The sequence below is a fragment of the Cherax quadricarinatus genome, chromosome 75 (assembly GCF_038502225.1).
Source record: "Cherax quadricarinatus isolate ZL_2023a chromosome 75, ASM3850222v1, whole genome shotgun sequence".
In the NCBI taxonomy this organism is placed as follows: domain Eukaryota; kingdom Metazoa; phylum Arthropoda; class Malacostraca; order Decapoda; family Parastacidae; genus Cherax; species Cherax quadricarinatus.
In genome coordinates, this window is record NC_091366.1 from 1039984 (window position 1) to 1112072 (window position 72089).

Consider the following 72089-nt stretch of genomic DNA (forward strand, 5'->3'; position numbering starts at 1 on the left):
AGGAGGCAGCTCTGATGAAAACTCACACTCACACGAGCTTTTAAATCTCTGCACAAAATTCAATTTAAACCAGCAAATAATAGAGCCTACTAGACTGGAGAATACACTAGACCTCATCTTCACTAACAATGATGATCTGATAAGAAATGTCACCATATCAAAAACAATATACTCAGATCACAACATAATTGAGGTTCAGACATGTATGCGTGGAGCCTCAGACCGACAAAATGAGACTAGTCACGAGGGAGCATTCACCAAATTCAACTTCAATAACAAAAACATAAAGTGGGACCAAGTAAACCAAGTCCTAACCGATATATCGCTGTATAGTCCTTGTGGCTTAGCGCTTCTTTTTGATTATAATAATAATAACCTAACCGATATAAGCTGGGAAGATATACTAAGCAACACAGACCCAAACTTATGCCTAGAACAGATTAACTCGGTGGCACTCGATGTATGCACAAGGCTTATTCCTCTAAGAAAAAGGAGGAGTAGATGTAAAATAGAAAGAGACAGGCGCTCCCTTTACAGGCGACGGAAAAGAATAACAGAGCGGCTAAAAGAGGTCAATATATCAGAAATGCGCAGGGAGACACTGGTCAGAGAAATAGCAAGCATCGAACTTAAGCTAAAAGAATCCTTTAGGAGTCAGGAATCGCGGGAAGAACTAAAAGCCATAAATGAAATCGAAAGAAACCCAAAGTATTTCTTCTCCTATGCCAAATCAAAATCGAGAACAACGTCCAGTATTGGGCCCCTACTTAAACAAGATGGGTCCTACACAGATGACAGCAAGGAAATGAGTGAGCTACTCAAGTCCCAATATGACTCAGTTTTTAGCAAGCCGCTAACCAGACTGAGAGTCGAAGATCAAAATGAATTTTTTATGAGAGAGCCACAAAATTTGATTAACACAAGCCTATCCGATGTTATCCTGACGCCAAATGACTTCGAACAGGCGATAAATGACATGCCCATGCACTCTGCCCCAGGGCCAGACTCATGGAACTCTGTGTTCATCAAGAACTGCAAGAAGCCCCTATCACGAGCCTTTTCCATCCTATGGAGAGGGAGCATGGACACGGGGGTCGTCCCTCAGTTACTAAAAACAACAGACATAGCCCCACTCCACAAAGGGGGCAGTAAAGCAACAGCAAAGAACTACAGACCAATAGCACTAACATCCCATATCATAAAAATCTTTGAAAGGGTCCTAAGAAGCAAGATCACCACCCATCTAGAAACCCATCAGTTACACAACCCAGGGCAACATGGGTTTAGAACAGGTCGCTCCTGTCTGTCTCAACTACTGGATCACTACGACAAGGTCCTAAATGCACTAGAAGACAAAAAGAATGCAGATGTAATATATACAGACTTTGCAAAAGCCTTCGACAAGTGTGACCATGGCGTAATAGCGCACAAAATGCGCGCTAAAGGAATAACAGGAAAAGTTGGTCGATGGATCTATAATTTCCTCACTAACAGAACACAGAGAGTAGTCGTCAACAGAGTAAAGTCCGAGGCAGCTACGGTGAAAAGCTCTGTTCCACAAGGCACAGTACTAGCTCCCATCTTGTTCCTCATCCTCATATCCGACATAGACAAGGATGTCAGCCACAGCACCGTGTCTTCCTTTGCAGATGACACCCGAATCTGCATGACAGTGTCTTCCATTGCAGACACTGCAAGGCTCCAGGCGGACATCAACCAAATCTTTCAGTGGGCTGCAGAAAACAATATGAAGTTCAACGATGAGAAATTTCAATTACTCAGATATGGTAAACATGAGGAAATTAAATCTTCATCAGAGTACAAAACAAATTCTGGCCACAAAATAGAGCGAAACACCAACGTCAAAGACCTGGGAGTGATTATGTCGGAGGATCTCACCTTCAAGGACCATAACATTGTATCAATCGCATCTGCTAGAAAAATGACAGGATGGATAATGAGAACCTTCAAAACTAGGGAGGCCAAGCCCATGATGACACTCTTCAGGTCACTTGTTCTATCTAGGCTGGAATATTGCTGCACTCTAACAGCACCTTTCAAGGCAGGTGAAATTGCCGACCTAGAAAATGTACAGAGAACTTTCACGGCGCGCATAACGGAGATAAAACACCTCAATTACTGGGAGCGCTTGAGGTTTCTAAACCTGTATTCCCTGGAACGCAGGAGGGAGAGATACATGATTATATACACCTGGAAAATCCTAGAGGGACTAGTACCGAACTTGCACACGAAAATCACTCACTACGAAAGCAAAAGACTTGGCAGACGATGCACCATCCCCCCAATGAAAAGCAGGGGTGTCACTAGCACGTTAAGAGACCATACAATAAGTGTCAGGGGACCGAGACTGTTCAACTGCCTCCCAGCACACATAAGGGGGATTACCAACAGACCCCTGGCAGTCTTCAAGCTGGCACTGGACAAGCACCTAAAGGCAGTTCCTGATCAGCCGGGCTGTGGCTCGTACGTTGGTTTGCGTGCAGCCAGCAGCAACAGCCTGGTTGATCAGGCGCTGATCCACCAGGAGGCCTGGTCACAGACCGGGCCGCGGGGGCGTTGACCCCCGAAACTCTCTCCAGGTAAACTCCAGGTAATCATATAGAATAGTGTAGCAACACTGCTGGTGTTCCCACAATGTAACTATCATATAGAATAGTGTAGCAACACTGCTGGTGTTCCCACAATGTAACTATCATATAGAATAGTGTAGCAACACTGCCTTGGGGATTAGTGTGGACGGTTACAAAGCATGGCTTGCTTCTGCAGTGTTTTAAAAATTGAGGTTGGAGAGTTGAAGGAGGAGGTCTTGCTTCTCCAGGAGGAGATTAGGAGGCTGAAGGTCCACCTCAATGGGTCTGGGAGAGAGTGTGAGGTGGCTGGAGTTGTGGGGAATGAGGCTTCTAGCAGCGAGGTGCAGTCTGTCTCTCGCTGTGAGGAGGCTGTAGTTGGGGAGGCAGCAACGGCTACCAGCAGTGAGGTGCAGCCCAGCACCTGCTACAAGTGGCGAGTAGTTCACAGTAATGGAAGGCGCATCAGAGTAAGGAAAGTTAAGAGTGAAGATCTGAAGGTAGGAAATCGCTTCTCTGTCCTTCAGGATGAATGTACTTCAGTGGCCAGTGAAGGTAAGGGTACTACTGCCCCTGCTAATGGAGGTAAGCGCATTCTTGTGGTTGGTGACTCTCAGGTAAGATACATTGACCGTGCTTTTTGTAATAGGAATAAGAAGATGAGAGATAGAGTGTGCTTCCCTGGAGCTGGTGTTGGGGACATTGTCAACAGGCTGGATAATATCATGTCAGGTAATGGGAGCAAGCCCATTATCTGTCTCAGTGCTGGTGGAAATGATATTGGGAAGGGTAGGAGAGAAGAGCTGCTAGATAAGTACAGGTCAGCTATAGATTTCATTAAGTCTAAGGGAGGGATCCCAATCATATGTAGCATCTTGCCTAGAAGGGGAGTAGGAAATGAATGGTTGTCTAGGGCAATTGGTGTAAATGCTGGCTAGACAGATACTGCAAGGAACTTGCAATCCCATTCATTGACAACTGGAACAACTTTTATGGCAAACATGATATGTATGCAAGGGATGGGGTACATCTCTCTGGGGCTGGGGTGGTAGCACTTGCAGACTCGATTGAGAAGGCCATTGGTGAAATGCCTATGATTTTAAACTGATGGAAGATAGAGGTATGGGTGTGTGTGGGAAACAAGCAGGTTGCAACACTTGGGTTGGAAACAGTAAATGTATAAAAGGCATTCAGCATGAAGTTATAAATAAAGACAATAGATCAGGTCAGCAAACAAAGGGGGACAGCAGAGGGCAGCAAGGGACTAGCTCCCTTAAGGTTTACTATACTAATAGCAGGAGTGTAAGAAATAAGATAGATGAGCTAAGATTAATTGCAAGTGCAGGAGACATAGATATTATTGCTATAACAGAGACCTGGCTCAATCTGAAAGATAGAGAGATGCCCTCTGAATGTCACATACAAGGCTATAAATTATTCCACACTGACAGGGTCAACAGGAAAGGTGGTGGAGTAGCGATGTATGTCAGAGACAATTTAAATTGTTGTGTTAGACAAGATATTAAATTAGAAGCGTCAGCCACTGAATCTGTTTGGTTACAGCTTCTCGAGGGCCGAGAAAAACTAATTTTGGGTGTGATTTACAGGGCCCCAAATCTTGATAGGGAGTGCAGTAAACTTCTATGGGACGAAATTCGTAAGGCATCTACATACGAAAATGTTGTGCTAATGGGAGATTTCAACTATAGACAGATTGACTGGAGCAATTTGACAGGAAATTTAGAGTCAGGTGACTTTCTTGATACGATCCAGGATTGTTTTTTAAAACAGTTTGTGACAGAGCCAACTAGGGGAAATAACCTCCTTGACTTGGTTCTTGCCAGTAGGGAAACACTAATTAATAATCTTGAGGTTAACGATGAGCTTGGGGAAAGTGATCACAAATCACTCAGTTTTAATATATCATGGAATTCCCCTAATAATGGCAATCAAGTCTCCGTCCCTGACTTTCGCTTGGCTGATTTCATAGGACTGAAAAATTACTTAGGTGGGCTGAACTGGAATGACCTGACTAAGGGTCAGGTAGGTGGTGATGGTTGCCGATATGATGCTTTCCAGGGCATAGTTCTAGCTGCTCAGTCAAATTATGTTCCAAATAGGGAAATCAGATCAAACAAAAATGATCCTAAATGGATGAACAATAGATTAAAATATCTGATTGGTCAAAAGAGAGGCATATATAGGCAAATCAAAAGAGGAGAGGGGCAATTGAGAAATCGATATATTCAGTTAAAGAGAGAAATAAAAAAGGGAATTAGAAAAGCAAAAAGAGATTATGAGGTTAAAGTTGCAAGAGAATCGAAGACTAACCCAAAAGGATTCTTTCAGGTATACAGAAGTAAGATCAGGGACAAGATAGGCCCACTCAAAAGTTCCTCGGGTCAGCTCACTGACAGTGATAAGGAAATATGTAGAATTTTTAACACATACTTCCTCTCAGTTTTTACACAGGAGGATACCAGCGATATTCCAGTAATGATAAATTATGTAGAACAGGACGATAATAAACTGTGTACTATTAGGGTCACAAGTGACATGGTCCTTAGGCAAATAGATAAATTAAAACCTAACAAATCCCCAGGCCCTGATGAACTGTATGCAAGGGTTCTAAAGGAATGTAAAGAGGAGCTTAGCACACCTTTGGCTAATCTTTTCAACATATCACTACAAACTGGCATGGTGCCAGATAAGTGGAAAATGGCAAATGTGATACCTATTTTCAAAACAGGTGACAGGTCCTTAGCTTCGAACTATAGACCAATAAGCCTAACCTCCATAGTGGGAAAATTTATGGAATCAATAATTGCCGAGGCAGTTCGTAGCCACCTTGAAAAGCATAAATTAATCAACGAATCTCAGCATGGTTTTACAAAGGGGCGTTCCTGCCTTACGAATCTATTAACTTTTTTCACTAAGGTATTTGAGGAGGTAGATCATGGTAATGAATATGATATTGTGTATATGGACTTCAGTAAGGCTTTTGACAGGGTCCCACATCAGAGACTATTGAGGAAAATTAAAGCACATGGAATAGGAGGAGAAATTTTTTCCTGGATAGAGGCATGGTTGACAAATAGGCAGCAGAGAGTTTGCATAAATGGGGAGAAATCAGAGTGGGGAAGTGTCACGAGCGGTGTTCCACAGGGGTCAGTGTTGGGCCCCCTGCTGTTCACAATCTACATAAACGACATAGATGAGGGCATAAAGAGCGACATCGGCAAGTTTGCCGATGACACCAAAATAGGCCGTCGAATTCATTCTGACGAGGACATTCGAGCACTCCAGGAAGATTTGAATAGACTGATGCAGTGGTCGGAGAAGTGGCAGATGCAGTTTAATATAGACAAATGCAAAGTTCTAAATGTTGGACAGGACAATAACCATGCCACATATAAACTAAATAATGTAGATCTTAATATTACGGATTGCGAAAAAGATTTAGGAGTTCTGGTTAGCAGTAATCTGAAACCAAGACAACAGTGCATAAGTGTTCGCAATAAAGCTAATAGAATCCTTGGCTTCATATCAAGAAGCATAAATAATAGGAGTCCTCAGGTTGTTCTTCAACTCTATACATCCTTGGTTAGGCCTCATTTAGATTATGCTGCACAGTTTTGGTCACCTTATTACAGAATGGATATAAATTCTCTGGAAAATGTACAAAGGAGGATGACAAAGTTGATCCCATGTATCAGAAACCTTCTCTATGAGGATAGACTAAGGGCCCTGAATCTGCACTCTCTAGAAAGACGTAGAATTAGGGGGGATATGATTGAGGTGTATAAATGGAAGACAGGAATAAATAAAGGGGATGTAAATAGTGTGCTGAAAATATCTAACCTAGACAGGACTCGCAGCAATGGTTTTAAGTTGGAAAAATTCAGATTCAGGAAGGATATAGGAAAGTACTGGTTTGGTAATAGAGTTGTGGATGAGTGGAACAAACTCCCAAGTACCGTTATAGAGGCCAGAACGTTGTGTAGCTTTAAAAATAGGTTGGATAAATACATGACTGGATGTGGGTGGGTGTGAGTTAGACCTGATAGCTTGTGCTACCAGGTCGGTTGCCGTGTTCCTCCCTTAAGTCAATGTGACCTGACCTGACTAGGTTGGGTGCATTGGCTTGGGCCGGTAGGAGACTTGGACCTGCCTCGCATGGGCCAGTAGGCCTTCTGCAGTGTTCCTTCGTTCTTATGTTCTTATGTTCATATAGAATAGTGTAGCAACACTGCTGGTGTTCCCACAATGTAACTATCATATAGAATAGTGTAGCAACACTGCTGGTGTACCCACAATGTAACAATCACACAGTGTAGCAGCACACTGCGGAACTAGCCACCGCTAATCACCAACGGGCGACAACGGCAAACAACAGGTGTGGACAACGGCAATTAGACAGGGAGGAGTGTGTGTGTTGTGCTGTGAGAGCAACATGACTGGCTACTTGTACAACCTGTTACCTGCCAGTCACTCTCTTAACTGTTTAAGTGTAGTGTTTGACCAAGTGGATGACTGCACTCAACCTGCCTTCACTCTGCCTGCCTTCCTTCACTCTACCTCATACTGCACTCTACCTTCCTTCACTGTTTCCTTTCATGGTGCGGTGATGATTTGGATCGAACCCATTGGAGCTCCCTTTCCTTGGATTAAATATGATAGTTACATTGTGGGAACACCAGCAGTGTTGCTACACTATTCTATATGATAGTTACATTGTGGGAACACCAGCCGTGTTGCTACACTATTCTGTATGATAGTTACATTGTGGGAACACCAGCAGTGTTGCTACACTATTCTATATGATAGTTACATTGTGGGAACACCAGCAGTGTGTTGCTACACTATTCTATATGATAGTTACATTGTGGGAACACCAGCAGTGTTGCTACACTATTCTCTATGATAGTTACTTTGTGGGAACACCAGCAGTGTGTTGCTACACTATTCTATATGATAGTTACATTGTGGGAACACCAGCAGTGTGTTGCTACACTATTCTATATGATAGTTACATTGTGGGAACACCAGCAGTGTTGCTACACTATTCTCTATGATAGTTACTTTGTGGGAACACCAGCAGTGTTGCTACACTATTCTATATAATAGTTACATTGTGGGAACACCAGCAGTGTTGCTACACTATTCTATATGATAGTTACATTGTGGGAACACCAGCAGTGTTGCTACACTATTCTATATGATAGTTACATTGTGGGAACACCAGCAGTGTTGCTACACTATTCTATATGATAGTTACATTGTGGGAACACCAGCAGTGTTGCTACACTATTCTCTATGATAGTTACTTTGTGGGAACACCAGCAGTGTTGCTACACTATTCTATATAATAGTTACATTGTGGGAACACCAGCAGTGTTGCTACACTATTCTATATAATAGTTACATTGTGGGAACACCAGCAGTGTTGCTACACTATTCTCTATGATAGTTACATTGTGGGAACACCAGCAGTGTTGCTACACTATTCTATATGATAGATTGCGGGAACTAAAGCTCACACGAGTATATATGTACTACTCGCCTATATGTGGTTGCAGGGGTCGATTCACAGCTCCTGGCCCCGTGTGTGTGACGAATCTGGTTATGTATACAAGTTCTTATGTGTGCCAAGCAGTGAGTCACCCCCATCAACCCTGACCTTCAATTTGACGAGGATGAGGGAAGTAATCTGGGGGGGGGGGAGAGTTGCATGATCAACCAGTGGATGGTACCCGCAGTGGTGGAAGGTTGAGGTAGTGGATGACGCTGGTGTGGGTTAGTAAGTACGTTTTTTGTGGTACGTGAATCGCATCCCAACGGTCCGGCCCCAGAGCAGAGAGTACTTCAACTGAGGCCCATAGAGACCTCTCCAGGACCGGTTGTTTGTAGTGTTTAGCCTGGAAACCTAGCCTGATGGGAGGTTTGGGGTTGCTAATGGTGATTGGAAGCCTAGACTGATGTGAGGTTTACTGAGGTTAGTAATGGTGATTGGAAGCTTAGACTGATGTGAGGTTTACTGAGGTTAGTAATGGTGATTGGAAGCCTAGACTGATGTGAGGCTTACTCAGGTTAATAATAATGATTGGAAGCCAAGCCTATTGCTAGTTTTTTTTTTTCTGTTGACATTGGTGTTCACCTATTTGTGGTTGCATGAATCGATTCACAGCTCCTGGCCCCGCTTCTTCGCTGGTCGTTACTAGGCCCACTCTCTCCCTGCTCCCAGAGCTTTATCATACCTCTTAAGTGTGTAGTCGTACCTCGGCCAGTGGAATAATCTTCAATTTCTGTATTACTGGAGGTGGTTGCAGGTGGGCAGGGGTGGGTGCAGGTGGGTTAGGGTGGGTGCAGGTGGGTAAGGGTGGGTGCAGGTGGGTTAGGGTGTGTGCAGGTGGGTAAGGGTGGGTGCAGGTGGATATAGCCTACAGGGACTCTGTGATAACGGTTCTTACGTTGCACAGATAGCCTTTCCTGTGGTGGTAATAGTGGTGGTCGTGGTGATAGTGGTAGTCGTGGTGATAGTGGTAGTCGTGGTGATAGTGGTAGTCGTGGTGGTCGTGGTGATAGTGGTAGTCAATAACGCCAACATCCACCATCTGCTCACTGGAGTATTTCCTATATCGTGGTCATATCTCACCCCAGCTTCCTGCTAGGCCGGTCAAGTTCACCTCCCTGACCTCTACCATCAGTTGTCGTTGAACACTGACAAGTGACCAAGTAGAGGGCTCCACACTGGCGCTGCAGACTCCAAAGACCCCTTGTTAAGGTCCCACTTAAGGCTTGTATATGACTCAGAAACCCGACAAGTTGAAGAATGAGACTCTGGTGTAACATTTCGGAATCTTTATTGAGGGAACGTTTCTCCAGTCAGTAGCTTCTTCACTCCAATACTGAGAAGAATGGTGGTAGATGAGGAGTTGGGGTTATCAGTCCCTCAGCCTGGAGTAGATGTGTTCAGTCGGTCAGTCTTGATTGGTGGAAATGCTGGTTGATTACACGAATGGTAGTTGAAGGAAATGCTGGTTGATTACACGAATGGTAGTTGAAGGAAATGCTGGTTGATTACACGAATGGTAGTTGAAGGAAATGCTGGTTGATTACACGAATGGTAGTTGAAGGAAATGCTGGTTGATTACACGAATGGTAGTTGAAGGAAATGCTGGTTGATTACACGAATGGTAGTTGAAGGAAATGCTGGTTGATTACACGAATGGTAGTTGAAGGAAATGCTGGTTGATTACACGAATGGTAGTTGAAGGAAATGCTGGTTGATTACACGAATGGTAGTTGAAGGAAATGCTGGTTGATTGAAGGGAATGGTAGTTGAAGGAAATGCTGGTTGATTACACGAATGGTAGTTGAAGGAAATGCTGGTTGATTACACGAATGGTAGTTGAAGGAAATGCTGGTTGATTACACGAATGGTAGTTGAAGGAAATGCTGGTTGATTACACGAATGGTAGCTGAAGGAAATGCTGGTTGATTACACGAATGGTAGTTGAAGGAAATGCTGGTTGATTACACGAATGGTAGTTGAAGGAAATGCTGGTTGATTACACGAATGGTAGTTGAAGGAAATGCTGGTTGATTACACGAATGGTAGTTGAAGGAAATGCTGGTTGATTACACGAATGGTAGTTGAAGGAAATGCTGGTTGATTACACGAATGGTAGTTGAAGGAAATGCTGGTTGATTACACGAATGGTAGTTGAAGGAAATGCTGGTTGATTACACGAATGGTAGTTGAAGGAAATGCTGGTTGATTACACGAATGGTAGTTGAAGGAAATGCTGGTTGATTACACGAATGGTAGTTGAAGGAAATGCTGGTTGATTACACGAATGGTAGTTGAAGGAAATGCTGGTTGATTACACGAATGGTAGTTGAAGGAAATGCTGGTTGATTACACGAATGGTAGTTGAAGGAAATGCTGGTTGATTACACGAATGGTAGTTGAAGGAAATGCTGGTTGATTACACGAATGGTAGTTGAAGGAAATGCTGGTTGATTACACGAATGGTAGTTGAAGGAAATGCTGGTTGATTACACGAATGGTAGTTGAAGGAAATGCTGGTTGATTACACGAATGGTAGTTGAAGGAAATGCTGGTTGATTACACGAATGGTAGTTGAAGGAAATGCTGGTTGATTACACGAATGGTAGTTGAAGGAAATGCTGGTTGATTACACGAATGGTAGTTGAAGGAAATGCTGGTTGATTACACGAATGGTAGTTGAAGGAAATGCTGGTTGATTACACGAATGGTAGTTGAAGGAAATGCTGGTTGATTACACGAATGGTAGTTGAAGGAAATGCTGGTTGATTACACGAATGGTAGTTGAAGGAAATGCTGGTTGATTACACGAATGGTAGTTGAAGGAAATGCTGGTTGATTGAAGGAAATGCAAGTTGATTTCCTTTCATTTCTCTCTCCTTGTCAATCATTCTACGTCTGTCTCTCCCATCCCCTCTTCTCTCAGTTGTGTAGGGAGGGCTGGGGTGGTTGGATAGTAGTTGCTAGGGATGTTATGTGTTGGAAATAGTTCTTAATTACTGGGATCGATATTTGGTCCCGGACCAGCTGGTCAGACTTGCTTCCACACCCTTCGCTCAGGCAACAAACCCGGGATTTTTCGCTTGTGGACTTAAGACCTGGACTAGGAGTGGTCTGGGGCCGGATTGGTCTGCCTGATAGCTCACTTAAGTCACTGCTAAATACGGACACTGCTAACCAGCACACTCACGACCAGAAATAGATTTTGAAGAGTTGGGAATATTACGTTCTGGGAGCCTAGAGCTGTGAGAAGCTAGGATCCTCCCAGAGCTTTGAGAAGCTAGGATCCTCCCAGAGCTTTGAGAAGCTAGGATCCTCCCAGAGCTTTGAGAAGCTAGGATCCTCCCAGAGCTTTGAGAAGCTAGGATCCTCCCAGAGCTTTGAGAAGCTAGGATCCTCCCAGAGCTTTGAGAAGCTAGGATCCTCCCAGAGCTTTGAGAAGCTAGGATCCTCCCAGAGCTTTGAGAAGCTAGGATCCTCCCAGAGCTTTGAGAAGCTAGGATCCTCCCAGAGCTTTGAGAAGCTAGGATCCTCCCAGAGCTTTGAGAAGCTAGGATCCTCCCAGAGCTTTGAGAAGCTAGGATCCTCCCAGAGCTTTGAGAAGCTAGGATCCTCCCAGAGCTTTGAGAAGCTAGGATCCTCCCAGAGCTTTGAGAAGCTAGGATCCTCCCAGAGCTTTGAGAAGCTAGGATCCTCCCAGAGCTTTGAGAAGCTAGGATCCTCCCAGAGCTTTGAGAAGCTAGGATCCTCCCAGAGCTTTGAGAAGCTAGGATCCTCCCAGAGCTTTGAGAAGCTAGGATCCTCCCAGAGCTTTGAGAAGCTAGGATCCTCCCAGAGCTTTGAGAAGCTAGGATCCTCCCAGAGCTTTGAGAAGCTAGGATCCTCCCAGAGGTGTGAGAAGCTAGGATCCTCCCAGAGGTGTGAGAAGCTAGGATCCTCCCAGAGGTGTGAGAAGCTAGGATCCTCCCAGAGGTGTGAGAAGCTAGGATCCTCCCAGAGGTGTGAGAAGCTAGGATCCTCCCAGAGGTGTGAGAAGCTAGGAGCCCATAGGTGTGAGAAGCTAGGAGCCCAGAGGTGTGAGAAACTAGGAGCCCAGAGCTGTGAGAAGCTAGGAGCCTAGAGCTGTGAGAGGCTAGGAGCCCAGAGCTTTGAGAAGCTAGGATCCTCCCAGATCTATGAGAAGCTAGGAGCCAAGAGTTATGAGAAGCTAGGAGCCTAGAGCTGTGAAAGGCTAGGAGCCTAGAGCTGTGACAAGCTAGGAGCCTCCTAGCTGTGATTGGCAGACTCTATACACAACTTTAACAATAGGTATGACATGGCTGGGAATAGACTATGCCTACTAAGAGGCCTAGCCAGGAGCTGATAACAGAGTTGCACCTTACACAGTGTTCCTAGGATTGTGGAACCGTTGGTGACTCCTAGGAGAAGACTGGGGGGTGGAGGTGGTGGTTCCTGGGCTGCACCTCTCCTAGGAGGTGTACTAGGAGCTAGGAGGGAGGAGCTAGGACCGTTGATGACCTTCATGATTGGATGTGAATTGTAATCATTGCGTGTTTACCTGGAGAAGGTCTCGGGGGTCAACGCCCCCGCGGCTCGGTCTGAGACCAGGCCTCATGGTGGATCAGGGTCTGATCAACCAGGCTGTTATTGCTGCTGCTGTGTGTGTGTGTCCAACAATCCACTACACTCCAGTAACTACAACAGCTGAGGGACTGACCACCTTGTATTTCCCACTACACTTACTGCCTCCGTATTTGACTGAAGAAGTCTGCCGTGTAGGCGAAGTGTTTCGTGTAAACCTGTCCGTATTTTATACCATTTACAACAGTACTGTTGCAGTTACTGTTTTTTATACCATTTCCAACAGTACTGTTGCAGTTACTGTTTTTTATACTATTTCCAACAGTACTGTTGCAGTTACTGTTACTTAACAGCTCACTCATCGTGAGATGGTCTGTACGTTTACTGGTCTGTACGTTTACTGGTCTGTACGTTTACTGGTCTGTACGTTCACTGGTCTGTACGATCACTGGTCTGTACGATCACTGGTGTGTACGTTTACTGGTGTGTACGTTCACTGGTCTGTACGTTTACTGGTCTGTACGTTTACTGGTGTGTACGTTTACTGGTGTGTACGTTTACTGGTGTGTACGTTTACTGGTGTGTACGTTTACTGGTGTGTACGTTCACTGGTCTGTACGTTTACTGGTCTGTACGTTTACTGGTCTGTACGTTTACTGGTCTGTACGTTTACTGGTCTGTACGTTTACTGGTGTGTACGTTCACTGGTGTGTACGTTTACTGGTGTGTACGTTTACTGGTGTGTACGTTTACTGGTGTGTACGTTTACTGGTGTGTACGTTTACTGGTGTGTACGTTTACTGGTGTGTACGTTTACTGGTGTGTACGTTTACTGGTGTGTACGTTCACTGGTCTGTACGTTTACTGGTCTGTACGTTTACTGGTCTGTACGTTTACTGGTCTGTACGTTTACTGGTCTGTACGTTTACTGGTGTGTACGTTCACTGGTGTGTACGTTTACTGGTGTGTACGTTTACTGGTGTGTACGTTTACTGGTGTGTACGTTTACTGGTCTGTACGTTCACTGGTCTGTACGATCACTGGTCTGTACGATCACTGGTCTGTACGATCACTGGTCTGTACGTTCACTGATCTGTACGTTCACTGATCTGTACGTTCACTGGTCTGTACGTTCACTGGTCTGTACGTTCACTGGTCTGTACGTTTACTGGTCTGTGCGTTTATTGGTCTGTACGTTTATTGATCTGTACGTTCACTGGTCTGTACGTTTACTGGTCTGTACGTTCACTGGTCTGTACGTTTACTGGTCTGTACGTTTACTGGTCTGTACGTTTACTGGTCTGTACGTTTACTGGTCTGTACGTTTACTGGTCTGTACGTTTACTGGTCTGTACATTTACTGGTCTGTACGTTTACTGGTCTGTACGTTCACTGGTCTGTACGTTTACTGGTCTGTACGTTTACTGGTCTGTACGTTCACTGGTCTGTACGTTCACTGGTCTGTACGATCACTGGTATGTACGTTCACTGGTCTGTACGTTCACTGGTCTGCACGATCACTGGTCTGTACGTTCACTGGTCTGTACGTTCACTGGTCTGTACGATCACTGGTCTGTACGATCACTGGTCTGCACGATCACTGGTCTGCACGATCACTGGTCTGCACGATCACTGATCTGCACGATCACTGGTCTGTACGTTCACTGATCTGTACGTTCACTGGTCTGTACGTTTATTGGTCTGTACGTTTACTGGTCTGTACGTTTACTGGTCTGTACATTTACTGGTCTGTACGTTTACTGGTCTGTACGTTCACTGGTCTGTACGTTTACTGGTCTGTACGTTTACTGGTCTGTACGATCACTGGTCTGTACGTTCACTGGTCTGTACAATCACTGGTCTGTACGTTCACTGGTCTGTACGATCACTGGTCTGTACGATCACTGGTCTGCACGATCACTGGTCTGCACGATCACTGGTCTGCACGTTCACTGTTCTGCACGTTCACTGGTCTGTACGTTCACTGGTCTGCACGTTCACTGGTCTGCACGTTCACTGGTCTGTACGTTCACTGGCCTGTACGTTCACTGGCCTGTACGTTCACTGGTCTGCACGTTCACTGGCCTGTACGTTCACTGGTCTGCACGTTCACTGGTCTGCACGTTCACTGGTCTGTACGACCACTGGCCTGTACGTTCACTGGTCTGCACGATCACTGGTCTGCACGATCACTGGCCTGTACGTTCACTGGCCTGTACGTTCACTGGTCTGCACGATCACTGGTCTGCACGTTCACTGGTCTGCACGTTCACTGGTCTGCACGTTCACTGGTCTGTACGTTCACTGGTCTGTACGTTCACTGGTCTGTACGTTCACTGGTCTGTACGTTCACTGGTCTGCACGTTCATTGGTCTGTACGTTCACTGGTCTGTACGTTCACTGGTCTGCACGATCACTGGTCTGTACGTTCACTGGTCTGTACGTTCACTGGTCTGCACGTTCACTGGTCTGTACGTTCACTGGTCTGCACGTTCACTGGTCTGTACGTTCACTGGTCTGTACGTTCACTGGTCTGTACGTTCACTGGTCTGTACGTTCACTGGTCAGCACGTTCACTGGTCTGTACGTTCACTGGTCAGCACGTTCACTGGTCTGTACGTTCACTGGTCTGTACGTTCACTGGTCTGTACGTTCACTGGTCAGCACGTTCACTGGTCTGTACGTTCACTGGTCTGTACGTTTACTGGTCTGTACGTTTACTGGTCTGCACGATCACTGGTCTGTACGTTCACTGGTCTGTACATTCACTGGTCTGCACGTTCACTGGTCTGCACGTTCACTGGTCTGTACGTTCACTGGTCTGTACGTTCACTGGTCTGCACGTTCACTGGTCTGTACGTTCACTGGTCTGTACGTTCACTGGTCTGTACGTTCACTGGTCAGCACGTTCACTGGTCAGCACGTTCACTGGTCTGTACGTTCACTGGTCTGTACGTTCACTGGTCTGTACGTTCACTGGTCTGTACGTTCACTGGCCTGTACGATCACTGGTCTGTACGTTCACTGGTCTGTACGTTCACTGGTCAGCACGTTCACTGGTCTGTACGTTCACTGGTCTGTACGTTCACTGGTCTGTACGTTCACTGGTCAGCACGTTCACTGGTCAGCACGTTCACTGGTCTGTACGTTCACTGGTCAGCACGTTCACTGGTCTGTACGTTCACTGGTCAGCACGTTCACTGGTCAGCACGTTCACTGGTCAGCACGATCACTGGTCAGCACGTTCACTGGTCTGTACGTTCACTGGTCAGGACGTTCACTGGTCAGCACGTTCACTGGTCTGTACGTTCACTGGTCAGCACGTTCACTGGTCTGTACGTTCACTGGTCAGCACGTTCACTGGTCTGTACGTTCACTGGTCAGCACGTTCACTGGTCAGCACGTTCACTGGTCAGCACGATCACTGGTCAGCACGTTCACTGGTCTGTACGTTCACTGGTCAGCACGTTCACTGGTCAGCACGTTCACTGGTCAGCACGTTCACTGGTCAGCACGATCACTGGTCAGCACGTTCACTGGTCTGTTCGTTCACTGGTCAGCACGTTCACTGGTCAGCACGTTCACTGGTCAGCACGATCACTGGTCAGCACGTTCACTGGTCTGTACGTTCACTGGTCAGCACGTTCACTGGTCAGCACGTTCACTGGTCAGCACGTTCACTGGTCTGTACGTTCACTGGTCTGTACGTTCACTGGTCAGCACGTTCACTGGTCTGCACGTTCACTGGTCAGCACGTTCACTGGTCTGCACGTTCACTGGTCAGCACGTTCACTGGTCAGCACGTTCACTGGTCAGCACGTTCACTGGTCAGCACGTTCACTGGTCTGTACGTTCACTGGTCAGCACGTTCACTGGTCAGCACGTTCACTGGTCTGTACGTTCACTGGTCAGCACGTTCACTGGTCAGCACGTTCACTGGTCAGCACGTTCACTGGTCAGCACGTTCACTGGTCAGCACGTTCACTGGTCTGTACATTCACTGGTCAGCACGTTCACTGGTCAGCACGTTCACTGGTCAGCACGTTCACTGGTCAGCACGTTCACTGGTCTGTACGTTCACTGGTCAGCACGTTCACTGATCAGCACGTTCACTGGTCAGCACGTTCACTGGTCAGCACGTTCACTGGTCAGCACGTTCACTGGTCAGCACGTTCACTGGTCTGCACGTTCACTGGTCAGCACGTTCACTGGTCAGCACGTTCACTGGTCTGCACGTTCACTGGTCAGCACGTTCACTGGTCTGCACGTTCACTGGTCAGCACGTTCACTGGTCAGCACGTTCACTGGTCTGCACGATCACTGGTCAGCACGTTCACTGGTCAGCACGATCACTGGTCAGCACGTTCACTGGTCTGTACGTTCACTGGTCAGCACGTTCACTGGTCAGCACGTTCACTGGTCAGCACGTTCACTGGTCTGCACGATCACTGGTCAGCACGTTCACTGGTCAGCACGTTCACTGGTCAGCACGATCACTGGTCAGCACGTTCACTGGTCTGTACGTTCACTGGTCAGCACGTTCACTGGTCAGCACGTTCACTGGTCAGCACGTTCACTGGTCTGTACGTTCACTGGTCAGCACGTTCACTGGTCAGCACTTTCACTGGTCAGCACGTTCACTGGTCTGCACGATCACTGGTCAGCACGTTCACTGGTCAGCACGTTCACTGGTCAGCACGATCACTGGTCAGCACGTTCACTGGTCTGTACGTTCACTGGTCAGCACGTTCACTGGTCAGCACGTTCACTGGTCTGTACGTTCACTGGTCAGCACGTTCACTGGTCTGCGCGTTCACTGGTCAGCACGTTCACTGGTCAGCACGTTCACTGGTCAGCACGTTCACTGGTCAGCACGTTCACTGGTCTGTACGTTCACTGGTCAGCACGTTCACTGGTCAGCACGTTCACTGGTCAGCACGTTCACTGGTCTGTACGTTCACTGGTCAGCACGTTCACTGGTCAGCACGTTCACTGGTCAGCACGTTCACTGGTCAGCACGTTCACTGGTCTGCACGTTCACTGGTCAGCACGTTCACTGGTCTGCACGTTCACTGGTCAGCACGTTCACTGGTCAGCACGTTCACTGGTCAGCACGTTCACTGGTCAGCACGTTCACTGGTCAGCACGATCACTGGTCAGCACGATCTCTGGTCAGCACGTTCACTGGTCAGCACGTTCACTGGTCAGCACGATCACTGGTCAGCACGTTCACTGGTCTGTACGTTCACTGGTCAGCACGTTCACTGGTCTGCACGATCACTGGTCAGCACGTTCACTGGTCTGCACGTTCACTGGTCTGCACGTTCACTGGTCAGCACGTTCACTGGTCAGCACGTTCACTGGTCAGCACGTTCACTGGTCTGCACGTTCACTGGTCTGTACGTTCACTGGTCTGTACGTTCACTGGTCAGCACGTTCACTGGTCTGCACGATCACTGGTCAGCACGTTCACTGGTCTGCACGTTCACTGGTCTGCACGTTCACTGGTCAGCACGTTCACTGGTCAGCACGTTCACTGGTCTGCACGTTCACTGGTCTGTACGTTCACTGGTCTGTACGTTCACTGGTCAGCACGTTCACTGGTCTGCACGATCACTGGTCAGCACGTTCACTGGTCTGCACGTTCACTGGTCTGCACGTTCACTGGTCAGCACGTTCACTGGTCAGCACGTTCACTGGTCTGCACGTTCACTGGTCTGCACGTTCACTGGTCAGCACGTTCACTGGTCAGCACGTTCACTGGTCAGCACGTTCACTGGTCAGCACGTTCACTGGTCTGCACGTTCACTGGTGGTAGAGAAGGATATCGTCCTCACACAGAGAGTTCACTGTACATCTATAAAGTTGCCGTTAGCTTAAAATAGCTTTGAAGGAATGTAAATCCAGCTAGAAGCATGTAAAACACACACACACACACACACACACACACACACACACACACACACACACACACACACACACACACACACACAAAGGGATGTTAGGAAGTATTTCTTCAGCCACAGAGTAGTCAGTAAGTGGAATAGTTTGGGAAGCGATGTAGTGGAGTCAGGATCCATACATAGCTTTAAGCAGAGGTACGATAAAGCTCATGGTTCAGGGAGAGTGACCTAGTAGCGACCAGTGAAGAGGCGGGGCCAGGAGCTTGGACTCGACCCCTGCAACCTCAACTAGGTGAGTACACAGTTTGGCAGTGGAATACTCTGGCAAGTGGTGTAGTGGAGGCAGGAACCATACATAGTTTTAAGACGAGGTATGATAAAGCTCATGGATCAGGGAGTGGGAGAACCCAGTAGCAGTCAGTGAAGAGGCTGGGCCAGGAGCTGTGAATCGACCCCTGCAACCACAACTAGGTGAGTACACACACACAGTAGGGAAGGGCAGTGAACTATGTTACGTTAAAATCTGCACGCTTTTCACTGGTTCAGTGAGAGGTTGTGAGGGCAGTAGAGGAAGTTAAATGTAACCCTGAGATGCTAATATTAACCCTGAGATGTTAGCGTTAACCCTGAGATGTTAGCGTTAACCCTGAGATGCTAATATTAACCCTGAGATGTTAGCGTTAACACTGAGATGCTAATATTAACCCTGAGATGTTAGCGTTAACCCTGAGATGCTAATATTAACCCTGAGATGTTAGCGTTAACCCTGAGATGCTAATATTTACCTTGAGATGTTAGCATTAACCCTGATATGCTAATATTAACCCTGAGATGTTAGCGTTAACCCTGAGATGCTAATATTAACCCTGAGATGTTAGCGTTAGCCCTGAGATGCTAATATTAACCCTGAGATGCTAATATTAACCCTGAGATGCTAATATTAACCCTGAGATGTTAGCGTTAACCCTGAGATGCTAATATTAACCCTGAGATGCTAATATTAACCCTGAGATGTTAGCGTTAACCCTGAGATGCTAATATTAACCATGAGATGTTAGCGTTAACCCTGAGATGCTAATATTAACCCTGAGATGTTAGCATTAACCCTGAGATGCTAATATTAACCCTGAGATGTTAGCGTTAACCCTGAGATGTTAGCGTTAACCCTGAGATGCTAATATTAACCCTGAGATGTTAGCGTTAACACTGAGATGCTAATATTAACCCTGAGATGTTAGCGTTAACCCTGAGATGCTAATATTAACCCTGAGATGTTAGCGTTAACCCTGAGATGCTAATATTTACCTTGAGATGTTAGCATTAACCCTGATATGCTAATATTAACCCTGAGATGTTAGCGTTAACCCTGAGATGCTAATATTAACCCTGAGATGTTAGCGTTAACAGTGAGATGCTAATATTAACCCTGAGATGCTAATATTAACCCTGAGATGCTAATATTAACCCTGAGATGTTAGCGTTAACCCTGAGATGCTAATATTAACCCTGAGATGCTAATATTAACCCTGAGATGTTAGCGTTAACCCTGAGATGCTAATATTAACCATGAGATGTTAGCGTTAACCCTGAGATGCTAATATTAACCCTGAGATGTTAGCATTAACCCTGAGATGCTAATATTAACCCTGAGATGTTAGCGTTAACCCTGAGATGCTAATATTAACCCTGAGATGCTAGCGTTAACCCTGAGATGCTAATATTAACCCTGAGATGCTAGCGTTAACCCTGAGATGCTAATATTAACCCTGAGATGCTAATATTAACCCTGAGATGTTAGCGTTAACACTGAGATGCTAATATTAACCCTGAGATGCTAGCGTTAACCCTGAGATGCTAATATTAACCCTGAGATGCTAATATTAGCCCTGAGATGCTAATATTAACCCTGAGATGCTAATATTAACCCTGAGATGCTAATATTAACCCTGAGATGCTAATATTAACCCTGAGATGTTAGCGTTAACCCTGAGATGCTAATATTAACCCTGAGATGCTAATATTAACCCTGAGATGCTAATATTAACCCTGAGATGTTAGCGTTAACCCTGAGATGCTAATATTAACCCTGAGATGTTAGCGTTAACCCTGAGATGCTAATATTAACCCTGAGATGCTAATGTTAACCCTCAGATGCTAATATTAACCCTGAGATGTTAGCGTTAACCCTGAGATGCTAATATTAACCCTGAGATGCTAATATTAACCCTGAGATGCTAATATTACCCCTGAGATGCTAATATTACCCCTGAGATGCTAATATTACCCCTGAGATGCTAATATTACCCCTGAGATGCTAATATTAACCCTGAGATGCTAATATTAACCCTGAGATGCTAATATTAACCCTGAGATGCTAATATTAACCCTGAGATGCTAATATTAACCCTGAGATGCTAATATTACCCCTGAGATGCTAATATTAACCCTGAGATGCTAATATTAACCCTGACATGCTAATATTAACACTGAGATGCTAATATTAACCCTGAGATGCTAATATTAATCCTGAGATGCTAATATTAACCCTGAGATGCTAATATTAACCCTGAGATGCTAATATTAACCCTGAGATGCTAATATTAACACTGAGATGCTAATATTAACCCTGAGATGCTAATATTAACCCTGAGATGCTAATATTAACCCTGAGATGCTAATATTAACCCTGAGATGCTAATATTAACCCTGAGATGCTAATATTAACCCTGAGATGCTAATATTAACACTGAGATGCTAATATTAACACTGAGATGCTAATATTATCACTGAGATGCTAATATTATCACTGAGATGCTAATATTAACCCTGAGATGCTAATATTAACCCTGAGATGCTTATATTAACCCTGAGATGCTAATATTAACCCTGAGATGCTAATATTAACCCTGAGATGCTAATATTAACCCTGAGATGTTAGCGTTAACAGTGAGATGCTAATATTAACCCTGAGATGCTAATATTAACCCTGAGATGCTAATATTAACCCTGAGATGTTAGCGTTAACAGTGAGATGCTAATATTAACCCTGAGATGCTAATATTAACCCTGAGATGTTAGCGTTAACCCTGAGATGCTAATATTAACCCTGAGATGCTAATATTAACCCTGAGATGCTAATATTAACCCTGAGATGCTAATATTAACCCTGAGATGCTAATATTAACCCTGAGATGCTAATATTAACACTGAGATGCTAATATTATCACTGAGATGCTAATATTAACCCTGAGATGCTAATATTAACCCTGAGATGCTAATATTAACACTGAGATGCTAATATTAACACTGAGATGCTAATATTAACCCTGAGATGCTAATATTAACCCTGAGATGCTAATATTAACCCTGAGATGCTAATATTAACCCTGAGATGTTAGCGTTAACAGTGAGATGCTAATATTAACCCTGAGATGCTAATATTAACCCTGAGATGTTAGCGTTAACCCTGAGATGCTAATATTAACCCTGAGATGCTAATATTAACCCTGAGATGCTAATATTAACCCTGAGATGTTAGCGTTAACAGTGAGATGCTAATATTAACCCTGAGATGCTAATATTAACCCTGAGATGCTAATATTAACCCTGAGATGCTAATATTAACCCTGAGATGCTAATATTAACACTGAGATGCTAATATTAACCCTGAGATGCTAATATTAACCCTGAGATGCTAATATTAACCCTGAGATGCTAATATTAACCCTGAGATGCTAATATTAACCCTGAGATGTTAGCGTTAACAGTGAGATGCTAATATTAACCCTGAGATGCTAATATTAACCCTGAGATGCTAATATTAACCCTGAGATGCTAATATTAACCCTGAGATGTTAGCGTTAACAGTGAGATGCTAATATTAACCCTGAGATGCTAATATTAACCCTGAGATGCTAATATTAACCCTGAGATGCTAATATTAACACTGAGATGCTAATATTAACCCTGAGATGCTAATATTAACCCTGAGATGCTAATATTAACCCTGAGATGCTAATATTAACCCTGAGATGCTAATATTAACCCTGAGATGCTAATATTAACCCTGAGATGCTAATATTAACTCTGAGATGCTAATATTAACCCTGAGATGTTAGCGTTAACCCTGAGATGCTAATATTAACCCTGAGATGCTAATATTAACCCTGAGATGCTAATATTAACCCTGAGATGCTAATATTAACCCTGAGATGCTAATATTAACCCTGAGATGCTAATATTAACCCTGAGATGCTAATATTAACCCTGAGATGCTAATATTAACCCTGAGATGCTAATATTAACCCTGAGATGCTAATATTAACCCTGAGATGCTAATATTAACCCTGAGATGCTAATATTAACCCTGAGATGCTAATATTAACCCTGAGATGCTAATATTAACCCTGAGATGCTAATATTAACCCTGAGATGCTAATATTAACCCTGAGATGCTAATATTAACTCTGAGATGCTAATATTAACCCTGAGATGCTAATATTAACCCTGAGATGCTAATATTAACTCTGAGATGCTAATATTAACCCTGAGATGCTAATATTAACCCTGAGTTCTTCACAGAGATAATATTAACAATATTACTGTTCCATAAACACGTTGATGTTTGTGAGTGTTGGCAGGGTGTGAGTGTTGGCAGGGTGTGAGTGTTGGCAGGGTGTGAGTATTGGCAGGGTGTGAGTGTTGGCAGGGTGTGAGTGTTGGCAGGGTGTGAGTGTTGGCAGGGTGTGAGTGTTGGCAGGGTGTGAGTGTTGGCAGGGTGTGAGTGTTGGCAGGGTGTGAGCGTTGGCAGGGTGTGAGCGTTGGCAGGGTGTGAGCGTTGGCAGGGTGTGAGCGTTGGCAGGGTGTGAGCGTTGGCAGGGTGTGAGCGTTGGCAGGGTGTGAGCGTTGGCAGGGTGTGAGCGTTGGCACGGTGTGAGCGTTGGCAGGGTGTGAGCGTTGGCAGGGTGTGAGCGTTGGCAGGGTGTGAGCGTTGGCAGGGTGTGAGTGTTAGCAGGGTGTGAGTGTTGGCAGGGTGTGAGCGTTGGCAGGGTGTGAGCGTTGGCAGGGTGTGAGTGTTGGCAGGGTGTGAGCGTTGGCAGGGTGTGAGTGTTGGCAGCGTGTGAGTGTTGGCAGCGTGTGAGTGTTGGCAGCGTGTGAGTGTTGGCAGGGTGTGAGTGTTGGCAGCGTGTGAGTGTTGGCAGGGTGTGAGTGTTGGCAGGGTGTGAGCGTTGGCAGGGTGTGAGTGTTGGCAGGGTGTGAGTGTTGGCAGGGTGTGAGCGTTGGCAGGGTGTGAGTGTTGGCAGGGTGTGAGTGTTGGCAGCGTGTGAGTGTTGGCAGGGTGTGAGTGTTGGCAGGGTGTGAGTGTTGGCAGGGTGTGAGTGTTGGCAGGGTGTGAGCGTTGGCAGGGTGTGAGTGTTGGCAGGGTGTGAGCGTTGGCAGGGTGTGAGTGTTGGCAGGGTGTGAGTGTTGGCAGGGTGTGAGTGTTGGCAGCGTGTGAGTGTTGGTAGGGTGTGAGTGTTGGCAGCGTGTGAGTGTTGTCAGGGTGTGAGTGTTGTCAGGGTGTGAGTGTTGGCAGGGTGTGAGCGTTGGCAGGGTGTGAGTGTTGGCAGGGTGTGAGTGTTGGCAGGGTGTGAGTGTTGGCAGGGTGTGAGTGTTGGCAGGGTGTGAGTGTTGGCAGGGTGTGAGTGTTGGCAGGGTGTGAGTGTTGGCAGGGTGTGAGCGTTGGCAGGGTGTGAGTGTTGGCAGGGTGTGAGTGTTGTCAGGGTGTGAGTGTTGGCAGGGTGTGAGTGTTGGCAGGGTGTGAGTGTTGGCAGGGTGTGAGCGTTGGCAGGGTGTGAGTGTTGGCAGGGTGTGAGCGTTGGCAGGGTGTGAGTGTTGGCAGGGTGTGAGTGTTGGCAGGGTGTGAGTGTTGGCAGCGTGTGAGTGTTGGTAGGGTGTGAGTGTTGGCAGCGTGTGAGTGTTGTCAGGGTGTGAGTGTTGTCAGGGTGTGAGTGTTGGCAGGGTGTGAGCGTTGGCAGGGTGTGAGTGTTGGCAGGGTGTGAGTGTTGGCAGGGTGTGAGTGTTGGCAGCGTGTGAGTGTTGGTAGGGTGTGAGTGTTGGCAGCGTGTGAGTGTTGTCAGGGTGTGAGTGTTGTCAGGGTGTGAGTGTTGGCAGGGTGTGAGTGTTGGCAGGGTGTGAGTGTTGGCAGCGTGTGAGTGTTGTCAGGGTGTGAGTGTTGTCAGGGTGTGAGTGTTGGCAGCGTGTGAGCGTTGGCAGGGTGTGAGTGTTGGCAGGGTGTGAGTGTTGGCAGGGTGTGAGTGTTGGCAGGGTGTGAGTGTTGGTAGGGTGTGAGTGTTGGCAGCGTGTGAGTGTTGTCAGGGTGTGAGTGTTGTCAGGGTGTGAGTGTTGGCAGGGTGTGAGTGTTGGTAGGGTGTGAGTGTTGGCAGCGTGTGAGTGTTGTCAGGGTGTGAGTGTTGTCAGGGTGTGAGTGTTGGCAGGGTGTGAGTGTTGGCAGGGTGTGAGTGTTGGCAGCGTGTGAGTGTTGGCAGGAGTGTTGTCAGGGTGAGTTTTGAGCACAAGTGATCGACTGAATTGTTTTGTCATGTTTAGTGTTCTCGCAACACTGTAAAAGTCCTCAAGAGGACACTTTTGGACAAGTATATTCACTGGGGGCCAGTGGGCCACCAGCAGCAGCAACAACCTGGTTGACCAGGCTAGCACCAGACAAGCCTGGCCCTAGGCCGGGCTCCGACAGTAGAAAACTCTCGAAACTCTCTTAACACAGAAGCTGTGACATGCTAAGAGTACATTACAATATGTTCAGCGTATGTCACATACCCATATATGTATGCCATCCTGACCAGTGAACCAGGTGCTAAGAGTGTAGCGAGTAGGGGCTCCCTTTGTTATACCAGCATCTTGGTTCAACCAGCCAGTGATAAGGAAGGCTCCTGACCAGTGAACCAGGTGCTAAGAGTGTAGCGAGTAGGGGGCCCCCTTTGTTATACCAGCATCTTGGTTCAACCAGCCAGTGATAAGGAAGGCTCCTGACCAGTGAACCAGGTGCTAAGAGTGTAGCGAGTAGGGGCCCCCCTTGTTATACCAGAACCTTGGTTCAACCAGCCAGTGATAAGGAAGGCTCCTGACCAGTGAACCAGGTGCTAAGAGTGTAGCGAGTAGGGGCCCCCTTGTTATACCAGAACCTTGGTTCAACCAGCCAGTGATAAGGAAGGCTCCTGACCAGTGAACCAGGTGCTAAGAGTGTAGCGAATAGGGGGCCCCCCTTGTTATACCAGAACCTTGGTTCAACCAGCCAGTGATAAGGAAGGCTCCTGACCATTGAACCAGGTGCTAAGAGTGTAGCGAGTAGGGGCCCCCTTTGTTATACCAGCACCTTGGTTCAACCAGCCAGTGATAAGGAAGGCTCCTGACCAGTGAACCAGGTGCTAAGAGTGTAGCGAGTAGGGGCCCCCCTTGTTATACCAGCACCTTGGTTCAACCAGCCAGTGATAAGGAAGGCTCCTGACCATTGAACCAGGTGCTAAGAGTGTAGCGAGTAGGGGCCCCCCTTGTTATACCAGCACCTTGGTTCAACCAGCCAGTGATGAGGAAGCCTCCTGACCAGTGAACCAGGTGCTAAGAGTGTAGCGAATAGGGGGCCCCCCTTGTTATACCAGCACCTTGGTTCAACCAGCCAGTGATGAGGAAGCCTCCTGACCAGTGAACCAGGTGCTAAGAGTGTAGCGAGTAGGGGCCCCCCTTGTTATACCAGCACCTTGGTTCAACCAGCCAGTGATAAGGAAGCCTCCTGACCAGTGAACCAGGTGCTAAGAGTGTAGCGAGTAGGGGCCCTCTTTGTTATACCAGAACCTTGGTTCAACCAGCCAATCACAAGGAAGTCCACCAAAGTTGTGAAGATATATTGTACACTGGTGAATCAACATTGGTAGACTTGCCTCAAAGTCAGGTAGAAGACAGTTCTCACTGTGTATCTTGCTTGCATTGCCTTACTGTACATAGCCTCTGTAAATATTGTATATAAAATTGCTTGTTGTTTCGTGAAGAAAATATATACAAGTACTTACTGCTGCCTTTTGCTTATTCCTTGTTTTTACCTTGTTTGTTGTGCTACAACCAGGTGTGCAGGCCATTAGACTACCCCTGTGTTCGTAATAGAACTAGTGTGTGACTAGTGTGGAAGCCAATAGACCAGTAATCTAACACTGCCTTATGCTAGTCTATTGGGGGGCGTTGACCCCCCCCTCCGGAACGCCCTCCAATTATACTCACGGTACAGGGTTTAAAGGTCAACCTTTGTGGATTCCCTCTTAACAAAATCCCTTCAGGGACAAGCTGCAGTAGATGACTTGGCTAAACTAACATTAGACACACGAACAATGTTCAGTGTAATCCGTGTTTTTTTAGTTTAGGAAAATGTTGTTGGGTAGGGACTAGCAAACGAGTTTGAAGAAAGTGGAACAGTATAAATATTAACTAGCAGATCCTGTGGCCAGCAGAGTTAAATGTGTCAAGTTCAGCTTATGGAGAGTGTAAGGAGGACGATAGACTACATGACATTAGTGGTAGATTAAGACCAGACTGTATCACTGCTTGTATAGTTTGTGCGGAAAAATTAGTTACTTGAAATGTGGAGTGTGTGGACAAAGACAGGGCCACTGGTGTTGTGGACAAAGACAGGGCCACTGGTGTTGTGGACAAAGACAGGGCCACTGGTGTTGTGGACAAAGACAGGGCCACTGGTGTTGTGGACAAAGACAGGGCCACTGGTGTTGTGGACAGAGACAGGGCCACTGGTCACTGGTGTTGTGGACAGAGACAGGGCCACTGGTCACTGGTGTTGTGGACAGAGACAGGGCCACTGGTGTTGTGGACAGAGACAGGGCCACTGGTCACTGGTGTTGTGGACAGACAGTGCCACTGGTCACTGGTGTTGTGGACAGAGACAGGGCCACTGGTGTTATGGACAGACAGGGCCACTGGTCACTGGTGTTTTGGTAGATAGGGTCACTGGTGTTTTGAACAGAGGCGGGGCCACTGGTCACTGGTGTTGTGGATAAAGACAGGGCCACTGGTCACTGGTGTGTGGACAGACAGCACCACACACTGGAACACTACGTTTGCAAACATTCAGCTATATACAAACATGTAAAGTAAAAGGACACAAGTGCAACTAATGTGACATTTTATTGTGGCAACGTTTCGCTCTCCAGGAGCTTTATCAAGTCATTACAAACAATACATGGACACAGAGGGTATATATAGGATCAGAGTGAGGTGCAATACAGCCAGGTTGCACTGAACGTCTCAAAAGAACTTTCACAAGCTAACACCAGAGTCGCCATCGCTTCTAGCACTTCAATAAAGGATCTAACCAGGACAAAATCCAAGCATCACGAACCAGTCAATGCAGGAGTTTACACTATACCCTGTGGAGGCTGTGACAAGATTTACGTAGGTGAAACAGCAAGAAACCTCGACACCCGCCTCAATGAACACATTTACGCATGTAGGAACGATAACTTGAACAACACCTGTGTACAACACCGAAATTCCACCAATCATCTCATGAAATTCAGAGACGCCCAATTAGTGATCCAAGAAACTAATTTCCGCAGACGCAAGTGCCTCGAATCAGCACTGATCGCTGTTTCGAATACAATTAAACAAAACAACGGCAGTTTCACCATCTCCGAAGTCTTAGCAAGAATCCTCCTGAAAACAGTAAACCCTGCCATCACATAGTCTCTCCTGTTATACTACACAAAGCACATACAAGGAGTGAACACTAAAACAAGCTGCATCTTTCCAGTCTATATTTGTCCAACCTATTTTTATGTTACCCAAGTAATAGCTTTTATATCCTTTTACTCATGTACGAATTAATTGCTCTTCCATATTGTATTACTTTTGTCACTACTACTACTACTACTACTACTACTACTACTACTACCACCACTAGTGAACATCGAAATAGTACCTCACTAGTATTGCACCTCACTCTGATCCTATATATACCCTCTGTGTCCATGTATTGTTTGTAATGGCTTGATAAAGCTCCTGGAGAGCGAAACGTTGCCACAATAAAATGTCACATTAGTTGCACTTGTGTCCTTTTACTTTACATATTGTCGGTAATTCTACCAACTTCATTACAATCTATATACAAACACCTCCAAACGAACCACACAGCACTACATTGTTAATGATAAGACATGAAATCTTAAAACAGTACCCACAATGCACCAGTCACATGACTGCATGGAGGAGAAGGAGAAGAAGGAGAATAAGAGAATGATTGGGAACGGAAGATAAGAGACGGAGAAGTAGAGGAGGAAGATAATAAGTAGGAGATTGATTGAGAACAGGAGATAAGAGACGAGAAAGAGGTTACCTTACACACGACTGCAGTATTCTCTTACACAGGATGTGAGTTTGGGGTTAGTGGATTGTGGTGGATTGTGGTTGTGGTGGTAGTAGTGGTGGTATCATTGTTATCGACAAAAGCTCTTAGCCTATACTTGTCCCTCGACTAGATATTTGAGAGGAGAGAGTGTTTATATCATGGTAATAAAGCCCCATCCCGTCCTCTCTCATACACACACCTACAGTCTTGGCACTTTGATTCACACACAACCCTACCTTACATGCGTGTGTAAGGCGTGTTTGGATGTTTGGTTTGCGCAGGCTGTCTTAGTTTGTATTTTGCCTTTGGCGCAAGTCGATTAGACACTTGGCCTGTGTGTGTGTGTGTGTGTGTGTGTGTGTTTGGGAACATGTTTGTCGTGTGCAGAACTGTTGTACTTGTTGCAGGAGTGGCAACCTTACCTTGTGGAGGGAGCACCTAACCTGTGTTCCTTACGGGAAGGGGGTTTCCTTAGGGTTCATTTTGTAGCGGGTATGGCTGTTGAGAGAGGGATTCCCTACTCAAAGAGGGTTCAGAGAGACAGAAACGAAACTGTTAGGTAAGGTTTGTCAGGAAACAGGACAAGTGTTTCCGTGGCCTGGTTGGCAAAGTTCTCGCTTCACACACGGAGGGCCCGGGTTCGATTCCCGGCGGAGTAGAAACATTTCGACGTGTTTCCTTACACCTGTTGTCCTGTTCGCCTAGCAGCAAGTAGGTACCTGGGTGTTAGTCGACTGGTGTGGGTAGCATCATGGGGAACAAGATTGAGGACCACACTGGAAATAAGACAGTCCTTAAGCACCCACTGACTTTCTTGGGTTATTCGGGCTAGCTAACCCTCCGGGGTTAAAAATCCGAACGAAATCTTATCCTGACGCGGGTGAAACGAATCCTGCAGAGGTGAGTTACCCTTGGAACACAGTGTTAGCTGGAATAGTGTTAGCTGGAACATAGTGTTAGCTGGAAGTGTTAGCTGGAACACAGTGTTAGCTGTGTTCCAGCACTCGTAGGTTCCAGCACTCGTAGGTTCCAGCACTCGTAGGTTCCAGCACTCGTAGGAAGCAACGCTACTTAGGTAGCGTGACAGTCAGGTGAAGCTTGTTTTTTGCTGCCGATACTTAGTTTGTTCCATTAACCACATCTCCCTCTGGTGAAGGTCACTCTAACCTGTGACGGTGTTAGTGTGTTCTTTAGCACTAGTGTGTGTGTGTGTGTGTGTGTGTGTGTGTGTGTGTGTGTGTGTGTGTGTGTGTGTGTCGTAGTCTGGGTGGGGTAGGAACCTTGTGTTTACATCCGCTGAGTCAATATTAATGCCGGAAGGTTACACACTGCCTGCACTCACCCATGTTGCCTGCATACCTTCCTAGCGTGTGGCAGCTTCAGGCAACCACTTGTTGAATTACTGCCTGTCCACATCACCCTGTCTCTCTCCTGTCCTTATTCCTCAAGAGAAGAGATTTTTAGGTTTCTAATCTGTGATATCAGAGACGTAGTATCACTAGCACTGATAATTAGGGGACCCCACTCGTTACCCTCGTCCGGCTTACCCTCTCACCTCAGTGTAGCAACACTTGAGGTGTGGTTGCTTCCTGCAGTGTAGCAACACTTGAGGTGTGGTTGCTTCCTGCAGTGTAGCAACACTTGAGGTGTGGTTGCTTCCTGCAGTGTAGCAACACTTGAGGTGTGATTGCTTCCTGCAGTGTAGCAACACTGAGGTGTGGTTGGTTCCTGCAGTGTAGCAACACTGAGGTGTGGTTGCTTCCTGCAGTGTAGCAACACTGAGGTGTGGTTGCTTCCTGCAGTGTAGCAACACTGAGGTGTGGTTGCTTCCTGCAGTGTAGCAACACTGAGGTGTGGTTGCTTCCTGCAGTGTAGCAACACTGAGGTGTGGTTGCCAACACTACTCTCCACCGCAGTTTACAACATACCTTCGTTATAGCATGCAAGAATTGTCAACCTTGTGGACGTTATGTGTGTCAGCGAGCTATTACAAGACTCGGTCTTGCTAATATAACTGTTAAGTCTCTCAGCTGACAATACTGTTGTTAGTTAATTAACTGAAGTAAATAATGGAACTATATGTTCCAAGAATGCAGTTAGAAGCTGGAGTCGATCAACCACCCACCATGATAACATGAACCTAGATAAGTACGTTTATGGAGCAACTTGTAATGGGAACACTGACTTGTGTAGTACCCAGGCTTAGGCTTAGTTACAAGTACTTCTGGCAGTTTGGCAGACACGGACTGACTGGTGTAGTAGCCAGGTTACAATTATCCATATTCTCTTGCACTACCATCCACAGGATGTGTTCTAAATTAGTCTCCATTGGGGAACTCTAGTACAGGAGTTTCCAGCCTGAAATCCAGTGCGCAGTAAACTTTGTGAACATTTGTGTGACTGATCACCTACCAAGGGATTACCTCAGGTGTTATATTCACCTGTATTAGACTGAAGAAGGTTTTTATCCAAATGTCGATACTATGACACTCTTTCAATTCTCTTTAGTTTTCCACCTCTTGATCTAAGCTCTTCCTCCCAAGAGCACTGAGTGCTCGTGCAAGTGGTACTTTGAGTGTACAGGAATGTCTGAAGATTTAGTGTTTAGGTAGGGCTCTAGATGTGTGATTTGTAGGTAGGACGGGGGTATCGCGTGGCCTCAAAACTCTGCTGAAGGTTGGTTCATAAGCTCTCCCAGGGTTTCCCTAGTTTCTCGTCATTATTCTGTGAAATTTTTGTGAGCCGTGACAACATAACTTACTGTCTTCCCAAGTGTACTGAATAGCTTATTGTTGTTTAAATGCTGTGTCTGTCTGGTACGAATGTTTTGTAAATACTACGTCCGTCTGGTAACTACGAATACTTTAGTCTCTGCTGTAAATGTCTTACTTCGGGTAAATTATATTTGTTGTGACACTTGTCGATTGTGAAGTCCTTCATTAAACCTCTTGTGTTGTTGTTGTTTGGTGGAGGAAGAGAGAGGGGGAGAAGAGAATGAAGAAAAGGAGGGAGATAGGGAAGAGATGGAGAGGCAGAAGGGGAGACAGGAAGGAGAGATGGAGTAGTGTTGGAGGCTGACTCAAGTGTCCTTCAACGCACAAAGTTCTAGTTTCCCTTGGTTAATTTCCCAAGATTCCCACGGTCAGTGGGGCTGAACCAGGAACAGCAGCAGCAGCAGCAGCAGCAGCAGCAGCAGCAGCAGCAGCAGCCAGGAACAGCAGCAGCGGCAGCAGCGGCAGCAGCCAGGAACATCACCAGTAACCAAGCTGCCACAGTCTCGAAGCAACAAGATGAACAGAGTCCAGAGGTTCTTCACTTCGAAGCTGCTGCCAGAGTGACGTACTGCTCAATACTGCTGCTCCACTAGTGGTCCACTGGTGGACCACTGGTGGACCACTGGTGGACCACTGGTGGACCACTGGTGGTCCGCGGCTGCTGCTGGTGAGGGAGGGAGGGAAGGAGCTAAAACAAACAGACTTTGTCTTCCGGGAAAGTCTTCAAGTGTCCTTGTGAAGACAATCAGCAGTCTCCATGGTGCCTGCACTCAATGTTGACACCAGTCATGAGAGAGAGAGAGAGAGAGAGAGAGAGAGAGAGAGAGAGAGGTGTAATCAGTTGGTTATACAGCTTGATACCTTCTCACTTCCTGTGTATACGAGAGATTAGATATAACTCTAGTGTGACTCAGATAGCAGCGCCTTCGTGTGACAGCCAGTGTATTGATGCTGTCAACAACCTCGTTGACCTGGCAGTCAACAGTGAAGCCTGACCTCAGGTCGGGCTGCCAGGGTTTACAAAAACTGGCGTGAGCGTGGGTAGGTGTATGTCACAGACCAGTGACCATTCCAGATTAGAATATTTCCCTGTAGTTATTGATTAGGCAGGTGTTTGAGAGAACACCTGTACACACTGCACACAGCTGTTGAACACCTGCCCAGGTGTAGTCATTTGCTCTCTCTCTCTCTCTCTCTCTCTCTCTCTCTCTCTCTCTCTCTCTCTCTCTCTCTCTCTCTCTCTCTCTCTCTCTCTCCCCAGAGGAAGCCGCATCCACCATCACTCGCATCATGGCTGCATTTCCAGCACTGAAGAATGAGACACTTCATTATGAAAACGTTTCTCCCACCAGTGGATTCTTCAGTCCAATACAGAGAAGACTGGTGAAAGATGAGGATGAGAAGTTGAGGTAATCCGTCCCTCAATCTGAGGGATTGATTACTGAAACGTTTCGAGAGTTTCACTACTCTCGGAGCCCAACCATGGGCCAGGCTCATCTGATGCTTGCCTAGTCAACCAGGCTGTTGCTGCTGGAGGCCCGCTGCCTCACCGCAACACACCTCTTTCAGGCACCTTCCCCACTAGCGCATCTGTCATACTTAGGAAGTCCAGTGCTCCGGATAAGACAGTTTCCTGTCGTCAGTACTGCCATTCCCGTAACTGGGTTGCTAGCGCACTCACCTCACACGCTGAGGTCCGTGGTTCGATCCTCGGTACGGGTGGAAACATTAGGACGTGTTTTCATGTTTACTTAGCAGTAAGTAGGTACCTGGGTGTTAGTTGACTGGTATGGGTGGCATCCTGGGGACAAAATTAACCCAATTTGTCCGAAATTCTCCACATAACAAGCGGCTTTCTATATAGTAGTGTGTCATTGATGTCAGCTATGGTCTGTATACCTTGTACATGTACTTGTAGATATAAATATTATTATTATTCTCTCTCTCTCTCTCTCTCTCTCTCTCTCTCTCTCTCTCTCTCTCTCTCTCTCTCTCTCTCTCTCTCTCTCTCTCTCTCTCTCTCTCTCTTTCGTGATGCTGTTCTTTCCTGTAATGCTGCAGCTGTGTTTGGCTCAAGTTGTGTTGTTCCTAGCATCTTCAGTGATTCCAGTGACCACAACTCAACTCCTGTATGTTGACGTGTGTGGTGGCTTACATTGAAGGTGTTCCTTATACTGAGTTCTATGTTTTGAGTTCAGTTTCTCCAGATCGATGTCTGCAGATCGATGTCTGCAGATCGATGTCTGCAGATCGATGTCTGCAGATTGATGCTTCCAGATTGATGCTTCCAGATTGATGCTTCTAGGTCGATGTCTCCAGATCGATGTCTTGAGTATCTGATCATTTCGGTCACGTCACTTGTCCACTTAATGAGTCAGCGACAGTAGACATCAGAGTGAGCACCTGTACATGACTCCTTCACCCCCTCCCCCTTGTTTTACGTGGTATTTTGGGCTGGTAACTTTCCCCTTGGTAATCTTGTGTCATGACACAAGACCAAGTGAAAGTTCGCAGCTTCTGTAGTCTTGCAGAGAGAGTAAAATATTACATCAAGGTACAAGGCAATCTTTTGTCACGAGTCAAGTGCGCAGCACCAGTCTCTGTGAGAGATTGGAGGGAATTGAAGATTTAGGGAGGTGTGTGTGATGGGAGGGGCAGTAGCAGCAGTTGTCATACAGGTCATACAGGGAAAGTGGTCAAGCGAGCACTACACTTGACTCTTCCGTGCTCAGGTCTCCCCTCTGCCTTGCCCTCCTCTTTCTCCTCTGCCTTGCCCTGTGCCCCGCCCTAGTATGTTTCCCTACCCTCCTGCCCCGCCCTGAGAGACATCTCTTAACAATAATGATAATAATATCTATATTTCTGCATGTACATGGGAGATAGGCCTAGCTGACATCAATGACTTACTACTATATAGAAAGCAGCTTGTTATCTAGAGCATTTTCCGCAAATTAGGTCAGTTTTGTCCCAGGATGCGACCCACACCAGTCCACTAACACCCAGGTACCTATTATACTGATGGGTGAACATGGACAGCAGATGTTCTAATGTTTTCCAGCCGTACCGGGGATTTGATCTCCGGACCTCAATGTGTGAGCTGAATGCTTTAGCAATCAAGCTACGGGATACCTAATGTATATACTGTATATACAGTGAGGGATGGACACCTCTCAGTGTGTACACACAAGATACACCTGGTACTGTACCTGTGTGTGCCCGGTCTACCCAGCCAGGCTGTGGGACTCTGGATATGTAGGCAGCAGTTTCTGGTATGAACATATGGTCAGAGTAGATAGAACTCTGACCACACTCGCTAATAACACTGAATTTACCAGCTAAGACCTGTTATCCTGCCTCAGTTCGTAGCTGTACCTACCTGGACGGTAGGTACAGCTTTAGTCTGTTACAGCTGTGTGTGTGTGTGTGTGTGTGTGTGTACTCTGATGGGGTCAGAGTGTAGGTACACTACCACCTGCAGGTACCACACCTGCAAGTACCACACCTGCCCAGTTCTTGCTCCTCCTAGCAGGTGTTATAGCCCCGGGATAGCACCACTATTGTAGCAACTGCTCGGCTACACGAGGATCATTACGGCTACATACCACTCGTCCATCCCCACTCTAGTGTATATGCACTGAGGGACTTGCACAGATACATATCACTACCGTGTATCAGGAGTGGTAGATAGGTATCAGGAGTGTTAGACAGGTATCAGGTGAGGTAGACAGATATCAGGAGTGGTAGACAAGTATCAGGAGTGTTGGGTACCAGGAATGTTACAGGTATCGTAATACCCAGGTACGCTTGCTTTGGGGCTAGTTTGATTACACTGAGTGTTGTGTGTGTGTGTGTGTGTGTGTGTGTGTGTGTGTGTGTGTGTGTGTGTGTGTGCGTGTGTGTATGTACTCACCTATTTGTACTCACATGTTTGTGGTTGCAGGGGACGAGTCATAGCTCCTGGCCCCGCCTCTTCACTGATTGCTATTAGGTCCTCTCTCTCCTGCTCCCTGAGCTTTATCAAACCTCGTCTTAAAACTATGTATGGTTCCTGCCTCCACTACATCACTTTCTAGGCTATTCCACTGCCTGACAACTCTGTGACTAAAGAAATACTTCCTAACATCCCTTTGACTCATCTGAGTCTTCAAGTTCCAATTGTGACCTCTTGTTTCTGTGTCCCATCTCTGGAACATGTGGTTGTGTGTTGTAGTGTGTTGTATGACGTGTGTGTGTGTGTGTGTGTGTGTATATATACGTGTTGTGTGTGTGTACGTGTGTGTGTGTGTGTGTGTGTGTGTACGTGTTGTGTGTGTGTACGTGTTGTGTGTGTGTGTACGTGTTGTGTGTGTGTGTACGTGTTGTGTGTGTGTGTGTACGTGTGTTGTGTGTGTACGTGTGTTGTGTGTGTACGTGTGTTGTGTGTGTACATGTGTTGTGTGTGTACGTGTGTTGTGTGTGTACGTGTGTGTACGTGTTGTGTGTGTGTGTACGTGTGTGTTGTGTGTGTGTGTGTACGTGTTGTGTGTGTACGTGTTGTGTGTACGTGTGTGTTGTGTGTGTGTACGTGTGTGTTGTGTGTGTACGTGTGTGTACGTGTGTTGTGTGTGTGTGTGTGTACGTGTGTGTTGTGTGCGTGTGTAGCATCCCTATGTTAAGAGTAGTTTTGGCACCATATAAGGTAAGTATCGTGGTGAGTGCCAGGAGAGCCCCGTCATACACTTGGCACTGTGCCCACCATCATGCTTGTGGTCAGTGCCACACGTCACCACACCCACACGCCCGCTGCTGCCCTGCACGTGGGCGTGGGCGGCCAGGAAGTTGACAGATGGCTGACTCTCGACCTCACCACCACCATTACAGGACCTGCCTTCCCCTACCCATCACCCCTCCCCTCTCCCCTACCTACTTATCCCTCATCCACCCTCCCTATCCACTCCATATCCACACAACTGAACAGCAGATACCTGGTAAACTTTTATTCCCACAATATATAAAGTAGCAACACGGTATTTTGAAAGTGGTCGCTTAATTTCCAAGTCATATAAGCGACAAAGAAAACGGTGAAATACGCTTCGAGGTATATCTCTTGTTAATTATAATTGAATAAAACTGTAGTGTGCTGCTACATTGATGTGTGTGTGGCACACTGAGGGAGGGATAGTAACCTGGGAGGCAGGGATAGTAACCTGGGAGGCAGGGATAGTAGCCTGGGAGGCAGGGATAGTAGCCTGGGAGGCAGGGATAGTAACCTGGGAGAGTCATGACCTCAGGATGACTCATGGTAGCCTAGTATGTCTAAAAGATCCTCCTAGGATGACACCCACAACAGCAGACTAGGAAACAGCCTCGTATATACACTGCTAAGATAACAGCTACGTATATACTGCTAGGCCAACAGCTTCGCGAAGATGGTGCGTGATTTACACGAAAGATTCAGGAGCTGAGAGATACGAACCATATCTAAGATATCTAAGATTTTTTGGGGGGGGGGTCAGCGCCCCTGCGGCCTGGTCCTTGACCTAGCCCCCTGGTGGATCAGGGCCTGATCAAACAGGTTGTTACTGCAGGCCACGCACAGTCCAACGTACGAACCAAAGCCCAGGTAATCCCTCTGGAAGACCTCCAGAGGAACCAGCCATAACTCCAGAGCAGTTATGTAGCCTCTAGGATGTGTACACATGTGTCGCACACCTGGGGTCTACACACAGGTATACCCTTTACACTTGTAACTGCTGCTGTTCCCCGGAGGTATGAATCTACTGCAGTATTTACCACATTCCTCCCTCGTTATCACCTCAGCTAACTGGTTCTCAGGCTGACAGCTGCACTCTATTGCTCTCCACCTGTCAGCGTGAACACTAGCACAGGGGGCCAGGAGCTAAGACACGACCCCTGCAACCACAAATAGGTGAGTACACGTGCCCTCCTTTAGTTGAAATAGCCATCTGGGATTCCAGACTCCAGCTGCAGCCGTCAACACAAGCTGCAACACAGTGATGCAAGACACGGGGGTCACCTGTGTTGACTAGTGCAACCACAGAGGATAAAGAGGCTACAACAATACACAGATAACTCACACATAGGGGCAGCGGGCCTCCAGCAGCAACAGCCTGGTTGACCAGGCAAGCACCAGTTATATACTCCAGTTGACCAGGCAAGCACCAGTTATAACGGGCACAAAAAAACATGGACGATAATGTAACGAGTGTAGAGGGCCCACGACTGTTCAGCAGCCTTCATATGTCCGGGAAAGTACCAACACACGCCTAGCTGTATTCAAAAGGGAACTCGTGTAACACCTCCGGACAGTTCCGGATCAACCAGGCTGTGGTGCTTCGCTAGACTGCATGCTACCTGGAGGGTGTTCTGGGGGTCAACGCCCCCGCGGCCCAGTTCTTGACCAGGCCTCCCGGTGGATCAGCAGGGCCTGATCAACCGGGCTGTTACTGCTGACCTCACGTAGTCCAACGTAGGAACCACAACCTAGCTGATCGGGTACTGACTTGAGGTATCTGTCCGGCTCCCCCTTGAAGACAGCCAGGGGTCTATTGGTAATCCCCCTTGTTTGGTGGGAGGCTGCTGAACAGTCTTGGGCCCCGATTAGATCAGAAGTAGACCAGCTTGGTCCAGGAGCTGCACGCTGGGGCCATGGAAGAGTGTTGGCTTGAGGTGGCAGAGGTTAGACAGTTAACATTCCAATATAACTGCCAGTGGTGTACCAACCTCTAGTGTTTTCTAACCACACTACTACGTGGGGTTGTGACCTTCTGGTGATAAATGATTAGCAAGTCTGAGCTTCGGCTCACATCTGCAGGACCCGGGTTGTATCCCGGCACGGGCGGAAGAGTTGAATATGTATCCTTATGGTCGTTCTTCTTTAGAGGGGTCAGACTGACTAGTGATTGACGCCCCGAAGATCCTGAACCATATAAGAGTTGCAGAAGTTGAGTCTCGGCTCCTGGACCCGCCTCTCTGTTGGCCACTGCTGGGTTCTCTCTTCTGGTTGTGTGGGCCCTGTCGTGCCTATTCTTGAAGCTGTGTATGGATCTACTACTTTTTTTGAAGGTTCTATTGCCACTTGTTCCTTGTCCCCTGCCTCCGTTCCTTCTTATTCTGAAATCTATTTTCTTTCATCATTCTTCATATCTCCCAATTCCTCCCCCATTCCATCTCTCATCATCCTCTACCCACTCTCCCCCTCCCTTTTCCCTCTCCTCCCTACTAGTCTCCATTTTCTCCCTCTCTCTGTCCCCCACCATCACCACCCCCAGAGGGAGATCACTCTGCACTGTTATTTGACTGTCAGTGGCTGTCTTAACTGACCTCTCTCTTTATCCGTCCAGGGTACAGTCACTCGTCCAGGGTACAATCACTCGTCCAGGGTACAATCACTCGTCCAGGGTACAATCACTCGTCCAGGGTACAGTCACTCGTCCAGGGTACAATCACTCGTCCAGGGTACAATCACTCGTCCAGGGTACAATCACTCGTCCAGGGTACAGTCACTCGTCCAGGGTACAATCACTCGTCCAGGGTACAGTCACTCGTCCAGGGTACAATCACTCGTCCAGGGTACAATCACTCGTCCAGGGTACAGTCACTCGTCCAGGGTACAATCACTCGTCCAGGGTACAGTCACTCGTCCAGGGTACAATCACTCGTCCAGGGTACAATCACTCGTCCAGGGTACAATCACTCGTCCAGGGTACAATCACTCGTCCAGGGTACAGTCACTCGTCCAGGGTACAATCACTCGTCCAGGGTACAGTCACTCGTCCAGGGTACAGTCACTCGTCCAGGGTACAATCACTCGTCCAGGGTACAGTCACTCGTCCAGGGTACAATCACTCGTCCAGGGTACAATCACTCGTCCAGGGTACAATCACTCGTCCAGGGTACAATCACTCGTCCAGGGTACAGTCACTCGTCCAGGGTACAATCACTCGTCCAGGGTACAATCACTCGTCCAGGGTACAATCACTCGTCCAGGGTACAATCACTCGTCCAGGGTACAATCACTCGTCCAGGGTACAGTCACTCGTCCAGGGTACAGTCACTCGTCCAGGGTACAGTCACTCGTCCAGGGTACAGTCACTCGTCCAGGGTACAATCACTCGTCCAGGGTACAATCACTCGTCCAGGGTACAGTCACTCGTCCAGGGTACAATCACTCGTCCAGGGTACAGTCACTCGTCCAGGGTACAATCACTCGTCCAGGGTACAGTCACTCGTCCAGGGTACAATCACTCGTCCAGGGTACAATCACTCGTCCAGGGTACAATCACTCGTCCAGGGTACAATCACTCGTCCAGGGTACAATCACTCGTCCAGGGTACAGTCACTCGTCCAGGGTACAATCACTCGTCCAGGGTACAGTCACTCGTCCAGGGTACAATCACTCGTCCAGGGTACAATCACTTGTCCAGGGTACAATCACTCGTCCAGGGTACAATCACTCGTCCAGGGTACAATCACTCGTCCAGGGTACAATCACTCGTCCAGGGTACAGTCACTCGTCCAGGGTACAGTCACTCGTCCAGGGTACAGTCACTCGTCCAGGGTACAATCACTCGTCCAGGGTACAATCACTCGTCCAGGGTACAATCACTCGTCCAGGGTACAATCACTCGTCCAGGGTACAATCACTCGTCCAGGGTACAATCACTCGTCCAGGGTACAGTCACTCGTCCAGGGTACAATCACTCGTCCAGGGTACAATCACTCGTCCAGGGTACAATCACTCGTCCAGGGTACAATCACTCGTCCAGGGTACAATCACTCGTCCAGGGTACAATCACTCGTCCAGGGTACAGTCACTCGTCCAGGGTACAGTCACTCGTCCAGGGTACAGTCACTCGTCCAGGGTACAATCACTCGTCCAGGGTACAATCACTCGTCCAGGGTACAATCACTCGTCCAGGGTACAGTCACTCGTAGACCCATGAAGACTAAGGGACTAATTACCTCATCTTCCACCGTCTCCAGTTTATAACCTCAGAATTGAATTGATAAAGCCACGGGTGGGCGAAATGTCGTCAGAAAGATATCCGGGTATTGTACGTGTCTCACTCATTATTAACCAACCCAGCATTAACAGACTAGAGTGTTCCTCATCCCTGAACCTTCCTGATACTCATTTGTTTCTTAAACTATGGACTCTCTTACACACCTGACATTCGGTACACACACGTGCAGATGAACAAGACATGTGTGTAATGTTGGGTCATCTTTATTGGCTAATAGAGAGAACGTTTCGACTGCCCATTGCGATGTTTCAGCCGAATTCAGAGGCGACCTTAATTCTGGAGACAGTGGAAGAAGTACAGACGGGATTGACAGGTGTCCAGTGCCTTGATCTTGTATATTGACAGGTGTCCAGTGCCTTGATCTTGTATATTGACAGGTGTCCAGTGCCTTGATCTTGTATATTGACAGGTGTCCAGTGCCTTGATCTTGTATATTGACAGGTGTCCAGTGCCTTGATCTTGTATATTGACAGGTGTCCAGTGCCTTGATCTTGTATATTGACAGGTGTCCAGTGCCCTGATCTTGTATATTGACAGGTGTCCAGTGCCTTGATCTTGTATATTGACAGGTGTCCAGTGCCTTGATCTTGTATATTGACAGGTGTCCAGTGCCTTGATCTTGTATATTGACAGGTGTCCAGTGCCTTGATCTTGTATATTGACAGGTGTCCAGTGCCTTGATCTTGTATATTGACAGGTGTCCAGTGCCTTGATCTTGTATATTGACAGGTGTCCAGTGCCTTGATCTTGTATATTGACAGGTGTCCAGTGCCTTGATCTTGTATATTGACAGGTGTTGGGTGTTCACAACAGCGGGTAGTGAGGTTTAGTTATCTCCAGTCACATGGGGTGCTGACTGTATCGATAAATCAGCATTGTCTTGAGACACTGTGTGGTAGTGGTGATTGTTGCAACACTACGTGTAACGTGTATACCGGGAGTGTTCCTGGTACTGGTTTACCGGGAGTGTTCCTGGTTCTGGTTTACCGGAAGTGTACCTGGGACTGGTTTACCGGGAGTATACCCGGAACTGGTTTGCCAGGAGTAATAGAACTGAATTACTGGGAGTATTCCTGGAACTGGTTTACCAGGCCCCTCTCTTACCTGTTTCTTATACCTTGTGCGTAGTTGTGAGTGCTGGTCCAATGTGTCGTGGTTTTTGTGCCCTTGAGACTAGCTGTGGTACAAGGGATGCACAGGAGTGTACTCGTCCAGTTGTACTCGTCCTGTTATACACACCCAGCTGTATTCACCCAGTTTGAAAGGGTCGAGGCTGGAATATCTTTTGAGAGAAGGAGCACTGCAGCAGCACTACTGGCCCATACTAGGCAGTCCTTCGTTAAATCGCCTTCACCACTCGTATAAATTCAGTCAATGATCTAAATTACTGGGAACGCTTGAAGTCCCATCGAACTGTACTCCCTGGAACGTAGACGAGAAAGATGCACCATAATCTATGCTTAGACAAACTCTGCAGGAACTGCAAAGTTTGTAGTCAGTTGATGTCTCCCCCCCAAACTTATCATTGTTCTCTTGTTCTTATTCTTCTCGTTAGTTTTACATCGTCCACAAATAGTGACACATAGGACTCAATCCCCTCTGGTAAGTCATTCAGCTATGTTAGAAACAGTAGTGGTCGTAACACTGATCCTTGTGGAACTCCACTCGTTACTCCCATCCTGATGTCTCATCCCTCACTGTTACTATCTTCTGTCATTTACGTACCGACTCAGTGGAACACCGCCTCCTGTCATTTAGGTACTGTCTGACACACTGGAACCCTGCATGTTCCTTATAATTTCTTGACTAATCTCTCATGTGGTGCTGTGTTAGCTTTTCTACACTCCAAGAAGATACAGTGCATCCATCCCTGTCTTTCTGGTTTCTGTAAGAAAGCTCCTCTCCAAGTGTTCTGATATCTTATTTTTCCCTACCATCCTCTCTAGTAGCTTTGACAGTATGTATGTTTGATATAGTCATTGTGTGTGTGTGTGTACGTGTACGCGCACATGCCTGCATGCACACGGCGCCTTTCGGAATTTTTTCCACGCATGGGTAAGCACGACCCTTTCAGGAGACGACGGTGGCAGAGGGCGCTGTCCTTCCCCCAAGCTGCCACTTCTCCAAGTTGCCACTTCCCCAAGCTGCCACTTTCCCAGGCTACCACTTCCCAAGCTACTCGTCTCATTTCCCACCCAACCCCCTATTTTCTTTTCCTCATTCCTCTCTATCCTCTCCTATGAGTGTCAGTCACCAGCATCTCTCTATCCTCTCCTCTGAGTGTCAGTCACCAGCATCTCTCTATCCTCTCCTCTGAGTGTCAGTCACCAGCATCTCTCTATCCTCTCCTCTGAGTGTCAGTCACCAGCATCTCTCTATCCTCTCCTCTGAGTGTCAGTCACCAGCATCTCTCTATCCTCTCCTCTGAGTGTCAGTCACCAGCATCTCTCTATCCTCTCCTCTGAGTGTCAATCACCAGCATCAGTAACACACCAAGCAGGTGTCACCAGATACCTGGCCACTTATTCGTCATCTCCATCTAAAAATCATCTTTCCTTTGAACTTTTCATCCTACCCCTGCCTATACTCATCCTACCCCTGCCTATATTCATCCTACCCCTGCCTATATTCATCCTACCCCTGCCTATACTCATCCTACCCCTGCCTATATTCCTCCTACTCCTGCCTATATTTCTCCCACCCCTGGCAATGTACAGTTCTCATAACGTTCTCAATTACCTAAAGTGTTAATTCTGATTTCCTCAGTCATGTTGGTGGTTCCTTCTTATCTTTGTTAATAAAAAAATAATCCCTCGCTATATACTCTTAATGTATTTTATGATTGATTCGTAAATAAAGATATTAAACTAAAGTGTGTGTGTGTGTGTGTGTGTGTGTGTGTGTGTGTGTGTGTGTGTGTGTGTGTCTCTGTGTGTGTCTGTGTGTGTACTCACCTATTTGTGGTTGCGTGTGTGTGTGTGTGTGTGTGTGTGTGTGTGTGTGTGTGTGTGTGTGTGTGTGTGTGTGTGTGTGTGGTGTGTGTGGTGTGTGTGTGGTGTGTGTGACTCAACAATCAACATTTGCACCAATAACTCACTACAGTTGTGACCGGGTATGGAAGTGTAAATTGCTCATTACACTATAATTTGTTCATGATTGTAGCCATGTATAAACGTAAGTAACCATTCTTACAGTATTCATTACCTTTGTAACTTGTGAGTTCATTACCTTTGTACCTAGTTCAGCTATCAAAACTTTGGGGGCCCAGTCCCTGGACCCATTACGTACCTCTGTAATCTGTAAATACCTTTGTAACTTGACATGATTGTGACCAGACCTACCTGGAGTTCATTACCTTTGTAAATTGTGAGTTCATTACCTTTGTAAATTGTTAGTTCATTACCTTTGTAAATTGTGAATTCATTACCTCTGTAACTTGCTCAGCTATCAAAACTTTGGAGTCCAGTCCCTGGACCAATTATGTACCTCTGTAATCTTTTGACTACCGCCCACAGGATGGATATGGGGTGACTACCGCCCACAGGATGGGTATGGGGTGACTACCGCCCACAGGATGGGTATGGGGTGACTACCGCCCACAGGATGGGTATGGGGTGACTACCGCCCACAGGATGGGTATGGGGTGACTACCGCCCACAGGATGGGTATGGGGTGACTACCGCCCACAGGATGGGTATGGGGTGACTACCGCCCACAGGATGGGTATGGGGTGACTACCGCCCACAGGATGGGTATGGGGTGCATAATAAACATATTAAACTAAAACTCGTAAAATTAAGGGTTTCCTTGGTTAAAGAATCTCTGAGCTACCCAACTTAACCTACGCAGGATATGCACATCGAGAGGTGTATGTCACTGTGTATACATCGAGAGAGGTGTATGTCTGTTAATATACACTGAAAGTTTATGTAAATTCCTATTTTATGTATATTAAAGTGTTCTTGACTGGTGGTGGACAGATCACTGGTGTAGTAACTTTATTTAGGTACAGGTACACATAAATACAGTTACACAAATTATCATACATAATAACGTGTGTAAATTACCCTCCAGGACGACCCAAAAATGTCAGACAAAGTGACTTACTCCCATTGGGATCCTCGGATCTGAAACCCTATTAATCATTAATGTAAATTGTCCTAACCTAGTTGAACACACGGTGTGTTTGGACAAGAAATTATATAATATAGCAGATAATGTTATTGTGAGGTCACTGCCAGTGTTCGATGACTGCCCTCGCCATTACATGACACTTGTAATTATGATGTTAGTATTACGTATCTCTCTCTCTCTCTCTCTCTCTCTCTCTCTCTCTCTCTCTCTCTCTCTCTCTCTCTCTCTCTCTCTCTCTCTCTCTCTCTCTCTCTCTCTCTCTCTCTCTCTCTCTCTCTCTCATTCACTGTATTTATAAAATATAGATTTTATATACTTTATTTCTGTCATTTCAGATTGGGCTTGACGAATGAAAACCGCAATCATGGGAGATCCAGCCCATCCCCTGGGAAAAACCCTCTCATGAACACGCTTATGAATGTATGTGGCAAAAATGACAGAAACTTTTAACACCCCCGGTGATCGTCCCTATGTAGAACATTTTCCTGGGTTATCACTTTGTGGAAAATTTTTTAATTTTCCGAAACTATAGTGCCTAATAGGTGTTTAATGTGTCTATATGGGTCAAAAATGTATTTGAAAATAAGAGTAGAACCAAGAGTTCCCTTTGCGCATGCGCGGATGTGCGGGGGGGGGGGCGCGTATTTTTTTGAATGGTGGTGAGGAAGCTGAGAAAACATGGAACCACGAAATTGACGTTCACGGTGGCCTAAGGATTAATATAGGCCTCATTTCATAATAAGAAGTGTCGTAATTGTTCCTGGTGGAGAGTGAGGGAACGGGATTTACGGGACCACGATAATAGAGTGGTAAAAGTGTGATAAGAGTAGGAGCGGGGGTGACTGACGCGCCACAAGGGACTGTGTCCTGGGGAAAATTACCCTTGGATTAATCATCACTCATCGGTCTCAGATCTTAATGGAGTGACCTCTAATTTGTATAATAGTTATGAGACGTTAAATCGGCTTGTGAATTGTAATGTAATTAATGATAATAACGCTAAGTTAAGAGAATATGTGAAGTGAAATAAGTCGTTTGCTCCGAGTGAACACGCTAGACCTCGTTGTTAACGAGACGAGGAAAGGGAAACTCCTTGAGTCACGACGTCTAAAGCAGGACAAACCAGCGGATACCTCGTCCTGCTGGAATGAGAATCGTGTCGGTGTAGCAGGACATCGAAAATGAGATGGTGAATCAAGAAATGAGGAATATCAATCACCCACAGTTAAGTAACCCTTCTAGTTATAGCAACCTTAGACTGGCCAGTAGTGGTATGTTATAATTAGATAGGTTACGAGTGATCCAGCTACATCAAGTGACCACCAGAGAACATCTGGTAAGTAGTGGGATTATGTACAAATGTTTTCCTTGACGGATGTATCCATGTGTGTCCTACCCCCCCCCCCTTCATTCAGTTAAACTAATATAATCTATACAGTCCACAATTAATTAGTAGCACCGTACTTGTGGGTGCTACCCAATCCATACTGGTCTCGGATAGATATGGATAAGATTGTGAGGTCGAGGGGACCACTTGGTGCGACCAGGGGTGGTTAAGTTTTCTCACATGTCTACACGGGGTGACTACGGTAAACAATATGATTGTCTCCCAATGAGATTACTGGTATGTATATAATGTTGAGGTACATACAGGTAAGCACCCTAGAAAATTTTCCATATCTGCCCGTTGGTCCTTCGAAAACGGATGCAATCAGTGAAAAAATTAATTGAATTAATTACTTAATAATTAAGTGACTGATTGAAGGAAGTGGGTGTAGGGTGCACAAGTTTAATCGATCGTGTGATGGATGACAATTAGCCCAATTAATTGCTAGCACATGTGTGGCTAGGATTTATACAAGAGTAAAGTGCAAGAATTACTCTTATAAGGCGCCTACTTAAGTTGTATAATCAGTGATTAATAATTCTCTAACCATGACTGGATCTAATGGAGTTAATGTGGCTGACAAGTCCGTGAATTTTAGAGTAATGAAAGCATCATTACAGGCTATTAAAAGCCATGTGACGAAGGCATTTGATTTAGTGAATCAAAGAACCGTGAACCCTAATGAATTAAAGTTATATTTAGATGCTTTAGAGAGTAGATTTGATTGGTACAAATTGTGGTTTAAAGACTGTGAAAGAGATCTGCTAGAGAATTGTGCAGATGGAATGGAAATGAATGTTTTAATTAATCAACATTACGAATTGGAAGAAAAACTGTCTTGTAAAAGTAAGGCTTTGAATAAATTAAAGGGTGTAAGCCAGGCAGTTGATCAACCTATTAATGCAAAGGGTGTGTTTGCCAAAACCTCCATAGTACGGTCTGGAGGAAATCAGACTAGGTCGGCAGGAATTAATTGTTCAATTGCAGACCAGTCAGCCAAACAGTTCTAAGGATATAACACATAATGACTCTGAAGTATCTGTCAAGCCTCAAAAGGGAAAAATAATCCCAGTGGTAATAATCATAGTTAAGAGTTAAATAGGCACATATCAAGTCAGGAATCAGTAATAGTGGTTCCTCACATCAAGGTAAGAGGAATAAGTACCTCAGTAAGTGTAACCCAGTTAATAAGAGGTCAGGCAAGGAAAAGAGAGACTGCCTCTTCTGCCAGGGTACTCATTTCACTAAAAATTGTAATGCCTGTAATTCATGGGATATTAAAGTGGAAAGAATGAAAGAACTTGACAGATTTATCAGATGTCTAGACAATCATAATGTAAAGGATTGTCATACCAAATTGAACAGTTGCTATCAATGCAACAAGGGAAAGCACCATACAGTTATGTGCAGGGTTGTATGTGATTCTTATAATAATGGTGACAATAATGATAATGTTAATAACCCTGACACTACAGTGACTGATGTAAAGGTTGCAGCTAATGGCAATAATGATGGCCTAGCTGAGGTAGCCTTGACGGTGTTGGATGTAAAAATTCAGGATAAAGGGCATAAATCCAAAACCATACGGCGTCACTCTCCTCAACACTGGTACGGGCCATGTAATATATGGCAGACTACCGCCTAGTAATAATGACTAGAGGAAGTAGTGAATACGGTCACGGTGTCTTACTCATGAAAGGTCAACCCAGTACAAGTATTCTTCTATCGAGAATGATGTTGAACCAGTCTAATTTGTGGGAGCTGGACAGCATAGGGATTAATGTAAATGAGGAAAGTCCAAATGATTCCTTTACTCAGGAACAATACCTGAAGGATGTTAAATGTGAATCTGGACATTACTGGGTGCGACTTCCGTGGAAGCTTGACCGTCCAGAATTACCTACTAATTATAGGATGGCGTATGGACAGTTAAAGGGCCCAGCTCTGCGAACTGAGCAAGACACCAAAATTGTTGACTGCTTATAATGATATAATTAATAAGCAGTTAAATAATAAATTGTTCTTACTTCAGGCGACGATAAATGCACACCTTAAATGCACAGGCGGTCCACTGAGCGAAGTAATTGGGTAAATAATCTTATGTGGACAATTTCCGGGTGTGACGTCAACTGAAGAGGAACTAATGAGGATATGTGAAGGGGTTAATGAAATAATGAAGAAATGTGCTGGGACTGACTTGGGATACTGAGAGACTTGTTATTGTTAAAGTCTCAAAATTCCAGTATGCCCAATAAATTAATCCAGGGAGCATAGGCTTATGCCCCTGAGAGAATGGAACACTAATTAGTCCATTTTGAGGGATCAATAAATATAGATGGCCATGGAGTTGGTGCCTATATGCAGTAATGTGCTGGGGCTGACTTGGGATACTGAGAGACTTGTTATTGTTAAAGTCTCAAAATTCCAGTATGCCCAATAAATTAATCCAGGGAGCATAGGCTTATGCCCCTGAGAGAATGGAACACTAATTAGTCCATTTTGAGGGTTCAATAAATATGGATGGCCATGGAGTTGGTGCCTATATGCAGTAATGTGCTGGGGCTGACTTGGGATACTGAGAGACTTGTTATTGTTAAAGTCTCAAAATTCCAGTATGCCCAATAAATTAATCCAGGGAGCATAGGCTTATGCCCCTGAGAGAATGGAACACTAATTAGTCCATTTTGAGGGTTCAATAAATATGGATGGCCATGGAGTTGGTGCCTATATGCAGTAATGTGCTGGGGCTGACTTGGGATACTGAGAGACTTGTTATTGGTAAAGTCTCAAAATTCCAGTATGCCCAATAACTTAATCCAGGGAGCATAGGCTTATGCCCCTGAGAGAATGGAACACCAATTAGTCCATTTTGAGGGTTCAATAAATATGGATGGCCATGGAGTTGGTGCCTATATGCAGTAATGTGCTGGGGCTGACTTGGGATACTGAGAGACTTGTTATTGGTAAAGTCTCAAAATTCCAGTATGCCCAATAACTTAATCCAGGGAGCATAGGCTTATGCCCCTGAGAGAATGGAACACCAATTAGTCCATTTTGAGAGTTCAATAAATATGGGTGGCCAGTGAAGATGGGAAAATTGTACTCCACATTATGTAAGTCGTCTAGCAACGACCTCCGCCCGGCCGCAGTGTGGAAAATTTTTTAATTTTCCGAAACTATAGTGCCTAATAGGTGTTTAATGTGTCTATATGGGTCAAAAATGTATTTGAAAATAAGAGTAGAACCAAGAGTTCCCTTTGCGCATGCGCGGATGTGCGGGGGGGGAGGGCGCGTATTGTTTTGAATGGTGGTGAGGAAGCTGAGAAAACATGGAACCACGAAATTGACGTTCACGGTGGCCTAAGGATTAATATAGGCCTCATTTCATAATAAGAAGTGTCGTAATTGTTCCTGGTGGAGAGTGAGGGAACGGGATTTACGGGACCACAGTAATAGAGTGGTAAAAGTGTGATAAGAGAAGGAGCGGGTGACTGACGCGCCACAATGGACTGTGTCCTGGGGAAAATTACCCTTGGATTAATCATCACTCATCGGTCTCAGATCTTAATGGAGTGACCTCTAATTTGTATAATAGTTATGAGACGTTAAATCGGCTTGTGAATTGTAATGTAATTAATGATAATAACGCTAAGTTAAGAGAATATGTGAAGTGAAATAAGTCGTTTGCTCCGAGTGAACACGCTAGACCTCGTTGTTAACGAGACGAGGAAAGGGAAACTCCTTGAGTCACGACGTCTAAAGCAGGACAAACCAGCGGATACCTCGTCCTGCTGGAATGAGAATCGTGTCGGTGTAGCAGGACATCGAAAATGAGATGGTGAATCAAGAAATGAGGAATATCAATCACCCACAGTTAAGTAACCCTTCTAGTTATAGCAACCTTAGACTGGCCAGTAGTGGTATGTTATAATTAGATAGGTTACGAGTGATCCAGCTACATCAAGTGACCACCAGAGAACATCTGGTAAGTAGTGGGATTATGTACAAATGTTTTCCTTGACGGATGTATCCATGTGTGTCCTACCCCCCCCCCCTTCATTCAGTTAAACTAATATAATCTATACAGTCCACAATTAATTAGTAGCACCGTACTTGTGGGTGCTACCCAATCCATACTGGTCTCGGATAGATATGGATAAGATTGTGAGGTCGAGGGGACCACTTGGTGCGACCAGGGGTGGTTAAGTTTTCTCACATGTCTACACGGGGTGACTACGGTAAACAATATGATTGTCTCCCAATGAGATTACTGGTATGTATATAATGTTGAGGTACATACAGGTAAGCACCCTAGAAAATTTTCCATACCTTGTACATGTATACCTTGTGCATGTATGCCTTGTACATGTATACCTTGTACATGTATACCTTGTACATGTATACCTTGTACATGCATACCTTGCACATGTATACCTTGTACATGTATACCTTGTACATGTATACCTTGTACATGTATACCTTGTACATGTATACCTTGCACATGTATACCTTGTACATGTATACCTTGTACATGTATACCTTGCACATGTATACCTTGTACATGTATACCTTGTACATGTATACCTTGTACATGTATACCTTGTACATGTATACCTTGTACATGTATACCTTGTACATGTATACCTTGTACATGTATACCTTGTACATGTATACCTTGCACATGTATACCTTGTACATGTATACCTTGTACATGTATACCTTGTACAGGTACTTGTAGAAGTGAAGATTACTATTATTTGTAGAAATAATGACAATGGGTTAGTAATTTTAATATTAACAGGTTAGTAAGTTTATTTAGGTACAAGTACATAAATACTTACACAAATTATCATACATAGTAACGTGTAAGTTACTTGTGTGGTTACTTGTACGTTACTTGTACGTTACTTGTACGTTACTTGTACGTTACTTGTAATCTCCACCATTGTGCTGGCGTTACTGTGGTGGTGACCATTGTGCTGGCGTTACTCTGGTGGTGACCATTGTGCTGGCGTTACTCTGGTGGTGACCATTGTGCTGACGTTACTGTGGTGGTGACCATTGTGCTGACGTTACTGTGGTGGTGACCATTGTACAGTCGTTACTGTGGGAGGTGTGCTAAGTGGTCGTCAGGGTGGTATTGGTGGTAGATGGTGGTGGTGCTAGGTGGTGGTGGTCAGGGTGGTGGTGCTAGGTGGTGGTGGTCAGGGTGGTGGTGCTAGGTGGTGGTGGTGGTGGTCAGGGTGGTGCTGGGAATGGATGGTAATCGTGGTGCACCCGAGGTGAAAGTCACGTGCTCGCCGTTATAATACACAGCGCCACCTGTTCCACCACCTGCGAAATAGGACACAATTTTGAAGTCTGCCAGCTGTGTGTATAACAACGAAGCTTGTTACGGGTCTCCAGAATCAGTGTGTAGCCTCGTGTAATGACAGACGCTGCAGTCATGCACTTTACCCAGGCTGTAGTTCTTGTAGTGCCACTTATAACAGGAGAAAGTTGGCCAGTACCCACAACTAGGACGGTCTTCAAGAATTAAGACACATGTAATACAACATCTGGGTATCGTTATTTGTAGACGTTTCGCCTTCCAGTGGCTTTATCTCTGCAATCTGTGCTCCAGGAAACTGGAGCACAGATCCAGTTCTTATGATCAAGAGCCCCTCACCAGCGTCAAGGAACCTCTCTTAAGGGAGGGAGGGGGTACCCGCGTCAGGAAACGCTTGTCCTGTTTCCTGACAAACCTGACCTAACCTGACCTGTTTACAGTCAGGTTCTCCAGAGTTGTGTAACTTCGGTAAACCAGGGGATCCTTAACCATGATATATCCCCTGAGTAACTTCCCTGACTGAATCATGAGTATATATCCCTGACAAGTATCACTGAGTCTGTCATGACCAGAGGCGGACCTACATTGTTCTGGGGCCCTGAAGCTTGAACTGCTATGGGGCCCCCTTCGCAACCCTTTCTTGGGCCCCTCCTGGATTAGGAGCCCTGAAGCTTAAGCTTCATAGTGGATCCGTGCTGATCTTAAGTGTATGTATCCTCTGTCAGCATCACTGAGTTGGTCATCACCTGACAAGCAGCCTCGTCACTCATGAGTTTCGTATGACCAGCGAATAACCCAGCCCTGGACTGTCAGGTATGTGGTTACTTGTGTAACCATGTGTGTCATCACAGGTGGCACTGCCAGTCAGGTGTGGCATCACTGTCAGTAGGGTGTCAGGTGTGGCATCACTGACAGTAGAGTGTCAGGTGTGGCATCACTGACAGTAAGGTGTCAGGTGTGGCATCACTGACAGTAGGGTGTCAGGTGTGGCATCACTGACAGTAGGGTGTCAGGTGTGGCATCACTGACAGTAGGGTGTCAGGTGTGGCATCACTGGCAGTAGGGTGTCAGGTGTGGCATCACTGACAGTAGGGTGTCAGGTGTGGCATCACTGACAGTAGGGTGTCAGGTGTGGCATCACTGGCAGTAGGGTGTCAGGTGTGGCATCACTGACAGTAGAGTGTCAGGTGTGGCATCACTGACAGTAGGGTGTCAGGTGTGGCATCACTGACAGTAGGGTGTCAGGTGTGGCATCACTGACAGTAGGGTGCCAGGTGTGGCATCACTGGCAGTAGGGTGTCAGGTGTGGCATCACTGACAGTAGGGTGTCAGGTGTGGCATCACTGACAGTAGAGTGTCAGGTGTGGCATCACTGACAGTAGGGTGCCAGGTGTGGCATCACTGACAGTAGGGTGTCAGGTGTGGCATCACTGACAGTAGGGTGTCAGGTGTGGCATCACTGGAAGTAGGGTGCCAGGTGTGGCATCACTGGCAGTAGGGTGTCAGGTGTGGCATCACTGACAGTAGGGTGTCAGGTGTGGCATCACTGACAGTAGAGTGTCAGGTGTGGCATCACTGACAGTAGTGTCAGGTGTGGCATCACTGTCAGTAGGGTGTCAGGTGTGGCATCACTGACAGTAGGGTGTCAGGTGTGGCATCACTGGCACTAGGGTGTCAGGTGTGGAATCACTGGCAGTAGGGTGTCAGGTGTGGCATCACTGGCAGTAGGGTGTCAGGTGTGGCATCACTGGCAGTAGGGTGTCAGGTGTGGCATCACTGGCAGTAGGGTGTCAGGTGTGGCATCACTGGCAGTAGGGTGTCAGGTGTGGCATTACTGGCAGTAGGGTGTCAGGTGTGGCATCACTGGCAGTAGGGTGTCAGGTGTGGCATCACTGACAGTAGGGTGTCAGGTGTGGCATCACTGACAGTAGGGTGTCAGGTGTGGCATCACTGACAGTAGGGTGTCAGGTGTGGCATCACTGACAGTAGGGTGTCAGGTGTGGCATCACTGACAGTAGGGTGTCAGGTGTGGCATCACTGACAGTAGGGTGTCAGGTGTGGCATCACTGACAGTAGGGTGTCAGGTGTGGCATCACTGACAGTAGGGTGTCAGGTGTGGCATCACTGACAGTAGGGTGTCAGGTGTGGCATCACTGACAGTAGGGTGTCAGGTGTGGCATCACTGACAGTAGGGTGTCAGGTGTGGCATCACTGACAGTAGGGTGTCAGGTGTGGCATCACTGACAGTAGGGTGTCAGGTGTGGCATCACTGACAGTAGGGTGTCAGGTGTGGCATCACTGACAGTAGGGTGTCAGGTGTGGCATCACTGACAGTAGGGTGTCAGGTGTGGCATCACTGACAGTAGGGTGTCAGGTGTGGCATCACTGACAGTAGGGTGTCAGGTGTGGCATCACTGACAGTAGGGTGTCAGGTGTGGCATCACTGACAGTAGGGTGTCAGGTGTGGCATCACTGACAGTAGGGTGTCAGGTGTGGCATCACTGACAGTAGGGTGTCAGGTGTGGCATCACTGACAGTAGGGTGTCAGGTGTGGCATCACTGACAGTAGGGTGTCAGGTGTGGCATCACTGACAGTAGGGTGTCAGGTGTGGCATCACTGACAGTAGGGTGTCAGGTGTGGCATCACTGACAGTAGGGTGTCAGGTGTGGCATCACTGACAGTAGGGTGTCAGGTGTGGCATCACTGACAGTAGGGTGTCAGGTGTGGCATCACTGACAGTAGGGTGTCAGGTGTGGCATCACTGACAGTAGGGTGTCAGGTGTGGCATCACTGACAGTAGGGTGTCAGGTGTGGCATCACTGACAGTAGGGTGTCAGGTGTGGCATCACTGACAGTAGGGTGTCAGGTGTGGCATCACTGACAGTAGGGTGTCAGGTGTGGCATCACTGACAGTAGGGTGTCAGGGGTGTCATCACTGACAGTAGGGTGTCAGGTGTGGCATCACTGACAGTAGGGTGTCAGGTGTGGCATCACTGACAGTAGGGTGTCAGGTGTGGCATCACTGACAGTAGGGTGTCAGGTGTGGCATCACTGACAGTAGGGTGTCAGGTGTGGCATCACTGACAGTAGGGTGTCAGGTGTGGCATCACTGACAGTAGGGTGTCAGGTGTGGCATCACTGACAGTAGGGTGTCAGGTGTGGCATCACTGACAGTAGAGTGTCAGGGGTGTCATCACTGACAGTAGGGTGTCAGGTGTGGCATCACTGACAGTAGGGTGTCAGGTGTGGCATCACTGACAGTAGGGTGTCAGGTGTGGCATCACTGACAGTAGGGTGTCAGGTGTGGCATCACTGACAGTAGAGTGTCAGGTGTGGCATCACTGACAGTAGGGTGTCAGGTGTGGCATCACTGACAGTAGGGTGTCAGGGGTGGCATCACTGACAGTAGGGTGTCAGGTGTGGCATCACTGACAGTAGGGTGTCAGGGGTGTCATCACTGGTGGCAGCACCAGGTGGTAGTCTGCTGCTGGAGTGTGCTGGCCATAATAGGCAGAGAGACGGTAACAGAGTGAGTACTATATATGGTGTGGTCATTCAGAGAGGAAGATGGCGGGTATGTTTGTGTTGGGCGGGCCGACCTGCCGCCCAGATTTCTCCTGACCCGCTGGTGTTTGTACTCAACCTATTATTACTACCAGTACACGTACAAGGTATACAGACCATAGCTGACATCAATGACATATTACTAAACAGAAAGTCCCTTGTTAAGGAGAGCATTTCTGACAAATTAGGTTTGTCCCCAGGATGCGACCCACACCAGTCGATTAACACTCGGGTACCTATTTTGGTGCTAGGTGAAGATGAACAGCAGATGTCTTAAGAAAATACGTCCTAATGTTTGCACCCGTACCGGGAATCGAACCACGGACCTCTGTGTGTGAGCTGAGTACGTTACCAAACAAACTACGGGACACAATAATAGCCTGACTTATCTTATTCAGAAAATATATAGCAGTCACAGAACAACATGGAGAAAACTGTCAGTAGATCCACAGGAAATTACAAGGCTTGTAGTCTAATATTGGTCGAGGCTCCAGTATTACGCTTCCCGAACATTGCTTATGAAGGCCCATAGTGAGAAGGTGATCCTATACTTGCCTAATTCTCATCTGATTGCGGTTGCAGGGGTCGATTCATAGCTCCTGTCCCCGCCTCTTCACTCCCGCATAGTGAGATTAGAAGGTGATCCTATACTTGCCTAATTCTCATCTGATTGCGGTTGCAGGGGTCGATTCATAGCTCCTGTCCCCGCCTCTTCACTCCCGCATAGTGAGATTAGAAGGTGATCCTATACTTGCCTAATTCTCATCTGATTGCGGTTGCAGGGGTCGATTCATAGCTCCTGTCCCCGCCTCTTCACTCCCGCATAGTGAGATTAGAAGGTGATCCTATACTTGCCTAATTCTCATCTGATTGCGGTTGCAGGGGTCGATTCATAGCTCCTGTCCCCGCCTCTTCACTCCCGCATAGTGAGATTAGAAGGTGATCCTATACTTGCCTAATTCTCATCTGATTACGGTTGCAGGGGTCGATTCATAGCTCCTGTCCCCGCCTCTTCACTCCCGCATAGTGAGATTAGAAGGTGATCCTATACTTGCCTAATTCTCATCTGATTGCGGTTGCAGGGGTCGATTCATAGCTCCTGTCCCCGCCTCTTCACTCCCGCATAGTGAGATTAGAAGGTGATCCTATACTTGCCTAATTCTCATCTGATTGCGGTTGCAGGGGTCGATTCATAGCTCCTGTCCCCGCCTCTTCACTCCCGCATAGTGAGATTAGAAGGTGATCCTATACTTGCCTAATTCTCATCTGATTGCGGTTGCAGGGGTCGATTCATAGCTCCTGTCCCCGCCTCTTCACTCCCGCATAGTGAGATTAGAAGGTGATCCTATACTTGCCTAATTCTCATCTGATTACGGTTGCAGGGGTCGATTCATAGCTCCTGTCCCCGCCTCTTCACTCCCGCATAGTGAGATTAGAAGGTGATCCTATACTTGCCTAATTCTCATCTGATTGCGGTTGCAGGGGTCGATTCATAGCTCCTGTCCCCGCCTCTTCACTCCCGCATAGTGAGATTAGAAGGTGATCCTATACTTGCCTAATTCTCATCTGATTGCGGTTGCAGGGGTCGATTCATAGCTCCTGTCCCCGCCTCTTCACTCCCGCATAGTGAGATTAGAAGGTGATCCTATACTTGCCTAATTCTCATCTGATTGCGGTTGCAGGGGTCGATTCATAGCTCCTGTCCCCGCCTCTTCACTCCCGCATAGTGAGATTAGAAGGTGATCCTATACTTGCCTAATTCTCATCTGATTGCGGTTGCAGGGGTCGATTCATAGCTCCTGTCCCCGCCTCTTTACTCCCGCATAGTGAGATTAGAAGCTGATCCTATACTTGCCTAATTCTCATCTGATTACGGTTGCAAGGGTCGATTCATAGCTCCTGTCCCCGCCTCTTCACTCCCGCATAGTGAGATTAGAAGGTGATCCTATACTTGCCTATTTCTCATCTGATTGCGATTGCAGGGGTCGATTCATAGCTCCTGTCCCCGCCTCTTCACTCCCGCATAGTGAGATTAGGTGATCCTATACTTGCCTAATTCTCATCTGATTGCGGTTGCAGGGGTCGATTCATAGCTCCTGTCCCCGCCTCTTCACTCCCTGCTCCGTGAGCCTCATATCTGTGTAAGGCAGTTCATTCAGAGTCATTAATACTTAGTTTTTGACTCGTGTACTTGTCCACCATGTAGTGTATATGTGTCGTATACAATACCCACAAGATGAAGAATTACACAGGTGTGTAACATCTGGGTATCTTTATTGTAGACGTTTGACTATCCTGTGGCTTTATCGCCACCACTTCAAGGACTCAATTAGAAGGCTTTAGAACTGTGTACAAAAGAATCTTCAAGACTACAGCAGTCTCCATCAAGGCCGAGGGACTGATTACCTCATCTTTTGTATGTAGTTCTACTGTCTTCCAATTATGTCCTGGAATTTGTATTGATAAAGCTTCTCAATAAGTGTCCGGGGCCCAAGACTGTTCAACTGCCTCCCAGCATACATAAGGGGGATTACCAATAGACCCCTGGCTGTCTTCAAGACCCCTGGCTGTCTTCAAGACCCCTGGCTGTCTTCAAGACCCCTGGCTGTCTTCAAGACCCCTGGCTGTCTTCAAGACCACTGGCTGTCTTCAAGACTCCTGGCTGTCTTCAAGACCCCTGGCTGTCTTCAAGACCCCTGGCTGTCTTCAAGACCCCTGGCTGTCTTCAAGACCCCTGGCTGTCTTCAAGACCCCTGGCTGTCTTCAAGACCCCTGGCTGTCTTCAAGACTCATGGCTGTCTTCAAGACCCCTGGCTGTCTTCAAGACCCCTGGCTGTCTTCAAGACCCCTGGCTGTCTTCAAGACCCATGACTGTCTTCAAGACCCCTGGCAGTCTTCAAGACTCCTGACTGTCTTCAAGACTCCTGGCTGTCTTCAAGACTCCTGACTGTCTTCAAGACTCCTGGCTGTCTTCAAGACTCCTGACTGTCTTCAAGACCCCTGGCAGTCTTCAAGACTCCTGACTGTCTTCAAGACTCCTGGCTGTCTTCAAGACTCCTGGCTGTCTTCAAGACCCCTGGCTGTCTTCAAGACCCCTGGCTGTCTTCAAGACCCCTGGTTGTCTTCAAGACCCCTGGCTGTCTTCAAGACCCCTGGCTGTCTTCAAGACCCCTGGCTGTCTTCAAGACCCCTGGCTGTCTTCAAGACCCCTGGTTGTCTTCAAGACCCCTGGCTGTCTTCAAGACCCCTGGCTGTCTTCAAGACCCCTGGCTGTCTTCAAGACCCCTGGCTGTCTTCAAGACCCATGACTGTCTTCAAGAAGGCACTGGACAGACACCTAAAGTCAGTACCTGACCAGCCAGGCTGTGGTTCGTACGTCAGTTTGCATGCGGCCAGCAGTAACAGCCTGGTTGATCAGACCCTGATTCACCATGAGGCCTGGTCTCAGACCGGGCCACGGGGGCGTTGACCCCCGAAACCATCTCCAGGTAAACTCCAGGATGGTGAGACGTCCACAGTAAAGACACCCAGATGTTACACGACTTAATTCTTCAACTTGTCCACTATATTACTTGCAACTTGACACATTTGCATCTGTTGCACCAACCTGTAATCAAAGCTAATCTTTTTTTTTCACTTTTCATTATTTTCATCTCTATCTTGAGCTGGTATGTTGAAAATTCTTGTTTTCCCCGATATCAATACTCTTCATATACTTGTGTATTGTGTATATACAGTCAGTGGCCACTTTATTAGGCACAACTGTATACCTCATTACTGCAGATATCTAATCAGTCAACAGTGTTAATGTGGACTTTGTCAGGAGGTTTAATTTCAGAGGAAAGACCAGAATGGGGAGGAAATGTGGTCTTGGTGACTGATAGTGGGCACAGACTTGGTGACTGATAGTGGGCACAGACTTGGTGACTGATAGTGGGCACAGACTTGGTGACTGATAGTGGGCACAGACTTGGTGACTGATAGTGGGCACAGACTTGGTGACTGATAGTGGGCACAGACTTGGTGACTGATAGTGGGCACAGACTTGGTGACTGATAGTGGGCACAGACTTGGTGACTGATAGTGGGCACAGACTTGGTGACTGATAGTGGGCACAGACTTGGTGACTGATAGTGGGCACAGACTTGGTGACTGATAGTGGGCACAGACTTGGTGACTGATAGTGGGCACAGACTTGGTGACTGATAGTGGGCACAGACTTGGTGACTGATAGTGGGCACAGACTTGGTGACTGATAGTGGGCACAGACTTGGTGACTGATAGTGGGCACAGACTTGGTGACTGATAGTGGGCACAGACTTGGTGACTGATAGTGGGCACAGACTTGGTGACTGATAGTGGGCACAGACTTGGTGACTGATAGTGGGCACAGACTTGGTGACTGATAGTGGGCACAGACTTGGTGACTGATAGTGGGCACAGACTTGGTGACTGATAGTGGGCACAGACTTGGTGACTGATAGTGGGCACAGACTTGGTGACTGATAGTGGGCACAGACTTGGTGACTGATAGTGGGCACAGACTTGGTGACTGATAGTGGGCACAGACTTGGTGACTGATAGTGGGCACAGACTTGGTGACTGATAGTGGGCACAGACTTGGTGACTGATAGTGGGCACAGACTTGGTGACTGATAGTGGGCACAGACTTGGTGACTGATAGTGGGCACAGACTTGGTGACTGATAGTGGGCACAGACTTGGTGACTGATAGTGGGCACAGACTTGGTGACTGATAGTGGGCACAGACTTGGTGACTGATAGTGGGCACAGACTTGGTGACTGATAGTGGGCACAGACTTGGTGACTGATAGTGGGCACAGACTTGGTGACTGATAGTGGGCACAGACTTGGTGACTGATAGTGGGCACAGACTTGGTGACTGATAGTGGGCACAGACTTGGTGACTGATAGTGGGCACAGACTTGGTGACTGATAGTGGGCACAGACTTGGTGACTGATAGTGGGCACAGACTTGGTGACTGATAGTGGGCACAGACTTGGTGACTGATAGTGGGCACAGACTTGGTGACTGATAGTGGGCACAGACTTGGTGACTGACAGTGGGCACAGACTTGGTGACTGATAGTGGGCACAGACTTGGTGACTGATAGTGGGCACAGACTTGGTGACTGATAGTGGGCACAGACTTGGTGACTGACAGTGGGCACAGACTTGGTGACTGATAGTGGGCACAGACTTGGTGACTGATAGTGGGCACAGACTTGGTGACTGATAGTGGGCACAGACTTGGTGACTGATAGTGGGCACAGACTTGGTGACTGATAGTGGGCACAGACTTGGTGACTGATAGTGGGCACAGACTTGGTGACTGATAGTGGGCACAGACTTGGTGACTGATAGTGGGCACAGACTTGGTGACTGATAGTGGGCACAGACTTGGTGACTGATAGTGGGCACAGACTTGGTGACTGATAGTGGGCACAGACTCGGTGACTGACAGTGGGCACAGACTCGGTAGCTGACAGTGGGCACAGACTCGGTGACTGACAGTGGGCACAGACTCGGTGACTGACAGTGGGCACAGACTCGGTGACTGACAGTGGGCACAGACTCGGTAACTGACAGTGGGCACAGACTCGGTGACTGACAGTGGGCACAGACTCGGTGACTGACAGTGGGCACAGACTCGGTAACTGATAGTGGGCACAGACTTGGTGACTGACAGTGGGCACAGACTCGGTGACTGACAGTGGGCACAGACTCGGTGACTGACAGTGGGCACAGACTTGGTGACTGACAGTGGGCACAGACTTGGTGACTGACAGTGGGCACAGACTCGGTAACTGACAGTGGACACAGACTCGGTGACTGACAGTGGGCACAGACTCGGTGACTGACAGTGGGCACAGACTCAGTAACTGACAGTGGGCACAGACTCAGTAACTGACAGTGGGCACAGACTCACCAAAACTGGACAGTTGAATGTGAAACACAGTCGCCTGGTCTGATGAAATCCGATTCCAGTTGCAACATGCAGATAGTAGGGGTGAGACTGTGACGTAAACGTTTGGGATGTGGTGGAACGGGAGATGTGCAGCATGATCGTGCAGCCAACACATCTGCAGCATCTGCGTGATGCTGTTATGTCAACATGGACCAGAAACTCTCTAAAGAATTTTTCCAGCACTTTGTTGATTCCATGACACCAAGAATTCAGACTGTCCTGTGGGCATTTGGGGGGATACCCTACCCAGTGCTAGTAGAGATGTGTCTGAGGGCATCGAAATGGCCCCGGCATCATAGGGACTTTTTCTACTTAAATTAAAATTGTAATTACATATTGTAATCTTTTGTAGTGTAAATATTATGAAAATAATTCAAAGCTTGTTTTATGGTTTGAGGAAGACGTGCCTAGTATGGGCCAGTAGGCTTGCTGCAGTGCTCCTCCTTTCAATTCATAGCTTGGAGATTCTGATGCTATGTTGCAAGTACAGAGGGCTGAGGAGGGGGTTGAGGTGGTTGAGATGGAAATAAATGGTATAAAATACCGACACAATGGAAATATAAACACACATGCAGTATAATGTGATACTTTATTGACTACGTTTCGCCCACACAGTGGGCTTTTTCAAGATGTTGAGAGAGAATGGAGGAAAATGGAATGACTTGGAGGATGTATACATCTGTAGTGGAGGGGAAGTGGGGTAGGTGCCGCCCTAGGAAACGTTGGAGGGAGGGGGTAAAGGAGGTTTTGTGTGCCAGGGGCTTGGACATTCAGCAGGCGTGTGTGAGCATGTTAGGAGTGGAGGTAAATGGTTTTTGGGACTTGATGAGCTGTTGGAGTGTGAGTAAAGTAACATTTTGTGAAGGGATTCAGGGAAACTGGTTAGCAGGACTTGAGTCCTGGAGGTGAGAAGTACAGTGGCTGTACCCTGAAGGAGGGGTGGGGAGAATTACAGTTTGGAAGAGCACCTGAACTGTAGTATCGGGGCGCCTCTGGCAAGAAAGTAAACGATGGTGAGTCTTCTTTTTCAGGTCACCCAACCTCGGTGGGAGACGACCGGTGTTATATATATATATATATATATATATGTGTGTGTGTGTGTGTGTGTGTGTGTTTAGTTTGTCTCGCTGTTTGTTTTTGACTAAAAAAAAAAAAAAAACGGCTTCGTGATGGTATTTTACACTAAAGGTAGATTCTTGCAGTGTGTGTTGACGCCAACCTGTGTTTATACAGCAGTGGATGATGCAAGTGTGGTGGTGACACCAGCAGTGCTGAGTAAGCATTCTCTCTCTCTCTCTCTCTCTCTCTCTCTCTCTCTCTCTCTCATATGTCATCTTAAGCTCTTTCCTGTAGCTACAAATATGTGAAATGGATGCTTAAACCAGGGGGTCGTTGACCCCCGAAACTATCAACAGGTAGTACAGACGTGTTAAAAGAATATTCAGTGTTTGTGACGGCTGGTGGAGATGTTTCCTCTTACACAGCCCAGGAGAAGTGAGGCAGAGTGAGTCTCACACTCGAGTACTTTATTGTTCTCGAGTGCTCTGTTTGTTGCCTTCTTTAAGATGGTTACGAGTTTCTTCAAGAGCTTGATGTGGCAAGGCTGGGCAAGAGGACAGGCTGGGCAAGAGGACAGGCTGGGCAAGAGGACAGGCTGGGCAATAGGACAGGCTGAGCAACAGGACAGACTAAGGGCGTCACCTTCAAGCACCACAACACTGCCACTATCACATCTGCTAGGAAACTGATAGGATGGATAATGAGAACATTCAAGACAAGAGATGCTAAGCCAATGATGATCCTTTTTAAATCACTTGTTCTCTCTAGGCTGGAATACTGCTGTACATTAACATCCCCATTCAAAGCAGGTGAAATTGCAGAACTAGAGAATGTACAGAGAACCTTTACTGCACGTATAAGTTCCATGAAGCACCTTAACTACTGGGAAAACTTGGAAGCACTTGACTTGTACTCACTAGAGCGCAGGCGAGACAGATATATCATAATCTACACCTGGAAGATTCTGGAGGGACTGGTCCCTAATATGCACACAGCAATCACTCCATACGAAAGCAAAAGACTTGGCAGACGATGCAACATACCCCCAGTGAAAAGTAGGGGCGTCACTGGTACACTAAGAGAAAATACACTAAGTGTCCGGGGCCCAAGACTGTTCAACAGCCTCCCACCAACAATAAGGAGCATTACGGGAAGGCCCCTTGTTGTCTTCAAGAGGGAGCTGGACAGATACCTAAAGACGGTGCCGGATCAGCCGGGCTGTGGTTGGTACGTTGGATTGCGTGCGGCCAGCAGTAACAGCCTGGTTGATTAGGCCCTAATCCACCGGGAGGCATGGTCGTGGACCGGGCCGCGGGGGCGTTGATCCCCGGAATGCCCTCCAGGTAGGTAGGTAGCCAGACCTTCCATAGGACAAGTGTGTAGCAGAGGTCTGAACTGGACTCAGACCTCTGCTACACACTTGTCATCAAAGATCTGTTAAGTTTATACCATAAATTAAGTAAAGATCCTGGACTTCACCTTACGAAACAGACGAAGCAAATGCCGTAGTAATTATGTACAAGGTACCTGGAGTACCTGGAGAGAGTTCCGGGGGTCAACGCCCCCTGAACTGGTAGATAGGTAGATTATAGTGGAAAATAGACATGATATTAAGACAAGAGACGCTCAGGCGCCTCTAAACCTGGATGGGAGTGTGGCATTATCTACTAGGCTAACGTGGATTGCTGTTATCATACCTAGTGTTAAAGCTGTGCACTGTTAGTCCCCGCTGCATTGTTCCTCTGTTTCTTCTACTCTACTGCAACTAAGTTTCTTGACTCTCTCCTCGTCCTAGCACATCTAATAAAAAAAAAATCTCAGCTATTTTTATTCTCCGGAGTGTTTTGTATGTCGTAATAAGAACATAAGAACATAAGAACGAAGGAACACTGCAGAAGGCCTACTGGCCCATGCGAGGCAGGTCCAAGTCCCTACCGGCTTAAGCCAATGCACCCAACCTAGTCAGGTCAGGTCACATTGACTCAAGGGAGGAACACGGCAACCGACCCGTTAGCACAAGCTATCAGGTCTAACTCACACCCACCCACATCTACTCATGTATTTATCCAACCTATTTTTAAAGCTACACAACGTTCTGGCCTCTATAACGGTACTTGGGAGTTTGTTCCACTCATCCACAACTCTATTACCAAACCAGTACTTTCCTATATCCCTCCTGAATCTGAATTTTTCCAACTTAAAACCATTGCTGCGAGTCCTGTCTAGGCTAGATATTATCAGCACACTATTTACATCCCCTTTATTTATTCCTGTCTTCCACTTATAAACCTCAATCATATCCCCCCTAATTCTACGTCTTTCTAGAGAGTGCAGTTTCAGGGCCCTTAGTCTATCCTCATAGGGAAGGTTTCTGATACATGGGATCATCTTTGTCATCCTCCTTTGTACATTTTCCAGAGAATTTATATCCATTCTGTAATACGGTGACCAAAACTGTGCAGCATAATCTAAATGAGGCCTAACCAAGGATGTATAGAGTTGAAGAACAACCTGAGGACTCCTATTATTTATGCTTCTTGATATGAAGCCAAGGATTCTATTAGCTTTATTGCGAACACTTATGCACTGTTGTCTTGGTTTCAGATTACTGCTAACCAGAACTCCTAAATCTTTTTCGCAATCCGTAATATTAAGATCTACATTATTTAGTTTATATGTGGCATGGTTATTGTCCTGTCCAACATTTAGAACTTTGCATTTGTCTATATTAAACTGCATCTGCCACTTCTCCGACCACTGCATCAGTCTATTCAAATCTTCCTGGAGTGCTCGAATGTCCTCGTCAGAATGAATTCGACGGCCTATTTTGGTGTCATCGGCAAACTTGCCGATGTCGCTCTTTATGCCCTCATCTATGTCGTTTATGTAGATTGTGAACAGCAGGGGGCCCAACACTGACCCCTGTGGAACACCGCTCGTGACGCTTCCCCACTCTGATTTCTCCCCATTTATGCAAACTCTCTGCTGCCTATTTGTCAACCATGCCTCTATCCAGGAAAAAATTTCTCCTCCTATTCCATGTGCTTTAATTTTCCTCAATAGTCTCTGATGTGGGACCCTGTCAAAAGCCTTACTGAAGTCCATATACACAATATCATATTCGTTACCATGATCTACCTCCTCAAATACCTTAGTGAAAAAAGTTAATAAATTCGTAAGGCAGGAACGTCCCTTTGTAAAACCATGCTGAGATTCGTTGATTAATTTATGCTTTTCAAGGTGGCTACGAACTGCCTCGGCAATTATTGATTCCATAAATTTTCCCACTATGGAGGTTAGGCTTATTGGTCTATAGTTCGAAGCTAAGGACCTGTCACCTGTTTTGAAAATAGGTATCACATTTGCCATTTTCCACTTATCTGGCACCATGCCAGTTTGTAGTGATATGTTGAAAAGATTAGCCAAAGGTGTGCTAAGCTCCTCTTTACATTCCTTTAGAACCCTTGCATACAGTTCATCAGGGCCTGGGGATTTGTTAGGTTTTAATTTATCTATTTGCCTAAGGACCATGTCACTTGTGACCCTAATAGTGCACAGTTTATTATCGTCCTGTTCTACATAATTTATCATTACTGGAATATCACTGGTATCCTCCTGTGTAAAAACTGAGAGGAAGTATGTGTTAAAAATTCTACACATTTCCTTATCACTGTCAGTGAGCTGACCCGAGGAACTTTTGAGTGGGCCTATCTTGTCCCTGATCTTACTTCTGTATACCTGAAAGAATCCTTTTGGGTTAGTCTTCGATTCTCTTGCAACTTTAACCTCATAATCTCTTTTTGCTTTTCTAATTCCCTTTTTTATTTCTCTCTTTAACTGAATATATCGATTTCTTAATTGCCCCTCTCCTCTTTTGATTTGCCTATATATGCCTCTCTTTTGACCAATCAGATATTTTAATCTATTGTTCATCCATTTAGGATCATTTTTGTTTGATCTGATTTCCCTATTTGGAACATAATTTGACTGAGCAGCTAGAACTATGCCCTGGAAAGCATCATATCGGCAACCATCACCACCTACCTGACCCCTAGTCAGGTCATTCCAGTTCAGCCCACCTAAGTAATTTTTCAGTCCTATGAAATCAGCCAAGCGAAAGTCAGGGACGGAGACTTGATTGCCATTATTAGGGGAATTCCATGATATGTTAAAACTGAGTGATTTGTGATCACTCTCCCCAAGCTCATCATTAACCTCAAGATTATTAATTAGTGTTTCCCTACTGGCAAGAACCAAGTCAAGGAGGTTATTTCCCCTAGTTGGCTCTGTCACAAACTGTTTTAAAAAACAATCCTGGATCGTATCAAGAAAGTCACCCGACTCTAAATTTCCTGTCAAATTGCTCCAGTCAATCTGTCTATAGTTGAAATCTCCCATTAGCACAACATTTTCGTATGTAGATGCCTTACGAATTTCGTCCCATAGAAGTTTACTGCACTCCCTATCAAGATTTGGGGCCCTGTAAATCACACCCAAAATTAGTTTTTCTCGGCCCTCGAGAAGCTGTAACCAAACAGATTCAGTGGCTGACGCTTCTAATTTAATATCTTGTCTAACACAACAATTTAAATTGTCTCTGACATACATCGCTACTCCACCACCTTTCCTGTTGACCCTGTCAGTGTGGAATAATTTATAGCCTTGTATGTGACATTCAGATGGCATCTCTCTATCTTTCAGATTGAGCCAGGTCTCTGTTATAGCAATAATATCTATGTTTCCTGCACTTGCAATTAATCTTAGCTCATCTATCTTATTTCTAACACTCCTGCTATTAGTATAGTAAACCTTAAGGGAGCTAGTCCCTTGCTGCCCTCTGCTGTCCCCCTTTGTTTTCTGACCTGTTCTATTGTCTTTATTTATAACTTCATGCTGAATGCCTTTTATACATTTACTGTTTCCAACCCTAGTGTTGCAACCTGCTTGTTTCCCACACACACCCATACCTCTATCTTCCATCAGTTTAAAATCATAGGCATTTCACCAATGGCCTTCTCAATCGAGTCTGCAAGTGCTACCACCCCTGCCCCAGAGAGATGAACCCCATCCCTTGCATACATATCATGTTTGCCATAAAAGTTGTTCCAGTTGTCAATGAATGGGATTGCAAGTTCCTTGCAGTATCTGTCTAGCCAGCAATTTACACCAATTGCCCTAGACAACCATTCATTTCCTACTCCCCTTCTAGGCAAGATGCTACATATGATTGGGATCCCTCCCTTAGACTTAATGAAATCTATAGCTGACCTGTACTTATCTAGCAGCTCTTCTCTCCTACCCTTCCCAATATCATTTCCACCAGCACTGAGACAGATAATGGGCTTGTTCCCATTACCTGACATGATATTATCCAGTCTGTTGACAATGTCCCCAACACCAGCTCCAGGGAAGCACACTCTATCTCTCATCTTCTTATTCCTATTACAAAAAGCACGGTCAACATATCTTACCTGAGAGTCACCAACCACAAGAATGCGCTTACCTTCATTAGCAGGGGCAGTAGTACCCTTACCTTCACTGGCCACTGAAGTACATTCATCCTGGAGAACAGAGAAGCGATTTCCTACCTTCAGATCTTCACTCTTAACTTTCCTTACTCTGATGCGCCTCCCATTACTGTGAACAACTCGCCACTTGTAGCAGGTGCTGGGCTGCACCTCACTGCTGGTACCCGTTGCTACCTCCCCACCTACAGCCTCCTCACAGTGAGAGACAGACTGCACCTCACTGCTAGAAGCCTCATTCCCCACATCTCCAACCACCTCACACTCTCTCCCAGGCCCATTGAGGTGGACCTTCAGCCTCCTAATCTCCTCCTGGAGAAGCAAGACCTCCTCCTTCAACTCTCCAAACTCAGTTTTTAAAACACTGCAGAAGCAAGCCATGCTTTGTAACCGTCCACGCTAATCCCCAAAGCAGCTCAGGGTCTGTGACCTCACGTGACGACTGACCACTGAGTACTGAATCATATCTCCTCATGTTCCTCGTGTTGTGTATATACCTATCATCTGCTGAAGAGGATCCCAGAAGGGGGGTCGAAATATACAGATCAACCTCCTGTGTTCGTCTCAACGTGGGTTGAAGATTGAGACACTTATGCAGCATATGGGAATCTTTATTCAGGAAACGTTTCGCCACACAGTGGCTTCATCAGTCCAATACAAAGAGGAAGGCGTAAGGAGAGGAGGAGAATGAGGTAATCAGTCCCTCAACCTGGAGTCGACTGAACACATCGACTCCAGGTTGAGGGACTGATTACCTCATTCTCCTCCTCTCCTTACGCCTTCCTCTTTGTATTGGACTGATGAAGCCACTGTGTGGCGAAACGTTTCCTGAATAAAGATTCCCATATGCTGCATAAGTGTCTCAATCTTCAACTTGTCGGTTTTTCAAACCATTCATCTCAACGTGGGTTATTATTGAGCACTGACAAGTGTTGGCAGGAAACAGGGGTCTTAGTCACATGACCCACAGCTGGAGCTTTTGGTCATCTGACCGAGGCCTTCCGCTGGCTTACCACTCCACCCCTTTAAAAATTATTGTCATGTCTTTGGCAAGTTTTTACTATACCTCAATTATTCATACCTATCATGTTTAGTAGAGGCGCTCGCCTCATACTAGGAAGTTGTAATCTAATCTGTAAATAGTGGGTGTGGGTTGCCCACGAACACCTGTGAGAAGCACTGGTGGTGTGTGTGGACCAGGAACCACAGATGATTGGTCTCTGTGAAGATCGTTCAGAAATATATGCACGTCAACGCCTTAGGAAGTGAACGATGTGTTTGGCTGACAGGTGCCATTACTGTACCTTCCTGGTGCTATCAGTGCCTCACTCTACCCTTATCTTGTACTACTGATTAACAGTGCTGTTACAATCGCTAAATATTCACTGAATAAATTAATTTTTACGTCACCATGGTTCTTCTCTTGGTTCCTCTCGTGGTTCCTCTCGTGGTTCCTCTGTTGTACTAATTTTAAATCAATTTTTATTACGCGATTCCCAGCGTCAATTTCTGCACACTTTCTGCCAACTCTCAAGTTGGTTTAATGGCGTATATAACACACGTACATATATATCAGCTTTCTGTAACTTGGGTTAGATAAGTGTAAATATTAAAAAGAAGTGGTGGCTGAGCATTTCTATAAAACGTTCAAAATTGATGGTCTCTCTCGAGCCCCCCTGGGGCGGGGAAGGTGCCAGAGCCAGAGTTTACCACCACCTGCAGCTCACAAGACTGCCATTCCCACGAGCCCCCCTGGGGCGGGAAAAATGGCAGACCAGAGGCCTAGCTTCTCCCTACGAGCCCCGTGATGGAGGGGAATGGGGGTAGGCCTGGGGACAGTTGGTCCCAGAAGATGAGGAGGAACTTGTACCTCCTCCCATGGCAGACATAGGTCTGAGACACTGCCAAGACGGAGTCAAGGCCGGGTCACCATCTGGACAACACCCGGACCGGGAGAATACCGGCGAATCAAGGAGGTGGTGGTGTCTGGTGGTACGAGAATATATCTCTGACATCTTAAACTCGTACTGTTGAAGAGGGTAAACCAAAAGACAGAAGTGTAGGTAACACTTATCACTGTGTCCGGCAGTAACAGCCTGGTTGATCATGCCCTGATCCACCACGAGGCCTGGTCATGGACTCTCCAGATAGGTCATACAGTAACACACGGAGACAAAACGAGTACAGTACTGTACATTTCACTTTTATAATGAGTCTATCTTCGGTCTTCTAAAGAGGACCTCAATGCAAGGACAAAATAAACAGTATTATTGCCTCTTTTCGGGTTCTTTTCATGAATAAACCTTGGACCAAGGAGCCAGGAGCTGTGAATCGACCCCTGCAACCACAACTAGGTGAGTACACATGCAAACTGGGACGCGAGGTATCCTAGAGGTAACCTTAGAATTTGTGTGGAAGCGCTGAACCCGCAACTAGAGAATGGTAGAGGTGTGGTTAATTATATGTGAGCAGAGGAACAGGAGAGGAGCTTCAGTTCTCAGATTCTGAGGATCAAGAGCTCTTTATCATCTAACAGGAGTCTGAAGTTTCCTGAAATATTGGAACCAGTGTAACAATGCTTAACAACGTAGCAAGTTTGTTTAGGTACAGGAACACATAAACAGTTACACAGATTACGTAAATTACTCATCAGGATAACCCAGAAAGTCAGTGTAATGGAGTATGACAGGGAAAAACCTAGCTTTTGTTCCAACTGTGTAAATATATTAAAACCAGCCGAGCCTAGACCCAGTCCGGGCTATGGGAGTAGAGAACATCTGGACCTCATCAGAGGTAAGGTAGCAACAGAACACCACTCGTATACCTAATCTTGTTTTATATATAAGAAAGGTCGATGATATTGTGGAGAAAACATGTATGACATTAAATATGAAGGTTGAGTGTGTGTTGAGTCAGGAGGAGGCATCCAGTTGTGTTGTGGTGTGCGTGGAGGTTGGTTGTACGTGTGGCACCTCTGATCCAGGCTCACACACCCTCACTCTTCTTCCCTTAACTGAGGGAGAGAGGACCAGTGGAACACTCTTCCCTTAACTGAGGGAGAGAGGACCAGTGGAACACTCTTCCCTTAACTGAGGGAGAGAGGACCAGTGGAACACTCTTCCCTTAACTGAGGGAGAGAGGACCAGTGGAACACACACCTCTTCCCTTAACTGAGGGAGAGAGGACCAGTGGAACACACTTCCCTTAACTGAGGGAGAGAGGACTAGTGGAACACACCTCTTCCCTTAACTGAGGGAGAGAGGACCAGTGGAACACACACCTCTTCCCTTAACTGAGGGAGAGAGGACCAGTGGAACACTCCTCTCTTCCCTTAACTGAGGGAGAGAGGACCAGTGGAACACACCTCTCTTCCCTTAACTGAGGAAGAGAGAACCAGTGGAACGCACCTCTCTTCCCTTAACTGAGGGAGAGATGACCAGTGGAACGCACCTCTCTTCCCTTAACTGAGGGAGAGAGGACCAGTGGAACGCACCTCTCTTCCCTTAACTGAGGGAGAGAGGACCAGTGGAACAAACCTCTCTTCCCTTAACTGAAGGAGAGAGGACCAGTGGAACAAACCTCTCTTCCCTTAACTGAAGGAGAGAGGACCAGTGGAACAAACCTCTCTTCCCTTAACTGAAGGAGAGAGGACCAGTGGAACAAACCTCTCTTCCCTTAACTGAAGGAGAGAGGACCAGTGGAACAAACCTCTCTTCCCTTAACTGAAGGAGAGAGGACCAGTGGAACAAACCTCTCTTCCCTTAACTGAAGGAGAGAGGACCAGTGGAACGCACCTCTCTTCCCTTAACTGAGGGAGAGAGGACCAGTGGAACACTCTTCCCTTAACTGAAGGAGAGAGGACCAGTGGAACAACTTCTCTTCTTCCCTTAACTAACAGAGAGAAAGAGAGCAAGTGGACAGTCTTAACTGGATCTTATAAGAGATCATTAACGTGTCAGTGGTGTAAAATCAGAAAATTCCAGGCAGTGTCTAACACTTGTAAGATTGTTACTCGCCCAACTTGTGTCTTAAGCTGTGGAGATTTATTCCACATTAAATTGCGTTATAAAGGCAGCCTATCTATTTTATATAGACGATTATCACCAGTTAAATTGCGTCGAAATCTAGTTCCCATATTGTTTTTCGAGTGTAATAACAAGTCTTTAGTGTTGTGAATAAATTTTGCATTTTTTAAGGTGACATTAACAATATTTGACAAGCCTACATTTTTTTGTACAGTAAAAAAAAAAGTGTTT

At 46.5% G+C, this 72089-nt stretch overlaps 1 protein-coding gene and 1 long non-coding RNA gene across 2 annotated transcripts in view; both read left to right on the forward strand.

The window, feature by feature from the left end:
- The first annotated feature begins 18670 nt into the window (after positions 1-18670).
- LOC138854928 (uncharacterized) lies at positions 18671-45478 on the forward strand. The gene is made up of 2 exons (XR_011394103.1): positions 18671-19115; positions 45316-45478. It is a non-coding gene; the product is annotated as an uncharacterized lncRNA (long non-coding RNA).
- Positions 45479-70761: 25283 nt separating this feature from the next.
- LOC128691880 (integrator complex subunit 6 homolog) overlaps positions 70762-72089 on the forward strand; it is a 69499-nt gene continuing 68171 nt past the window's right edge. Inside the window, exon 1 of the mRNA XM_053780842.2 lies at positions 70762-70792. The gene's annotated coding sequence lies outside the window, so the exon portion shown is untranslated. The remainder of the gene's footprint in view (positions 70793-72089) is intronic.